This window comes from Elgaria multicarinata, chromosome 6 (genome assembly GCF_023053635.1).
Source record: "Elgaria multicarinata webbii isolate HBS135686 ecotype San Diego chromosome 6, rElgMul1.1.pri, whole genome shotgun sequence".
Lineage (NCBI taxonomy): Eukaryota > Metazoa > Chordata > Lepidosauria > Squamata > Anguidae > Elgaria > Elgaria multicarinata.
The window spans coordinates 15035832-15107920 of NC_086176.1; the positions used below are offsets into that span (position 1 = coordinate 15035832).

The following is a 72089-nucleotide window of genomic DNA, read 5'->3' on the forward strand; positions in this document are numbered from 1 at the left end:
TTCTAATCCCAGTTCTTATTTCATAGAAACAAGAAAGCGGTGTAGAATAGTGCCAAAAACCTTGCTGAAGTCAAGATACATTAAATCCCCTGAATTCCCATTATCCACCAAACCAATTATTCTATCAGACAAAGAAATTAGGATGGATTGATACGATTTGTTCCTAACAAACTCAGGTTGGTTGCAAGTAATCACTCTCTCTTTCTTCTAGACACATACAAATCTATTGTTTTGTGATCCCCCCCCTTAATAAAATCCCTAAGAAAAAAGTTAAGCCAATGTCCCTATAATTTCCCAAATCATTCCCCTTGAAGGCAGGGACTATCCCTGTCTTGTGATACTCAAATCCTCATATGTTACTATATGCAAGAATCTCCCTACTAAATCGATGGCTGCCATTGTCAAATATGACAGCACCAATTAGCTGTTTGGGGGAGGGGGAGCCTAGGATTCATTACCCCTTCCCCCAGAATTCTTTGCATGTAATTTAAAAGTACATAAATAGATGGGGGGGAGATTGTGTGCAACAAAAGATTTTCTGCAAAAATATTTAATGCTCTTTCCCCCCCATTAGCAATTTGTACAGACTCCAACTCTGCTAAGCAATTTGAATTAGGTATAGCAACTGTGTGTGATTGACTGCATGTCTATCCCGTGCTGTCCTAGTGCATTGGACACATCCCACATCACGCGGGATGTTCGGATGAAGAATTATAATGTGCAGCGAACAAGCCAGTGTACAAGGCTTTGGCCTTTGTTCATGGCAACCTTGCTAGCGGTGTAGAGCATCCAGCTAGCTGCAAACAAACAGCTTATAGCAAATATACATTCCTGCCTCTGCCAACTGGTGTCAAATTGTTTCCTAGACGGAACTGGAATTCTAAGAATAGGAGAAACTACTCCAGTTTAAGAGAATTAGCAGGTTTAGAAATATGAAATAATATGAACGTGAAAAAGGGCTGTAAAGTTTGAAACATGTCGAACAATTTTTAAAAATAAAGTAAAATAAAACCGGTCTTCTGGCATCTTTTGATATTTTCCTTCCATTTGTTGTTGTTGTGGATCGGCATAGGTGTCATAGAGCTTCTTTAAATGAGCAATTTATAGCACGCTCGTTACTGGCTACTCACGGATGTTTGCGGGTCCTTTTGACGACGCAGTGAGCCTCCTGTGCGTCTCCTGATCCTTTTCTCAGTTTTAGTGTCACAAAATAAACCTCAGGAAACCAATCTCTTCTGAGGTTGCGCTATAAAATGCTCACTAGAGGGCACTGTCCCATGGAAATGTACAGTCCATGTTGCTCTCTTCTTCATGTAATTGTGCTCCTTTCAATCATGGAAGAGAACCAGGAAGAGAGCAATGATAAGGAAACGAGATTCCCCACCACCACTACCTGAAGGGACCCATAGTGTTTACAGTATTCGAAGTGCTAAGTGCTTGGTAATGTAAAGTTGTATTCCACTGATTTTTTACTTAGGCAAATGACATCCAAAGTGGAAATTGGAAAGCTAATTGAAGGAAGGTCATTTTAATAGCTAGTACCCAAATAACCTGTAGAACCTTGAAAGAGAGGTTTCAGACCTTGCTTTTTGCCACCCTCACTGACTGCAGTCAGTATATTCAAAAACCACTGCCCAGCTCACCCACCCTTAAGGCCAGCCCTGGTTGTGATCTCAGGAAGAAGTCAGTCCCCAGAAGAGGTAATTAGCATTAGGAAAGAAGCCTCCCATTGTTAGGACAGGCTTTCTCTCAGGTGACAGTGGCCCCGTTCAGAAGACACCTTAAACCATGGCTTTAACCATGGTCATTAAGCCAGAAAACCGGGCTGTGTTCAGAAGACATCTTAAACCATGGCTTTAACCATGATGAATAAGGCTTTTTTGCTTTATTCACCGTGGTTAAAGCCATGGTTTAAAGTATCTTCTGAACACAGCTCGGCTTTCTGGCTTAACCACCATGGTTAAAGCCATGGTTTCAGGTGTCTTCTGAATGAGGTCACTGTTTATTTACTGTATTTCTTTCTCTCAAGTGACACTGTTCCTATAGAACAAAATGTTGCTGTAGAATGGCTTCCTAAGGCAGCCATTGAACCCATCCTATTGCTTCATTTTCAGGTGTGCCATTCAAACTTTTTTTTTATTTATCCAGTTGTTTTCTCCTGGAATGCAGCAACTATTTTATTTTTCCACTGCTGCTGCTGGTTATCTTATTTAGATTGGTTTTACACTCTAGAACGGTCTTTTGCTGTTGTTTTGCGTAGTATTGAGTACTCTCAGAGAGAATGATTCTAAATATGTTTTATAGATAGATAAAACAAACTCAGTATTACTCCCAGGAATAGTGACATCGGTAGGAGGCCCTTTGATATGTGGTGAGTCTTTTGATATGTGGTGTTTTGTTGAAAGGGAATTCATTTATTTATCCAATTAAAAAAAATTCACATTAGTTTTCTATACAGATATTCAAGGCAGGGTACAAAACAAATTAAAAATATTAAACATATAGTCAAATTCGTCAAATATGAATTGAAGGTGGAGATTTTGGTGATGATATCCTTTGGCAAAAAACATTTCTGGGAAAAGATACCAATGGGATAGCAGGCAGGTGGTTGCAATTGCAAATTTTATTATTTGGAAGCTAAGGCTACTGAAATAACAGAACTGCCTTCTGAGCCAATGTGTTCAGGATCAAGGTGTAATCTCTCACCTACTCTATGAGCGGAGCTAAATGATCAGCAGGCCACATGACGGACCTGTTGCAGGGCTGAACCAATTCCAATTGCAGAGAGGAGGAATCAAGTGTTTGTACGCTCAGTGTTTTGAAAATAAACCCTTGAATGTATGAAACTAGAATGCCATGGAAAAGCTTAGAAGACTTTTTACCTGGGCATCAGCAAAAAACTTCCTGACTGTTAGAGCAGTACGACAATGGAACCAGTTACCTAGGGAGGTTGTGGGCTCTCCCACACTAGAGTCATTCAAGAGGCAGCTGGACAACCATCTGTCAGGGATGCTTTAGGGTGGATTCCTGCATTGAGCAGGGGGTTGGACTCGATGGCCTTAGAGGCCCCTTCCAACTCTCCTATTCTATGATTCTATGAATTCTAGCCTCCATCCTAGTGAATTTGCTAATCATGTGGCTTGGTTCTAAGTTTAAAGCAGCAGTGCTAGTAAGATAGACTGCCCTGTCACCTGGGCGCTTGAGGGAGCAAAGGGGTTAAAGAACGTTGCTGGAGTTTTAGCTAGAATTTTATTGTCCAGAGGAAGATGGGATCTGGCCAGAAGATTTACCACCCAGGACACCTGGAGGGAGGATGAGGGGAGATATCACAGGTCCTTGGGACCAGAAACGTTCTTACCTGGCCTCAAAGCTATAAACCAGCCTAGCCAGCCAGGAAGGAGGAGCTGCAGCTGGAGAGGTGTGACAACCCCATCTCCTCCTCCTTGGGAGGGGGAGAATTGGGCTGGATGGTGGGTCCAGACGTTCAAGTTGGGGAAGAACACCCCCCCCCCCCGTGCATTTGTCTTGCCCTTCAATGCATTTCGATGGAGGTGTTCGTTCTTGGCAGAGATCTCAAGGTTCTACTTTAGAGTAAGTAGACAGACCAGCTAGGTGTTATTGTTCTTAGGTCACTGGGTTTTTGTGCTGTACTGGCTTTGTAAGGTTTCTGTTTATTCTTCCCTAAACCCTGCCCTTGAAAATAAAAGCCTTCTACCTCTAAACCAATTGTGCCACTAGCTTCTTGTTGTGGGGTCAGCGCTAAATCCAGGGCTTTGCTGGTGGTTTTCCCTGAGGCTTCTGGTGCCAGGAGACCTCTGGGAATGGTGGCAGCGTGAAGGGGTGGTAAGTTGGCATCACCTGCCCTCGGGCGACCCTTACACTAAGCGTAATGTAAAACCTTTCGAGCCAATTCACACAGTCCAACCAAGTAGGTTATCCACCCACCAAAGCGTAGGCGTGAGCCTCATTTTACTGGTGTTATCATTGTGGAGTTGCTCCTACCGCTGTGGTTAGCATTTACACAGCGCCATCAACTCACAGGGGTCCTCCACTGCATATAGAAAAGATTTCTCCTGCGCCTGTGAAAGAATGCAACATATGTACTACTATCAACTTAAATGCTTGGTGAAGCAGGCTGAAAAGGTCTATTACTATTCTAGTCTCCTTGCAATTTCGATACTGCAAAGTGCTTAGGGAACATTAATGCTGTCTCCTGAGAGGGTTTCCTTTTTTAAAAGCCATCCGTGCAAATTTTCCAGGGTAGAGCTCCCGGTAGGCGAAATGGTGTTCGGAACAGAACATACAACAAGCAACAGAATCTCTCTTTAGGTTCCCTCCCTCCCAATTGTTCTCCCGCCCCTTCCCCTCTCTCTCGGCCCGGCCTGCCTCTGATTATCTCATTTCCAAATTGGGAATCGCAGCTGCCACAGCTGCTTTCCCTCTCCATTTCCACCCACACAACTCCTGGCAACAAATGAAATCCGACCCACCATTTCTATTATATAATCCAGGGTGGTGGAAATACAAAAAAACAATGAACCCGTTTGCGATGGACCCAGTCCCCTGGTTTCACGCTCGCCCCCCGTCCCCCCGGGAGATTCAGCTGCCATACTGTGAGGCCTATTTGGTAGATCTTGTGCTAATTCTCCATGATGAAAAGCTGCCCGCCTCCTGGGAGCTACCTACAGCCTTCAACGCTGGCCAGGTCTGGCAGTTTTATCATGCACACCAACCGAAGACATAATCAATTCCCCAGTTGGCACTTTACACTGAATACCCACTTTTTCAGCTTGATAGCAGGACTAAATTAGTTATTTAGCAACTAGACCCCTAATTTAAAGTGAGCAAGTGCCTTGACAAGCCTCATTGTTCAAGCCCTTTCCTTTCCCCCACCCCTTTGCTTTCCGAGGAGAGGCCCCGCAAATCCTGGGGAAGTGATAAATAGACAATTAGAAAATAGATATATTTTGTTAGATCTACAAAGCTCCCCAGTGCTGTCAGACGTACAATAAAAGGGGCTCGGCAAAATTGGTAGGCAATGAACACCATCTGTACCGTCATCACTCCTACAGACACAAAGCCATATGCGGCCATTTACGGGACATCCCCGAGAATAGATTGGACCAATAAGACCAGAGGGAACGGAAAATACTTGACGAAGTTGGCTGCTCTTCATTTAACAAGAATAAAATATCTAATGGAGTGTAATGGAGAGCATCAATCACCGCTGGGTAGATCTCTGTTTTAATACTTTGCTTAGTTATTTGGGCAAAATATTTTGCCTGCAATAAGTCAGACATTAGGATCTTTAAACGTAATGGCTTGCAAGATTATGTTCGTTAGGTACTAATAAATGATGTGCAGCACTCAAAAGCAGAACTTTCAAACATGTTTTGACTCTTAAGAGCAGGAAAATAAAACAAGGAGGTATAGTCCAAAGCATTCAGCAACATTTGGCGTGATGTGTTAGTTTATAGGTGTGTTTTTGGTTATTACTTGGGAGGGCAAAGGGAACTGGCACGTCTTCAATACAAACATATTGATTTTATTATACCAGTTTAACTGACATGGTTTCCCCTCAAACAATGCTGGGAAGTGTAATTTAGGAAAGATTGGTTAGGTTGATGAGCATTCTCTATTAAGAGGCCCCCAAGCCCTCCCCTCTCAGAAATAAAGTTCCCAGAGTCCTCTGAGGAGAGGGAATATGAAATCAGTTTCACCTGTTGAATTGCCTTCATGCAAGAATCAGAGGTGCAGGAGCTCTGCCTGGGGAAAAAAGTGACAAGCCTAGTTCACAAATTGTATTAGAGGTTCCTTGAGAAATGATTTAATAACATCCACAGGGCTCCAATAACTGAACCAACCAATATACCTGTAGGATATTGGGGAAATTTGGGATATCTGGGATCCCTGTACCAAAATGTTTCTGATCCAGAAAGAAAAGAGGAAGCAGCATTAGAAAGGATAGGAGTGGAGAATGAGGGTTAAATTTGCATTAAAAGAATGAGAGTGGGGATATATACCGACAGAAGATCACATGTATGAACCTTATATGTCACCTCTGTAAGAAGTCTGGCTGCGGCTTTGTAAACTGATTGGGGCTTCTGAATAGTCTACAAATGATCTAGAAAAGCAGCATCAGGCATTGTTTAACCCAGCATTGTTTAACCCAGGAATTGCAGGGATGAGTGAAGCATGCAAGTTGTGCACTGGCTGTCTCCACTTTTAATTAACCTAAGAACACGCCATTCCAGGGTTGTTTTGTGATGTGCGAACCCAGAAACTCTGGGTTATTTGTGGGATAAACAATCCAGATTTAACCCAACAACAAATTACGGGCAATAGTTATGGGTCGTTTCACCCATAAAAATCTTAGGATTCTGGGTTGGCATGTCATGAAACAATCCAGGAATGGGTTTTTTTCTGGGTTAATGGAAAATGGGAACAACGGGTGTGCTGGAGCCAGTGCATTCATTGGTTCACTTGTCTCCGGCAATTCCTGAGTTAAACAGTTTCTGGGTTAAACAATCCAGAAAAGGCTGCTGCAATGTGTGAACCATGTCATAGAGTGCATTACAGTAATTATTCTGCCAAGTTAATCTGAAGGTATACTGGCATCATCACTATCCCCCCAATCTACATATTGTGCTTAATTTTGATTCCCCTTCTCTGTCTCTCTCTGCTTCTTGACGAGGCTTTTATGATACTATCACCCTACCTAGGGTGGCCATATGAAAAGGAGGACAGGGCTCCTGTATCTTTAACAGTTGTATTGAAAAGGAAATTTCAGCAAGTGTCATTTATATATACGAAGAACCTGGTGAAATTCCCTCTTCATCACAACAGTTAAAGCTGCAGGTGCCCTGCCCTCTTTTAAATCTGGTCACTCTAGTATAGCTCCTGCAGCTTTAACTGTTGTGATGAAGAGGGAATTTCGCCAGGTTCTCCATATATACAAATGACACCTGCTGAAATTCCCTTTTCTAGGCAACTGTTAAAGATACAGGAGCCCCCTCCTTTTCATAGGGTCACCCTAATTCTACCTCACCCACAAATTCTGCATGTAGTATGGGTGGCTTTCCAGAAGGCAGTGTCTTCCACTCATGGCCTTCCCATGTTTTCTCGCCGCTTCTTCTGTCTTTTTCTTAATGCACAAAAAAATCTGTTAAAGAGAAAACAACTGTTTTCTACACAGTGCCTTCTGACTGGTATAGCTAGGAGCCCTCTGCCCAGAAGGAAGCTTTCTCAAAGTAAAGTTAGTGCCTTAAAAGATTGTCAAAAGTTGGCTTTGACTTAAAACACATGTACTAAACGGCACTGAAAAGCAGGTGGGAGAACCCATCCTTTTAACAGGGATGATTAATTAACGTCAAGTAGCATAATACAATTAGTGGGCTCATTTACCTCTCAGTCCTGCAAGATGGGGAAGTGCTTTGGAGAGTGAGGGTTCTAGAAACATCCCAGCCTAGAAATGTGGTTCATGTGAATGACACTCTCCTTGGAATCTCAGTTCCTTCTAACAGTGAAGTCAGCAAGTGAGTGCTGACAGGATTGGCACAAAAGTATTTAGGAAAAAAACTAGTTATGCTGTCAAATTTTGTAACTAGTTGGCTCACTGGTCGAAACTCATCTGTTCCTAATACCTAGGGCTACCATATGGAAAGGCGGACAGGGCTCCTGTATCTTTAACAGTTGTATAGAGAAGGGAATTTCAGCAGGTGCCATTTCTATGTATGCAGCACCTAGTGAAATCCCCCTTCATCACAACAGTTAAAGGTGCAGGAGCCCTGCCCTCTGGTTACTCTAACTATACTATTTCCATATGGTCACCCTAATAATGCCCACCTTTGTAATGAGGCTGGATTGGAGTTTATGAACTCCCTATTAAGTTCGGAATTTATCATGAGCTTCCGCAGTTGGCATTTAAACTATTTGGCTTCTGTATATGTGCTGAGCTGGTTGGATCAACCCATTCTTCCTTAAGGTAAAATGTTATGATGTTACTTTAACCGCACTATTTGAAGAAATAGCCCCATAGATCTATACACACTCCTTGTCTCTATTTCGTTCTTACACGTGGTTCAGCCTGGGTCCTCCTCAGTCTGGAACGATCCAGGGCTGCTCCCCTCTTTGCTGCCACTGTCACAACAGGACTTTGCTGCAAGGAGGAGAACTTGGCAGTGCTATTGCTCACTCTTTTCCATGATCTGCAACAGATGACAAGTAAACATTACGTAGAATGGCCACAACGAAAACAACCAATCAAGAATGGGGTACATAACACAGTGACTCACAATGCGCTATGCGTTTCCAAACTACATATCCCAAGATGTACTTTGATATTGCACATGCACAACCTCCCACCCCTCTCAAAAAAACCAACAACTCCTACATGGAAGGAGAGTTTTATTAAAGGAGAATTCTCATCCAAATTAACATGGGTGAATTTGATATTTTCCAAGGAAATCTTGAATTTACTCAGGGTAAGTTCACCCACCACTAAAAAATATTGCTAGCATTTATATTTAACTTTAATGTTTAATTGTTAACTATTAGGATAATAACTTTTTGGAAATCTGTAGTCAAATTTTTAAAAATGTAAGTTTTTTTTTTTTTTTTAGAATGAGCTGTTGGAAAGAAAATGTATGCATCAAAACAATAGAGAATTACAATTAAGAGCTCTAGGGATTTCTGAATGTTTTCTCCGGCTATTACACATCCATTTCAAGTTAAATTAAAATTGTAACTATTTTCTAGTCTAGTAAAACAAAGAGGTATTGTGCACCAGGATGCAATGTATCTTTACTTAGAAGCAAGTCTTGCTGAGTTTAGAGGGATTTACTTTTCAGTAAATAAGCATAGGACTATAACACTTTCTTCAAGAGATACAGAAAAGCCAGTTCGAACCACATAAATATTTGCTGAAGTAGATACAATTTCTCCACCAACCAACAAGCAAAAACCAAATCCTCCAATGTGATTAAAAACAAAATGAAAGTGGATTATCTTACATCTTAATGAAGCAGAAGCATCACATTAAATCCAAGGAACAGTTTATGGGGTTGTTTGTGAAAGGTAAATGATATATAAACTTGATGGTGTAAATTGCACATATCAATGTGTCAAGTAAAATAATACCTTCCCCCACACACACCCACAAAAAAACCTAACCAAGAACCAAATCACAGCACACAAATTCCCCAAACACTTTGATCCATTTAATCTGATATCATGACTTATGAAAAATTGGACTTTAACCACTGCTGAGCTTGTATAGTGAAATAAAACGTGTCTTTTGGGAATGTTTTCTTTTAAATTTAAGTCAACCTTCAAAGTAACCAGCTGCATACCATATTTTACACTTTCCCCCACCCCCTAAGAAATATTACTAGTGAACAAACTACCAGTTTGGTTGTTGCTGACAGAGAGTGACTAAATTCACAATAAAAAAACGACGATGTCAGTCTGGTCCATGAGTAAAAAATCCAAAATCGGGGCAGCAGTGGGAGAATCAAAATCCAGTTAGGCAAAAATGTCAATAGGACCAATCAAAATCTCACAAAATATTTGCAAGCTTTCAAGTTCTCCTCAAGCTATAAGAGGCAGGGGTTGGAGGTACAAAGAAATTCAAAAATTAGATCAGTGCTTATTTATTACACGTATTTCACGTTCCATTGTAGAACTGAAGGTGGCTAAATGTGGTTCCCAGGTGATCTCCCTTTCAAGCAATGGCCAGACCCAGATCAGCTTAGCTTCAGCAAGATGGTTGTCTCATGTGCCCTCAGACTATACCCTGGGACCATGACATTTGTAATTATAAGCTCAGTTTATGACTATGAGCTCTGCAGTATAGGCTGTTTCAAAATGTTCATTTAACAACCCAGAATGTGGGTTGTCATTATGTGCGAACCCTGCACTTTGGTTTAACTATGGGTTGTTAATAATGAACAATCCAGGAACAGAACTCATGATTGTTGATGTCATTTGTGGTTAACAACCCAGAGTTAAACCATAGCGCAGGGTTCGCACGTAACGACAATTCATGATACAACTCATAATTCAATGACAATCCATACTCAACCTGTACTCTGGTTTGTCGTTACATGTGAACCAAGTCAATGAGTAACCAGTAGGTGTTGCAGCTATCATTAAACTCAGCATTTTAGGACAAAGAAGCTAAGGCTGATCCCCCATTACTGAAAGTATAAAGGCTGGCTGTAATTTTGATCTGGGATCAAACAAAACTGGAGAACATCCAAAATAACCAAAGGAATGACGAGACAAAAGTCTCAGGATGTTGAAAAAATATATATCATTTTATTCTTTGAAGTAACCCAATGCATTTTGGCCCTGAATCATATAATTGGATCTTCTTCAGCGGTCAATTATTCTAAAAAAAAAAAAATACCTGCAGAGATCTCTAAAAGATTTGTCTCCAAGATGAATCCTACGAATCCTGTGACCAGTCACAGGATTCATCTTGAGACAACCTTTTCAGATATCTCTACAAGCATTTATTTTAGAATAATTGACGCCTGAAAAGGCCCAATTATATGGCCCAGGGCCAAAATACATTGGGCTATTTCAAAGAATAAACAAGATATATATTTTCATCATCCTATAATTCTGATCTGTCTCTTGCCCTGACTGAAACACCCAGGTCTCTGGGAAGACAGAAAGCAGAAAAAAGGAGAAACGGAAAACCCTTTATAGCAGTAAAACTAGAGATTAATTTTAGGTTGCATACTACACAAACAAATCAATTGAAGCCAAATTGTGTAGTATTACCTAAATGTAGCTTGGAAAATGCTGTGTTTAGCCATTCAGGGCAGAGTCCACCACTGGTGGAGGGGCTTTAGGTTCTAAGGGTTCCATTGCTTTAACCACTAGGTAGTTCTATACCTATACAATCTGCCTCACAAATACTGCAGAGGAGAGAGGAAGACAGCTGCTGCTGCTTTCGGAGCAGTTTTTAGTACTTGTGTTTCATATACTATTTTGTTATGCATTAGTTTATATCTTACCAATTCACGAATAAAGGACTTAAAGAGGCAGGGAACAGCAATAAATAAAAAAACATGGCAGTCTTTATATTAGGTAAAAGTGGAGATTAGTTTGGGATTAACTTTAGAAAACACACAAGGTATGGAATTGCACAAACCAAAGCAGGTAATGTCATTCCCCTTTAGACAAGTCCGTTCTCACGATCTGATAGATGGATCAGATGGCATATCATGAGTTCACACACCACTGTTTTTATTTGGGCCAGATCCCAATTTTGAATTGGGCCTTGCATACATGAGACTCTGAACCCTAAACCATATCACCTTCTCTACAAACATGTTAGGTGTCAAAACAGACCTTCATCCAAATAACATCTTCTTGTTATTCCTGCTGATCAAGAGGGGATACTTTAACTTTTCCACAATTCTGGTGGGATCACAATGGGCTCATTGTCTTGAGAGGCTCGGTTTCCTAGGAAACCTACCGCAGTTCACACTTATCATAATGAAGGCTATGATGCCCAGACTAAATGGGTGGAGTTACCACATGGTTGAGCTATTTTTGTCTCAATTACTGTTGAGATAAGGCCCTCAGTTTTTGCCACACATTAGAATGTGTGGCAGCCCACCATACTTTTATTAATACAGGTGGCCAACCAAAGAAAGCCATGGTAGAAAAACCTTACCACTAGGTAAGTTGATTGTTTGTATTGGGCCTGTTAGGGGAAGATTTGTTGTTAGCAGGTAAGCTCTTTGGGGGAAGTTTGTCCACCATTAACAACCTTCTTGCTGAAGGTTATTCTCCCATGTGGGAGAAGTGGAAACATCATGTTCTCCCGCAAGCTGAATGAGTTTTTTTTATCACAGAAGAAGCTGTTATAAACATTTTGGTGTAGATGGCTTCAGTTCTATTGCCTTGTTCAAGAACCCACCAATTAAAGCTCCAGGCAGGAACAACTTCTGCCAAATGTATTAATGGGAAGGAAGCAAATGGCACCCTTGTTATCTCTGTCTGTCCTTGCAATCATGGCTGGTGGCTTTCAGACGTATGAGGAGCATTCCATATGGTACCCTGGCTTGTTTGTTTCCTGAAATACTGCACACTATTTTCATAAATTATACATGTCAGCCCAATAATTCCCTCAGGTTAATATATTGACTTAATTAAGTAAAACAAAGGGTGGATAATTAGACTAACAGCCTCAGTTCCTCATTGATTCAGAAGGAAAAAAATCGTATGCTTTTCACCGTAGTTTTATTCATACTCCAAACTTCAGCATGACTGGGTTTTTTTTGTTTTTGTTTAAAATCGCTTATGATAGTTAATCTCCCCACCTCTCAAAACATCATTTTGCTTTGTTTGCCAGAAACACTTAGAAGTCAACAGTCATCAAGACAGCAGCTTTCTTCAAATGACTTGACTTTTACCTTGTAATGGGTGTCGGTTTGCTTGATCTGGGCTGCTACCTATGGGCTGGACGGATGGCCTGCGGTAGTTCCATTGCTCCTTCCCATCGTTGAACCAGCCGGAGGAGGAATTTCCAAAAAGTTACATATATACCTGTTAAATGTAACCTATTTACTGGTAAGCAAGGCTTAGAAGAAAACCAAGGTGGCCACTAGCTGAGAATGCTTTAAAAGGGATTAGACAAATTCATGGAGGGTAAGGCTATCAATGGCTACAAGTCATGAGCTACACACACACACACACACACACACACACACACACACACACACACACACACACACAGAGATTGCCCTCATGTCCTGCTTGTGGACTTCCTAGAAGCCTCTGGCTGACTATTGTGTGAAACAGGATGCTGGTTTTTCTTTTACATATCACAGAATTCACATTGGCTGGATCCACAATTGCCCTTCCGTTCGGTTGGCACCAGAAAATCCACATCTTTGAAATCCTGAGGTTTAGAAGTACGCAAACTACTTGGATCTAAAGAACCGTGCAGTTCGTTCGATGGGCCCAGGATGGTGGTGGTGATGGACGTAAATGACCACTCTTCCCTTCATGGGAAGCTACAGTAGATAGAGGAGTCTTTCAAAACCTGTGTGTGATACGGATATAGGGTGCCTGCTTGGTAAAGACAAAACTGAAGTAAAAAATTCCCAGTTGGATTGTTCAAGTCCTTGGTCCACCTTGGAACCTAAGCTTTTTTTTTTCTCTGTAGTAACTTCAAGAAGTTTAGGCACCCTGGTGACAAAAGATGTATAGGAAAACTAAATCCAATTTAGAAATTATCTTCTTGTGTACTCCTTTTACTTGCTTTGACAAAACAATATGGTAATTCTAACATTATTACTTGAGCTAGAATATGTAGTTGCACTGGATCATACTTGATCCTTTCCAGCTTATCGAGATGGAGGAATATGTCATGGCTGGTAATTGGGCTTCTATTATTTCTTACCCAGTTTTCTCTTAAACGTAGACTCAAATCCAGTAGCAGCTCCATAACCACACTTAAATTAGTAATTAATAAAAGCTATTAAAGAACAGCACAATTTTAAGACTTTGTACCACTCCAAATATTTGAGAGAGGAAGGTCTTCCCCAACTTTCAGAAAAATACACAGAATACCAAGCCAGATGGGCCTCTTGAAGGAGGGGATTCCACAGCTGTGACACCACAATAGATTCCAAAAGTGGCAGCCCAGGGAGCAGACCTGCCCTAGAATATCGAAGAGTATATACGAGCAGGTTCATACGGGAACAAATACACAAAGGGTGCATGTTGATCACCTTCCCGATTACCCCGTCAGTGCAGTAATTTGTTTTCTACCAGGAATATTAGGCATAAGAAATCAGCACCATAACTGAAAAAGAGGAGCCTATTTCACACATCAGAGCATGCAAGATAACTTGAATCAATTATCCCCTGCTTGTTTTTAGTTTAAGAGAGGAAAAGAGGAAGGTAGAATCATGGAATATACTGCTTTCTAACAACGTCAAGGGTTCATAAAGGTTGCCTGTATTTGTTACAGTTAGATTGAACAGTTTCTGGGATGACCTAGATATAGTGGGCATTATGGAAACCTGGTAGAATGGCAAGAACCAGCGGGATATGGTCAACTCTGGAAATAAACACTACAGTGCCTTGGTTGACTGACCAAGAAAGAGATTTGGGGGTTGTGGTGGACAGCTCGATGAAAATGACAACTCAGTGTGTGACTGCTGTAAAAACGGCAAATTTCATGTTAGGCATAATTATTTATTACATCATGATGGTGATGATTTGTATAGCCCACCCTTTTTCCTCCAAGGAACCCAAGGTGGCATACATTATCCTCCTCCTCATCTCCATTTTATCCTTACAACAACCTTGTGAGGTAGGTTGGGCTGAGAGTCTGTGACCAGCCCAAAGCCACCCAGTGGGTTTCCATGGCTGAGTGGGGACTAGAACCCGGATCTCCCGACTCCCAGTCCAAGACTCTAGCCACTACACCACACTGGAAAGGAATTGAGAATAAAATTGCCAATTATAATATACAAATCTATGGTGTGACCACACTTAAGAATATTGTGTACAGTTCTGGTCACTGCACTTAAAAAAAAATACTGTAGAGTTGGAAAAAGTGCAGAGAAGGGTAACTAAAAGGGTCAAGGGGCTGGAGCAACTCCCCTATGAGGCATGAGCACTAAGAAGGCTTGAAGAAATCTCTCAGGAAGCGGCTGTAGCCTCTGTTAGCACTGGCAATTGCTGGCCAATTTAAAGCTTCTGGCTACGCAGAACCTCCTCTGTTTGGGGCTGCCTTGTTAACCTGAGTATGTTAACCAGAAGACACCTGGAACCATGGCTTTAACCACGGTGGTTAAGCCAGAAAGCTAAGCCGTGTTCAGAAGACACTTTAAACCATGGCTTTAACCACAGCGAATAAAGCTTTTTGCTTTATTCACCATGGTTAAAGCAATGGTTTAAGGTGTCTTCTGAACACAGCCTGGCTTTCTGGCTTAACCACTGTGGCTAAAGCCATGGTTTAAGGTGTCTTCTGAACGAGGTCATAGTCATTGGACATTTGCGGGATTCCCAAAAGGCAGGCAAGGAGCAATTCTATTGCAGTCTGTTTATGGTGTAGCAAGGAGATCTAAGAATGATCAATAATGCTAAATATTTATTAAGTGTATGTTGAATTTAAAAAAAGCAAACACACACACACACACACACACACACAGAGTCATGTTTAACTTTGTGGCTTAGTTTAACAATTCCAGTGAACGCTTCTTGAATTAAAAAAATTCTTCTGGTCTCTTTGAAATGATAAAATAGTTTAGCATTGGAAAATACGCTACCTGTTTCCAAACTGAAATAAAGGCAGCATCAAAAACAAAATGCTGTGTGAGAAGCTGCATTTAAGTACATCACAGTTCAATGTTCATGTCCGTACTGAGATACAAATCGCATTAATGCACAAAAGGCACGCGGTCTTTAGTTTTTTAAAAACAACAACAACGGAAGACGAGGGCAGATAATGACACGGTCATGTTTATTCACAAAGGAGTTTCTGTTTAAAAATTTAAAAAATACCAGTCCTTGGGATGAGCTTACCGACATCCAAAATGAACATTGTTCGGTTAGTTTAAAACTGTCCATATTCTTACAATGAACCAGGGGTTATAACTTGCAGCTACACAGGATGTCTTCCACAAGCCTTTTGTAGAGCCAAGCATCACCCTTCAGCCGTTGCCGTCGAACGCCCACGGCTTCGGGTTTGCTTAGATGGCAAACCTCCAGCTCAAACTGCATTGTCACTTTGCCAAAGTCTGACTTCGTTTGGCACTTCAGCTTATAGCTGTGTAAAACAAAGGGAGGGGGGAATTAATTCAGGCACTTACAAGTCAGATAGTGTGGCGGTGTGGGTGTGCGCGCGCGATTATAGCAACAAAATGGGTAAAGAGCCAACTTCTATGCAAGCCTTACGCCAAGGGTCAGCATACAGGAACCAAATCAAGGGGGAGGCTTTTTTCTGGAATATGCCACTTTATGCCATACAGGTGAAAGATATTGGGCCTGTTCTGAAGACACCTTAAATAGGGTGACCCTATGAAAAGGAGGACAGGGCTCCTGTATCTTTAACAGGTGTATTGAAAACGGAATTTCAGCAGGTGTCATTTGTATATATGCGAAGAACCTGGTGAAATTCCCTCTTCATCACAACAGTTAAAGCTGCAGGTGCCCTGTCCTCTTTTAAATCTGGTCACTCTAGCATAAACCGCCCAGAGAGCTTTGGCTATTGGGCGGTACAGAAATGCAATAAATAAATAAATAAATCTCCTGCAGCTTTCTTTGTTGTGATGAAGAGGGAATTTCACCAGGTTCTCCATATATACAAATGACACCTGCTGAAATTCCCTTTTCTATGCAACTGTTAAAGATACAGGAGCCCTGTCCTCCTTTTCATAGGGTCACTCTACCTTAAACCATGGCTTTAACCATGGTGGTTAAGCCAGAAAGCCAAGCTGTGTTCAGAAGACACCTTAAACCTAGGTGGCTACTAGGAGGAGGGCTTTCTCCGCTGTGGCACCCCGGTTGTGGAATGAGCTCCCCAGAGAGGTCCGCCTGGCGCCTACACTGTACTCCTTCTGTCGCCAGCTGAAGACCTTTTTATTCTCTCAGTATTTTAACACTTAATTTTAACTTAAATTTAAATTTTACTGTTCTAACTCTGTATTTTAATCTTTTATCAATTTTGCTGCGTGGTTTTATCCTGGTTGTGCTTTTTATACTGTATTTTGTATTTGTGCTTTTAACCTGTTGGTTGTTTTATTAAGGTTTTAATTTTTGTGAACCGCCCAGAGAGCTTCGGCTATTGGGCGGTCTAAAAATGTAACAAATAAATAAACAAACCATGGCTTTAACCACGATGAATAAGACTTTTTGCTCTTTATTCACCGTGGTTTAAGGTGTCTTCTGAACACAGCCCGGCTTTCTGGCTTAACCACCATGTTTAAAGCTGTGGTTTAAGGTGTTTCTGAATGGGACCTATGTTTGAATGCTCCCCCCTCCACACACAAAAGGCTCTCTTCCTACAGAATAGTGTCTTGCAGAAGCCTAGACTGAGCTTTTCTCCTTGGCATATTAGCTTTTTATGCAAGAAGACCTTCTTCTCCTCGCTCACGAAGTAGCCCTAATGTGAAACCAATCTCATCCAGCTGCAGCCACAAGTGGTACAATCCAGGAAAACATAAGCATTGCCTCTTAATCCTGCTCATCGTGTCATCTGGCCTGACATTTTTATTTTATTGAGTGGCTCATGAGGCAATCCAGAAAGGAAGATAACCATTTTACAGGTTATTAGGGTGCCTTGGACTGCAAGAAGATCAAACCAGTCCATACTCCAGGAAATAAAGCCAGACTGCTCACTTGAGGAAATAATATTAAAGGCAAAACTGAAGTACTTTGGCCACATAATGAGAAGACAGGATACCCTGGAGAAGAGGCTGATGCTAGGGAAAGTGGAAGGCAAAAGGAAGAGGGGCCGACCAAGGGCAAGATGGATGGATGATATTCTGGAGGTGACAGACTTGACCTTGGGGAAGCTGGGGGTGGCGACAGCCGACAGAAAGCTCTGGCGTGGGCTGGTCCATGAAGTCACGAAGTGTCGGAAACGACTGAACGAATAAACAACAAGAAGGGCTGTTTTTATGGGTTAAATCAGCAGCTCAGTTAGCTAATGCCTTTACTTGATCAGAAAGGGGCGGGCTGTGCTAATTTTGAAGAGATGGGGCTAAGAAATGAGTGCATGCATTTGTGTGTATTTTTTAAAAAACTACTTTGATTGCAGCATATTACTTGAAGGCATTATGAAGAAAATACTGCAAACATCCTTTCCTCCTAATAAACAACTGCTTACGTTAATTAAGTTCTAATTTCGTTCAAAACTCAAGACATGTGTGTTGATCTTTCGGTAACATGCAAATTTTAAAATGTAAATTGATCAATTAATAAAACTAATTAATATGAATCAGTGATGTCACCCAAGTTCATATTAATCAGGCATGGAGTACACAGTGCAGTAAAAAATCGTGACTGGCTGTGTGGCTGATCTGTCCGATTCTGTTGGGCAAGTTACCCACAATGCTTGCGAAATGGCGGTTTAGTGTGTCCGGGGGTCAATCGAAATTGATAAGGGCAGCGGAACTCACACAAGAAAGCTCTACCAACCAGACACCTTCCAGAAACAAGCATTTGTGCCCTGTGTGTGGACGTGCAGGATTAGATACTGCCTAAAGTCTCTTCAGATGGCTGTATTATGAATTGAGTGCTCCCCCTGCCCTGAACTTCTTCTCTAGTTCAGAATGTAAACAGAGCTTCTGAGCGTGTCCCAGGGCTCCCTGCTGAGCTGTGCAGGAAGGCTGAACTCTTGTAATGCATTCATAGAATAGTAGAGTAGGAAGGGGCCTATAAGGCCATTGAGTCCAACCCCCCCCGCTCAATGCAGGAATCCATCCTAAAGCATACCTGACAGTTGGTTGTCCAGCTGCCTCTAGTGTGGGAGAGCCCACAAGCACCCTAGGTAACTGGTTCTATTGTCGTACCGCTCTAACCATCAGGAAGTTTTTTCTGATGTCCAGCCGGAATCTGGCTTCCTGTAACTTGAGCCCATTATTCCGTGTCCTGTGCTCTGGGAGGATCAAAAAGAGATCCTGTCCCTCCTCTGTGTGACAACCTTTTAAGTATTTGAAGAGTGCTATCATGTCTCCCCTCAATCTTCTCTTCTCCAGGCTAAACATGCCCAGTGCTTTCAGTCTCTCTTCATAGGGCTTTGTTTCCAGACCCCTGATCATCCTGGTTGCCCTCCTCTGAACACGCTCCAGCTTGTCTGCGTCCTTCTTGAATTGTGGAGCCCAGAACTGGATGCAATACTCTAGATGAGGCCTGACCAGGGCCGAATTGAGAGGAACCAGTACCTCACGTGATTTGTAAGCTATACTTCTATTAATGCAGCCCAAAACAGCATTTGCCTTTCTTGCAGCCATATTGCATTCTATGTGAGCCGCCTTTAAAGATGGTGCAGACATCTTTGTAAATGCACAGGGCTTGGGTGGTTTAACGGGTTTCGTCTCGTTCCTGCAAACTTCCAAAGGTTTATTTGTCCTACCCTCTTTTTGGTACACCTGGGATTTTCTGTTCTCTGGGTGGGGAACTCCTAGTCCTAGCACCCAATGCACCATCAAAACTTTGTGCATTTACTCCCGGAGGAGGGGAAATCCTGGGTGCACCAAAAAGAGGGTGGCACAAATAAGCCCTTAGAGGGTTGAAGGATCAGAACCAAACTTCACAGGCTGCCTCCCCTAGTCAAGAGGCACCTGCTGTCCCATTCAAACCCTGCACACCTGGGCAGTAAAAAACCAGTTCTTTTTTTTTGTATCCACATAGCACTAATGCACCATGTCATGGAGCCGCTGATTCGCCCATTCGCTAATGCGCATGTGAACGGTTGGAGGAAGCAAAAGAACTATTTCTTTCTCTTTTTAAACTGTTTGGGCATAGCGCATCGTGGAGAGCCACTGTTTCCATTAGAGAAAGTCACTCGGCAGCAAACTGAACCAATCTTGGCACGCGACTCTCTAGGGCAAGATAATTAATCCACGGTGCCTATCAGATAACACGATAACCCCTTGTGTGTTAAATAACCCACTCTGCAGACTGTGGGTTATAATTGTGGGTTATAATTGTGTGCCAGATGACACAATAACCCACGATGGGCTTAATAACCTGTGAGTAGCTACTGTTGAGTAGCTTATAAACCATCATAGCTTAGAGTGATGTGCGAACCCACCCAGAGAGAACAGAGACTTCTGCCTGGGAGTACTGGGCTAGGTGGCCAATCAACGCCATAAGTGGTAGATAGCCCTAGACTACCATGTTAATTCTGAAGTATCATGCTACAACTCCTCAAATGACTTCTTGAAGGGCAGTATTAGTAGCTCGTTCAGCTTCCTTTTAAGAAAACCAATAAAAACTGCTAGGACATCAGAACACTATTAGAAGTTACTTCTGTCTGGTACAAAGGGCATGCAGCGCTAGACCTGAAACTACGTGTTTTGTGTCTCAGGCAGAATTATTAAAGATATGGCATTAAAGCAAGATAGCACCTCTTGTTGGAGGGTCAAGGGGAAACTAGCTGTCAAGACGCAGGAGAGAGCTAAGGAATATTTCCACTTACCCTTTCTGTACATAGTCAACTTGTTTTTTTGGAAGGACAGCAATTATTTCCTTCAGCAGCTCATCTGGATTTAGTAAGTTAGTTGTGGTCATGTTATAATGAGCCTAGAAAAAAAAACTTAGTGAACACAAATGGCCTTTCACAGATGCTTATGACTGAAGTAGAACGCAAGAATTTGGGAAATCGAACTTCTAACAGCCACAGCAATCAGTTTCAAAAAGTTAGTTCCTTGTCCTCTTTCAGGATTAGGGAGCATCGGGGGCTATGATCCCCTCAGAACTACCTGCCCTGGAGTTATTTCCTATATGAAGAGCTTAAGCAGCAGAGCAAAAGGAGGCCTTTGCCAAACTGAGAATTTAACCATTCTGATGAGTATCTCCCTTGAACATTAAGATCCAAATCGCATTTGGTACACATGTCTAAGACACAGTTCTGCATTTCAAGTTCGAACACCAGCTGCGCTCTTTCAGGAGGTGGGGGAGAATGAAAAATACATTGTAATAAGCTTGAGAGGCCTGCCAAACATGTAAGATCTAACACAATGATCAATCTGTAATTTTTGCATTTCATTTCCCTCCAGCCTCACTCCTTACAAGTGCCTTTCTCCACCCCCACCCCCAAAATGTACATATATACTTGCCAACACGGGATAATACTTCATGCATCTACTCCGCAAAAGCTTATGCCACAAGAAATGTGTCAGTCATTCAGACTTTACCTTCTTTGCAGTCAAATATTGCTATTCCCTAGTAAACTGCCTTGCAAAAATGTGCTGGGAGATGTAGTCTTCCCAGCAGGTTTAGTGGGCTTTAAGCAGGGAATCCCATCGAGTGGAGTTTAGCTCACCATTCCCTAGGGTTCTCTTTTTGTTTCAGATCACTATTTCAGGCCAGGCTTATGCACAAAAGCCTCATGTGGCGCGGAGTGGTAAAGCAGCAGTTTCTGCAGCTGAAACTCTCCCCATGGCCTGAGTTCAATCCCAGCGGAAGCTGGTTTCAGGCAGCCAGCTCAGGTCGACTCAGCCTTCCATCCTCCTGAGGTCAGTAAAATGAGTACCCAGTTAGCTGGGGGAAAGGTAATAACAGGCGGGGAAGGCAACGGCAAACCACCCTGCTATAAGGCCTGCCAAGAAAACGTCAGCGAAAGCTGGCGTCCCTCCAAGAGTCAGTAATGACTCAGTGCTTGCACAAGAGGTTCCTTTCCTTTCCTTCCTTATGCACAAAAGCTCAAAGGCATTTGTTTGACATTCCTACCACCTTTAAAGTAGTCATAACCAGCTCTCACTGGTTATTACTCTTTCTCACTATAACCTTTCTCACTTTCCTGAAAGCAAGCCTCTTGCTGCCCCAGCTGTAGCCACCATGTTCTCTGCCCATTTGGCCCTTGATCTGAGCCTGGACGTTTCCAATCTGAGCCATGAAATCCCCTGCAACAAACATCACAGAACTGGCACCTACTTGCCCGCAACTAGTTAAATATTGGGGCCTTTTGTCAGATTTATGTGCTGGCCAGATCAGACAAGCTACATTGCAAGGAGCCATTTGGTAATACAAAGGTATTCAGCTGTAGCCAAATCTCTGCAACTGAATTCCAGAAAGTTGATAGTTGCTAAAGCTGACCATCATTTGGACTTAAACTCTGGAAACAACCTTCCAAATGTTGTCTTTCGGCAATGAAAGTACTAAAAACTTACTGGACTGTGAATTTAAGTGTAGTGCAAACAGAAAGGTTTAGTTAGTGCTGGGGGTGCACTTGGAAAGCTTTGTTTTGGAAGACAAGGCAACTCAGTCTAGTATGTTATGTGCATACTATGTTGAAAACATTAGTGGCTGTTCCAAGCTTATACATTGCAAAGGCTGGCCCCACTAAGCCAAAATTATTCAGCTAGCTAGGCTAGGCATAAGAGAAACCACTTGATTATAGACTTAAAACAAGAACAGTATCTAAAAATGAGGTGGGGGCTTGCTGTTTGACAAAATAGGTCCTATGTCTTCCAAAGGACCAGGCTCATGGTGTTTGGAACCCTGGCCATGGCTTTATAGAAAAAACAGGCATCCACGTTCACTCCAACACTTAGCTTCAACGCATCTGATAGCCTCATCAGAAAGAGATGTCCTAAGTGCGATTGCCAACCTTACCTTTAACTTCCTTGGGCCTTCTTTTGCCGATCCTTTCCTTTTATTTGGGGTAAGCATTGTAATCACTTTATCCAAGCCTCTTTCGAAGCTCCCAAACATTTTGGTCCCTTTTCTCTTCTGGCCGCTATCCAGATGCGCCTGGTTCAAGTCCAATTCCACTGAGCGACACCTGTCATATTCAGAGATAGCAGGCACACGATTGCTTTCCGTGGCAGGAATTGGTAGCCTAAGATACATCGGGAAAAGGTCTTGCAACCTCCTTTTTGTGGGGGGGGGGGGGAAGGGTGGGGGGGGAGAAGGGGGAACTGACAAAGACCTGGCTAAAGGACCTGCTGCATAACAGTAATTTGGGATTTTGAGAGAGAATTGTATATGTGCTCCAGTTCTCTGGGGGCACAAGAGTGAATTTTAATTATGGAAAACAGGAATGCATCCAAGACTACTGAACTGTGTAATGTTAAAGATTTCCCCCCCGTAGCCTTTTAATATTTGTTGGTAAGTGTAGGAAAGGATTTAAATAGGTTTGAACAGAGCAAACATAGATGCCATTGCGAAAAGCTTTCCCCATCAATACAAGGATTAAGATTCAACAATAGACTACAGGAATATGCTCGAGTTAACTGGACATTTACCTTCTCTCAGGGCTAATGACTCCTGCTGCCAATTCATCTGGTTTTGCAGGAGTTGGTAGCTTAACTGGGGTCTCTCTGGCGGCTGGAATTCTCCCTGCAAGAAACACCACCCAGATTTGAGTGAGTAGATATAGAAAGATGCCGTATCCCTCTCGGTGCTTGAGCTTACTAGTTCGGTGGTGAAACGAGTCAATTACAGTGGTCTCAAAGTACTTGACAGATTCACCAGGGGGATGGGGAAAAGTGGTTTGTAAACTTAAAGAATCCCATCCTCCCTACAACCACACACAAAAAATGGAAGCTGGGGAAAGTTAAACCAGCAGCTTCAGATAAAATGGGGGTATTTTACAACAGGAGTAATAAAAAGGTTAGGAGATGGCAGGAGAGTGGGGTCAAAGCAAGAACTTGCAACAAGTCCCAATCGACTCTTTGGGTTGAAGCTCAAGATTGTGATATTTAGAATTGTTTGCAATAGTTGCAACAACCTGGTATTTACAGATACAATAAGCGCCTTCAAAACAGATTTTTGAAAGCAGCTACAAGTACACTAAAACCAAGCAAGAACTAGATTACAATCTTTCCACCCATCCCACTACAGTTGGCAAAGGAGGCCTCCTTGAAAGTACCATCAGTAATGATTACTCATAAAACAATAAAAAAATAAGTAAAAAAATATAAAATAAGGCCTTCTCCTCTTGCCCTCTGAAGCTTTAGAATGTCCTTCCTGGAGGAGAGATTCAGAAGTACTATTGGCTCATTCATGGCTTTCTCGAGAAAGCAATTGGATTTGCATGTAACACACAACCATATGTTAATTAACCTACAAATTGCCAAGCACAAGTAGCAGTAATCGAACTGCCTCCCGCACGCACCACACATCTATTTTCAAGTTGCTCCGTTCATAGATCGTTAGTGTGGTGTCTGAACTTGGACACTCTGGTTTGTTTAGGGGTTAAACAACGCAGCATTAACCCAACAAAAATGGGTTAATTCTGGGTTGTTTAACCCCCAAACAACCTAGAGTGTCCAGGTACGGATGTCACACTAACAACCTTCAAACAGGGCAATCAGATGTTATTAATTAGGGTGACCATATGAAAAGGAGGACAGGGCTCCTGTATCTTTAACAGTTGCATAGAAAAGGGAATTTCAGCAGATGTCATTTGTATATATGGAGAACCTGGTGAAATTCCCTCTTCATCACAGTTAAAGCTGCAGGAGTGACCAGATTTAAAAGAGGGCAGGGCACCTGCAGCTTTAACTGTGGTGATGAAGAGGGAATTTCCCCAGGTTCCCCATATATACAAATGACACCTGCTGAAATTTCCTTTTCAATAAAATTGTTAAAGATACAGGAGCCCTGTCCTCCTTTTCATAGGGTCACCCTAATTTAGCTTAACTCTGAAAAAGGAAGTCTGGAGACCCTGCTCTGGTCTAGGGTGCTGATAGGATACAGCATAGGGACATGGGGGGCATTATTCAGATGGACAGTAACTGTGGGAGAGGGGGGCATATAGGCCAGTCCCCCTTTCAGGTGGGAAGCAACAGCATGATGTCACAAAGGCATACAGTGTCAGCATGAGGTCATAATGGCCAGTCTTTCTTCCTCAGGCAGGCAGCATCAGCATGGTTGGGAGCACATCTCTCACTAAATCAGGCAGCAGCATGAGGGTGCACTTTCTCCCTATATGGCAGCAGCAAGGAAAGGAAGAGAGTCAGCAGGCAAGCATGACAGCTATTCCAGGGCTTCTACTTACAGTAAGTACTCCAAGCGGGACCTGGCAGCAAAAGCAGGAATAATGGAAGTAGGGCAGGAACCTATACTAGAATGACCAGATTTAAAAGAGGGCAGGGCACCTTCAGCTTTAACTGTTGTGATGAAGAGGGAATTTCACCAGGTTCTCCATATATACCAATGACACCTGCTGAAATTCCGTTTTCTATGCAACTGTTAAAGATACAGGAGCCCTGTCCTCCTTTTCATATGGTCACCCTATATTAATTGAAAGCAGGAGCACGCAGAGGCAGCACACTTACTCGCATTTGACAATTTGTGGGTTAATAACCCATAATTGCATCTTACATGGGAAACAAGACATTTAAGCCACAACCATCAGGACACAGGGATAGTGCTCTGATACATTATGAAGCAGGAAGACTCAACACGAGGATACCATTTTCAGACAGCCCCCTGTCAAATGTCAAAACTGTAGTTCTGTCTCAAGACCCAGCCCCAACCCAATATTATTTATTTATTTATTTATTGCATTTATTGATAACAGTTTAAAATGTTTCCTGCCTTGACCTCATTCTGTTCCCAACATTTAGGAGCTGTACCTTCAGATGGAAGTGCATGGTTTGGTGTGGTCAGTGCTCTCTTCTCATTCATGACCCAAGTTGGCGTCTTGGGAGGAGGAAGCACAAAGGGATCTGGTTTTGTGGGAACATAGTCGCCTGTGTTCTCCTTGTTGGCATGTTTCTTGGATGCTCCTCTCCTTGTTACAGGAAGTGGAGGTGGTGTGAACTCTCCACCACCAACCAAGACCACCTGAGCCTTTCAAAAGAAGATATTTTGATGTTGGGGATGATTTTCTTTAGCTTTGTCAAGTCACGTGTGAAGATCAGCATACTATTCATCAGGTCAACAACTCATGCCACCCCAGATGTTATCCTTCGTTAGGCAAAGCCCAACTCACAGAGTCAGGATTCTCAATACCTCAACAGTAAATAATCCAGTTTCTCCCACCCCCTCACATCAGGCTGTTAGTGTGTGCTGATGGCTCTCACACACTTATTGCAATAAGAGACAGAAATGTTAGAAGATCCTTGACCTTCCAAGATCATGTTGCTCTCCTTCAGAGCTAGGTCAAACATTAAGTTATTTAACTATTTTATCTGAATCGTCCCTTGATTAATAGCATTCCTGTCATGAATAGCCCCATATTCATTCTCTCTCTCCCCCAATTCTACAACTTCCAATTGAATCATATTGCTAACATTATCCCAACAATGCCTAAACTCACTTCCTCTGTACTGGAACGTACATACTTTTATCCCCGCTCTTCCTTTGGAAGGTTCAGAGCTGGTCTCCCATCCAGGCACTGATTGGGCGCACACCTGCTTAACTTCAACAATGCTAAAACATCAGATAAACCCTGACAAATCACAGGAAGCCTCCTTATACAATCTAGCCCATGTAGCTTAGAATTGTCTCCACGGTTACAGACAGGAGTCTGCCTTTCTGCCAAATATTCACCTGGGACCTTTTGCATGCAAAGATGTGCTCTAGAGATGTGAAGGCCTGGGAAAAAACCCAGAAAAATTCGGGAAAAAACCATTTTCCCCTGAAGCCTTTTTTTTGTCGTCCCCCCACCCTGAAAAATTGAAAAAAATGAAGAAAAAATGGATTATGGGATGTTTTATTTTAGCATGATGAATAAAATGTTTAAGACAAGGCATTTAGATATTTACTTCTTCAAATGATTTCTAAAAACTGTACACTATCAGATTATTACAATGTCTGTGCACCAAGGACAAGCAAGTCCTAGGTTGCAAACTGAGACTACAACTCTCAAATGCAAGAGGAAGACGCATTTCTGCCTCTAGGGGGCAGCACTGCCATGGAAGCAGACACTGAAACTAATACTGATAGCTATAGGTCAGAAAATGAGTCTGATTAAATTTCATGCATATTTATTAAATCTTGGTTCCCCCCCCCCCATTTTTCTCAGTTCTTTTTATGGGAATGTGGGCTTTATGTCTTGACACTGGAGGACTAGCGGAGACATAAATAATTTTCTTTGTTACTAATGTTGGTGGTTTCTTCAGTTGTTTTTTAAAATTGTTTTTTGTCTGCTCCTCATAAACTGGCAGAACCAAAGAGGTTCCTTACAGTTCAGGTGTTCCTAACAGTTCAGGAGCTTGTAGCTCCATTTGTTACCCACCCACCCCCAAAAAAGTAAAAAAAGTAAATTAAATTTGTAATAATTGTTTGAATACACTAGTTTTAACATACCAAATGTAATAATTTTATGCCAAACCAACTTGGACATAATAACATTTTATGTTCTTAAAGTAACAAAGTGACTTTCAATCTGTAAAAAGTGCTAATATTGCATTATTTCAATTTTTCCGAAAATTTACGTTTCCTCCCAGAAAAAAAGGGAGGAAATTCTGGAAATTTTACATCTCTAGCTCTACCCACTGAGCTACAGTGCTTCTTCACTTGGGCCAGGTAATGCTGAGCTATCCTACCCATCTTAAATATGCTCTTTTTACTGAAATTTATGGACTTGAGACCTATCCAAGCAACAGCATTGTCCACCTCCAAAGATTCCCACTATGTCTTCATACACAAGCTGCTTTAAGGTAAAGCACAACCTTTAAGCCGCTACGTTTTAACAGGATACAGTCCCAGAGCCAAGGATAGCTTAAGTGAAAATACAGATAGAATAAATAGGCTTAAGAAGAGTGAATGGCTACAGATACCTGTTTGGCTTTGGGTGTGTTCCACAATACAGGTTGACTGTCTTCGTAAGAGGCTAAAAATTCCATGGATCCAAATGCACACGGCACGGCACTACTGTCTGGATCATCTTCATAGCTCAGGGTCTTTTTGATCTGTTCAAAGGGATTTAGGTGAAGGGGGGGAGTCATTATTCAACTGCATTTTCAGAACCCTTCACGGTTAATGCTGAAAATCTCTAGAGGCTTACTAAAAGGCTTACTTGGGTACTGATAGCTAGCATTTCAACGGGGTTGAAGGAAAGGCTTCAGGAACCGCCTACATGGGCTCGGTACATTTCTCTGGCTTACTAGTTGCCCATATATCACTCCTCATCAAGTGCCATATAATTTCTTGGCTCAGTGTGCCTAGAAATTATACCTTTCAAGCCTGCTCGGACCTCACAGTGACCAATCCTGACACAGCCTATTTCAAAGAGACGTTTACCTGGCACATTTGGAGGGCTCAATGGCTAAAACCCCTTCCATTTTTAAAACGTGTTGGACTGTAATTCCCATGATGGCAACGCTGGCTGGAAATGATGGGAGTTGTAGTCCAATACATCTGCAGGGCACCAGCTTGGGGAATGCTGCACAACACTATCATGCTTTTTCTTTAGAAAAGTCAGGGCCTTTCATATGCCACTTCTAGGCAATCACCCATCCAGGCACTAACCAGGAGGGAGTTCTGCTTAGCTTTAACACAGCCGCATCCTGTGCATTCAGGCAATTCTCTGGATACCGCTGCACCAGAATTAACAGCAAATGTATGACAGCCATAGCATTTCACAGTTCAAAGCAGCGTTTCGCCCCAGCTTATTACAAACTAAAATACACTGCTGTGCTTTAGACTCCGTGGTATGGCACATCACCATTCAGATGGCACCCCAAAAGCAAAGACGGATAACGCACCTTCCGTTCTCTGGATGGAGTGATGCTTGCACATTCTGCTGTTGGAGTAGGAATCCTGAGACGAACAGGTTTACCATGAGCCTTCTTGGCTTGAAGCAAAAGGTACGTTGCAGTCACATGATCATATTTCCACTAATAATACAAAATGGATTCAGATTACTTTCAGTCCATCTTTGGAGGGGGGCAGGAGGGGAAAGACCAACCTAAAAATTACTAGCATAGGCCAGAGAAACTAAATAGTCTAGATTTACGAATTTAACCCACCTTTCCTTACATCATAGAAAGAGCCATGCTGGATCAGACCAAGGCTCCATCTAGTTCAGCACTCTATTCACACAGTGGCCAACCAGTTGTGCACCAGGAGCCTACAAGCAGGACACGGGTGCAATAGCACCCTCCCGCCCATGCTCCCCAGCAACTAGTGTATATAGGCTTACTGCCTCTGATATTGGAGGTAGCACATAGCCATCAGGACTAATAGCCATCAATGGCCTTCTCCTCCAGGAGAGCCAGGATATGTCACTTACTTTAAAATTTATTTGATGTTATGTGTTGAACTCAGATTTTTTAATGTTTGGAAATTGTTTTCCTTCTAAAGACAAAGGGTTTTATTACATTAAGCACAGACGGCATGTTGCCACTGGTACTATCACAACAGCCGACTCTCAAAGCAGAACGTCTCTCTCTGGGAACAGAATTCCAGGGCAAGAGATTCTTACGACGTGTCATGCATTTAACAGAGGAAGACTGCAAAAAGGGAAGGCAATCAAAGGCGAAGGGAAGGTTCTAGTAAATTTCCAGAGAGGCTACTGCCAGATCCCAAACAACTAGGTAAATTCCATTACCCTCAAGACAAAAAACATTGCAGAAAATGCAGCTCAGCTAGCACTCTCTTCTTCTCCATTTGAAGGGGGGGGGAGGTGGTGGTGGGGGTTTGAGTTCTGAACGTGTAGCCCAGCTCAGAAACAAAATTTGTCCTTATTACTCTGCAGACCACCTTTCTGTTAACTTACACAAGTACAAATTTATACAACTCTTGTATTTGTTTGCCTTTTAAAAACTTTGGCCCCTCGAAGTCAGACACATATCTGAATAAGTTTGGCAATTTAAAGTCAAAATGCCATTAATTCTGTTCTCCCTCCCTCCCCCACTCCATTCTTATAATCACAAGATTTCTGTGAAATTCACCTCCTGCCTCAGGCCTTTACTGCATTAATTTTATAATTGTAAGAGAGCCTGTACCTTCCGAGTCAATGTGCCATGAAATATGCAAATTCTTACCATGAAATAAGCAATTGATTGCCATGAAGATGAAGCCTGAGCAGTAAGAATTTAGGTTTGCATGAACTTCTGAAGAGATGTGAAATGCAGTGAATTCTATTCTGGTGAAGTATATTGACCAGGAATTTTGCAAGAGACCAACCACTTCAGTGATTTTCAAACTGTGTTCTGGAGAAACCTCAGCTTCCTCAGAAACTTGGGATTCCTCAATCAGATCAGATTACCCAGCTCTATCATTCATTTCCAGCGATGGAGAAGTAGGAGATTACTAAAATGTGTTCTATAAGAGGCCTAATAGAGCAACCATTGCTCTTTGTAACTGGCCTGGCCAATATCCCAGGAAACTTCGAGTGCCCCTACAACGTTCCCAGAATCCTCTGCATTGATTTCATCATGGCAAGGTGTGGAAGATATTTTAAAAAGGTAGTCAGTTTGAAAAGAAAAACAAGAGCAACAGCTTAAGTCAACGTTTCCAAAGAAATACCAGGAGGCTTCCATTGGTCTACAATCAGATATAACCTGAACTTATAGGTCAAACAATATGATTTGATATACAGTATAGAGCATGTAACTATCTACACAATCAATCTTTTTTTAAAAAATAACCCACCACATATACAGAGCAAACCTTTATGTACATACTCCATTGCAAAGGCATATAAAACCGCCTCTTGACACATTTCTTTTGTTAATTGGACCCTAAAAGAGTCAGTAAAAAACTCATTCCAGATACCTGTACCTTACTGGCTCATAAATAGAACAATTCAACAATATGTTTTCCCAAAGTCCCAATGCATTTCAACCTCAAGTGAATCCTCCAGAGGGAAGTTTATCTGACATAAGGGAGGCTTTTTCAACGTTACTTGCATTCAAGAGCTGGGCTAGCTCTTTCCTCGCAATGTCGAAAACCTAAGTAGTTTTATTTCCCCATCCAGATATTCAATTGTTTAAAGCAGCTTTTAGCCTTCATGAAAAGCTACTCCACAAACAGGTTTGTGTGGAAAATCTGCGGCTGGCTGAGGTTCTGGGCATGTGTCTTTGGAAACATACCCTGTCTGAATCTGGAACACACCCTAAACCTCTATGCCAGCTGTACATTCCACTGGATGACTGGTAATGGCCGGCATGGATTTGGAGAAGTACCCCAGCTAAGCACCCCCCTCCAAAAAACATCCAGAGTTTTGTAGAACAGTTTGAACACCACTGCTTTCAAGCAAGCGGGACAGTGCTCTTAAATGGACATGGTTTTAGTTTTTGTGAACCGCCCAGGGATCTTCAGCTGTTGGATGGTATAAAAATGCAATAAATAATAATAAGAATAAGAATAAGAATAAGAAGAAGACTGCTTCAAAACTATTCAAGAATAGTTCAAAATTAGAGTAAGTGGCTCATTGAGGGTTTAAACTAATGCTAAAACTTTTGTAAACCGCCCAGAGAGCTTCGGCTGTGGGGCGGTATGTAAATGCAATAAATAAATAAATAGGTGTTCACTTTGAGAAATACTGTATAGGATTTAGTAACACGTGTGCGACCGAATATATTTTTGGCCAACTTGACTTGTTCAAAGATTATTGAAATCATACAGTACCTCTGAAATTATATCAGCCATACGTTCTCTGCTACATTTATTAAACACAGAAAGTTCCGTTATGCAGTCTTCATCAAGATGCCCAAGCTGAAAAATAATCCATTGAAATATTGATGTTAAACTTGATATTTGCAGTCTTGTGTTTAAAAAAAAAAGACAACAAAACACAAGGTTGCAAAACACACAGTGGAGAAGAGGCATTTTCCTAGATCTGAGTATCATAGAATCATAGAATAGCAGAGTTGGAAGGGGCCTACAAGGCCATCGAGTCCAACCCCCTGCTCAATGCAGGAATCCACCCTAAAGCATCCCTGACAGATGCTTGTCCAGCTGCCTCTTGAATGACTCTAGTGTGGGAGAGACCACAACTTCCCTAGGTAACTGGTTCCATTGTCGTACTGCTCACAGTCAGGACATTGTCGTACTTTCTCACAGTCAGGAAGTCTTTCCTGATGTCCAGCTGGAATCTGGCTTCCTGCAACTTGAGCCTATTATTCCGTGTCCTGCACTCTGGGAGGATCGGGAAGAGATCCTGGCCCTCCTCTGTGTGACAACCTTTTAAGTATTTGAAGAGTGCTATCATGTCTCCCCTCAATCTTGATATACTTTAACTGTCAGATCTTCAGAAAACTTTTGAAACATATATTTAGTTACACAATTTGTGTGTTTGAACCCCCTCCTCCAATAGATATATAGTTTTATCCACTGAATCCTGGATTATAAAATACACCTGGATAATCATAATCACATGCGCTGGAGTGCATAAGGATTTTGAACACATGCTGGCATCTGTTAATTTACATCACCTGCACAACTGGGGTAAGATCACTGTAGGAAGCCTAACGCAGAATTGGGGGAAAGAAGGGGGACACTCCACTTACCATGAGGTGCACAATACCTAGTACCAGGCAAACAGTGCAATCCTTTACATATGTACTCAAAAGTAAAACCCATTGAGTTCAATGGAGCTCTTCCAGGCAGGTGAGTGGATCACAGCCTAAGTAGCACGAAGGAAAACCTCCGTGGAAGAAATGTTTGCTTGTATATTCCCAAACATGCTTATCCTGCCAGTTTAAGTCTTGCTTTGCCAGATTCTCTCTCAAGTTATGGATTTTGTAGGCTGATTTTTACCCATTTATCGTAGATCACCCAGCATAATCTGTTATCGTCTCAATATGTTTAGTTGTTTCAAACCAGTCGTGTTGCTCTTGTCTGTTACTATCCCTGGTTTCTGGACTGAAGCTATATAATTCTGGGTGATCTGTTGTGGCTCCTAGTGCTACAGCACACTCTTCCTTTGGGGCAGGGGTGGGTGAGTGGGAAGATGGAAACAGAACCTCTTTAGATGTAGGTAAGCAAGCGCAAATAAAGAAAACATTTCCTAGAGTAGAGAAACAGTGACACTCAATGGACAGTGGGAAGCCTGGAAAATTTCACCTGGTCTATCTCCTATACACAGGCATGTTATAAACTAGATTTCAAATGGACCTACTCCTTATCTAGCTGTGGACACCGGGTGTGTTTTTGCCAAGGGTCATGTCCTGGAAACATCTGCCCAGACGTTTTGGGATTGGACTCTCAATATTACATTCGGAATCGTTTCTAAGCAAGTTTAAAGGGTCTATAGCCCTGTGGCAAAGCACATGCAAAGATTCAGTTCCTGCCATTCCCATTTAAAAAGGATCATCTGGTAGGAGACCTTTGCCACGCAGAATAGATGATGCTGGGTTAAGTGGACAAGACGCATGGCCCAGTTGAAGGCAACCCCTTCTATGTGCTTGAATCCACGGAAGAGCTACACTTTGTTCAGGAAAGGGTTTGTTATTGACTTGAGAGAAAAAAAACACCTGACAGCTGATTTATTTTACAAAGCGCTTGATTTGGTTGGTATCTGACAGCAGGGATGTGGTATGTGTGTGTGGCCCTCTGGATGTTGGACTACAACTCCCATCATCCCTCACAATTGGTTACGCTGGCTAGGGCGGATGGGAGTTGCAATCCACCAACATATGGAGGGCCACGTATTTCCCACCTATTCAACAGAAATGGGGTGTGTGTGTGTGTGTGTGTATGTGTGTGAGAGAGAGATTGTGTGTGTGTATAAGGCTAAAAAACCAATAGTGCAATCCAACTCCTTGCATTCATTTGGCTCATTTCGAGTGTCCAAGAGCACCACAAACCCTCTTACTAATTCTTATGGTCTTACAATGGAAAGGCTGTATAGAACAACAGTGTAGCCTGTCCTTCGGCTCCATCCCAGAAACCCACAGGAGACTCAGACTGGCTAGCGGACAGGCAGAACACACAAGGCTTGGCAGCTGGCCCCATGCTGCAAGAACACCATCATGCCTTTCATTTCTCCTTAAGAGTCCTGAGCTCTTTATTTAAACGACTTTGCGAAGGACCCCAAAAACACATTTAGAGTTCTGCTCCCTTTGGGAGAGACGGTTAGTCTTGTTACCAACCCAGGTTGGCCCGGTTTCAGCTTAGTTAGATGCTCTCATTCATCCAGATTAGTTTACTCACAGGGTATTTACTTTGCCACTGGACAGCAAAGGAGTAGCCATGCGTGAGCCATGGGTGATTTAAGAGATGCTTAACCATAATCCGTTTCTTTGGGTCCACCTAGTGGGCAAGAAGAGAGATGCACTTCAAAAGATAGTTATTGTAATCACTATAAATATATGCCGTATATTTTAGCAAAAAGGAGGTCTGTGCAGTTAAAAGCCTAAAAATAAGTTTCCAAGACATTTCTCAAGGTTTGTGCTCAGGACTGCTGCATTCTTTAGCTGCTCAGGATAGCAGGAACAAACCATTCCATCAGCTCAAGTTATTTACTTTTATCACTTATACCCTGCTCTTCAGTTGGGAAAGGCTCCCAGGAAGGATTATAGATCCATAAACACAAGGCAGCCCTGCCACTGGGATTATGATCATTGGGGAAAAAATGACACGGAAGGAAGAAGTGATGAGGAGGGGAGAAGAAAACTCGGGCACCAATTCTTAATGTTAGATGGCTCTTGTAAAGGACTAGCTGTGGTGGAAACAGGCAGTTCACAGTTCAAGAACAGGCCTCCAAGAAACAGCCTGGTAATCTGACCTTCCCCAAAACAGTTGTAATGCAGTCAAACATTGTTGTTCTGGCAGAGCAGGGCCTTGGCCTTCTGGGGCGTAGGGGCAATCTGCCTGCTATTGCAGGCAAGGCTGGGGAAAAAGCAGCACCAGGGAACTCAGATCTCAGTTCCTCACTACGTCTTCTGCTTCTTCCCTTTCTCACAGGGAAGTTGAACTGATGACCTGTCAAGTGAGAGGAGTGGCTGAGCACAGCTGGGAAAAGCAGCAATGTCTCCAATGCTCAGGTAGCTTCCTGTAGGGGCGTAGCCCTACTGGAAGACAGAGCAAGGGCTATTACCCCAGCAGCTGGTAATCCCAATCAAACTTTGCTCCCACAGGCCATCTTTATGCTCTTGAAATTCCAAAATACCACAGAGCTTTTACTCTGGCTCATTTTTGATGCTTTACCATCAGCTCTTTTGGAAGGGAAATATTTACGAATCCCTTCCTCTAAACATGCAGGTCCCTACCAAATGGGAACAGTTGAAACAGTTGAGCCTGTCTTGCTATTTTTACTGCCTAAATTATAAGGACATTTGTTCCCATTATATTGCTCCAATTTTAACAACATTTCCGGGTAGATCTGATAACTTTTATTCTTCCCTTCTTCTCTCAGACACTACTCGTGAACTCACTCTTAAGGTGGCAAAGTTTTGTGCCTAGGCATGTTCTATTAGGAATCAAATGATTAAAACCATTATAATTCACTCTAACATTAGAGATAGTTTTGATCCCCAATCCTCTATTTTTTAAAACAACAACAACACTCTGTTTGTATATCTGTATTCATCAGTTTTGATTTCATATTTTGTATTTCTATTGGTTAGTCTGTGACCATAACTAAATAAATGAGTGGACTTTCACTTTAATGTTCAGGGAGAATTCAGAAACCTCAGAATAGTTTTAGATTACTGTTAATACCTTGAGGTCACCATGATCAGTAACCTACATCCCTGCAGCTATCAAGAGAGTGAGCGTGATACCATATCCATTTTTTTATTTCCTACTTACATTGGGCAGTCTGGGCTTTAAAAAAATAAAATAAAGAGAAAAGTGGGATAAAAAGAAGAGAAGCAGCAGCTTATGTTATTTACGATTTCTACAGAAACCACCCAAGTAAATTGAAGTCTTCAAGAGTCTTTCATCTATAAAAGAGGTATAAGACTCTAAAAAGAGGATTAAATACATTCATGGCGGACAGGTCTATGGACAGCTTTGGGCCATGAATGGAACCTCCATATTCAGAAGCAGCAGACCTTTACACCAGCTGCTGGGGGACAACACCTGTGTGTGTGTGTGTGTTATTGCCTTCATGGCCTGCTTGTGGGCTTCCTGGAAGCATCCCACTGACCACTGTGGGAAACAAGATATTGGACTAGCCAAAACACAGGTGCCAAGATGCCCTCACCCATTCCTTAATCCATTACTGCTCAGGTGGAGGGGGAGACCATTATAGGTCAAGGAAGAGATTTAACAGAAATGGGGCAGGAAGAGGTGAACCAAACATGCTACTAACTTCAAGAATTTCTGCAATATAAGAAGGAATTCCCCTGCTTAAGAAGATTACCTGCAGCATCTGGTGCAGGAGCAGTACACTGCCAGGTGAGAGCCATTCTGGAATCTCGTATTTCCCCCTCTGTAGAAAAAAAGAGGTTAGTTCTGGTTGAATTTGTGAAACTAAGGCCAGCCATTCCTCAATCCAGTCATCATTTTCCTCCACCACCTCAGAGACAGTGTGTTGCTTTCCAGGGGGGTCAATCTTGACGCCTAACAGCAGCAGACCAGAGTGACAGCCAAACTGGGAGGGAAACATTACGTGGACTGGAGTGGGCATCAACGCATTCCAAAGCAGACAAGAATTAAACCCCGAAATCTCTCCTCTTTAGGAGAGTGGAACAAAAGAGCTTAAATGAAATTCAATGTTAATAGCCAGTGTAATACCCAACACACCATACGATCAAAGGTTTCCATAGTCTGCATCACAGCACTCAATCATTGGAGATATCACTTCAGTGGCCAAGGACGTTTTATCCTGCATGTCCAGGGCTGACATTTTATGCAGGAAGCAGCCATATGCTTTTATTACCTACTTTATTCCTGAAACTTCTAATAAGGCCAAATTTAAGAGGGCTACAAGGGAAGAGGCAGAACTGATTTTTATCACTGAACATCCATCAAAGAACTGATTGGAAAACCACTCCATGTGGCTGCTGGGACGTTAAGGCCATAAAAGAAATAGGCTTGATCCAGTAAGTGTCCTTAGGGAAATCCAGAAGTCCAAAGCCCATGAGATATCTTGTGGTTTCAAGTCACAGGGCTCTCATTTTACAAGGAATAGAGTCTCATTCTCTTCTCTTATCCATCTGCAATGGCCCCATGTAGGCGGCCTCCTCTTTTTCCTCCCCCCCCCCCAGCTATTGGTTAAAAGTCATCAATATAGCTTAGCATTATTTTAATTCTGATGTTTAAAGAAATCATAACAATAGAGTTCTGGCAACTTCAGCTCACTAAAACTCAAGACCTGTGAGGATTTTGAGACCCCTCGTTACCAGTTCTTTCAAAGCAACAAAGAAAGTTGTGTCTAGGGCAATGGATCAGAGCCTGCACTGCCTTTGGCTGGGGCTCTCCCTCCACCTCAGCCAGCTTCCCCTGCCATTTATATTCAGTGCCAGAGCAGCAGGACCCACCAAGAAGCCCCAAGACATGGCCAGGATCTCTTCTCGATCCTCCCAGAGTGCAGGACACAGAATAATGGGCTCAAGTTACAGGAAGCCAGATTCTGGCTGCACATCAGGAAAAACTTCCTGACTGTTAGAGCAGTACAACAATGGAACCAGTTACCTAGGGAGGTGGTGGGCTCTCCCACACTAGAGGCATTCAAGAGGCAGCTGGACAGCCATCTGTCAGGGATGCTTTCAGGTGGATTCCTGCATTGAGCAGGGGGTTGGACTCGATGGCCTTATAGGCTCCTTCCAACTCTACTATTCTATGAAGTTAGAACTTGAAAGCGGCTGCACTAACCCGAGTTTTGATCAAGTTCAGCACAGGCTTATTGGCTGCACCTTAGGAACCAATTTGCATCTGCATCACAGGATTTATAGCGAAACGTAAACAGATTTGTGCTGGAACTTATAGTGGCTTGTTTTAGGTGCTGACATTAAACCTCTTTTCACTCCAAAAATATTTTGGTCACAACTGAAATTAACTATGCTAGAATCAGATACGTCCATGTCTTGTGTAGTTACCAAGAAGCTCGTGCTCCTAGACTTTTGCTCTAGCGAGCAACTTGGGGGTGGAAGGGAAAGAGACAAACAGGCAAAAAATTCTGCCTCTAGACAATAACCAAGTGTTCCACTCTACAGGAGGCCTGAACCCTTCATTTCACTCTATGATGTCGCCAGAAAATAAAAACATCATCCCAAGAAGGATACATCTAGCAGAAAAAAAGGGAATTACACACCTGGCCAGGGTGTGCTAGAGACGAACTTGTCTTGGGCAGATTAAATGATGTGGGTGCTTACAACTGCACCAGTGCTTGTGCATGCCCAGAGCTGCCATGCTGGCCTCTTGTCATGCATGGGCACACTGAACAGATTTTCTACAAGGCTCCCGACACAAAGAGAGAAATCTTTGATGCCCTCCTGCTAAGACAGCGCCAGTACTTGGCTCCTGCCTAACAGAGACTACAGGGAGTGGGAGGAGGGAAGACACACACAAGGAGTTGAATTCCGAGATGATTCCAAGGCAGTTCTTAATACTAGAAAATGTCTAAGTTTCATGCTTGGGCTTTTTGTGAGACCTGCACGTTAAAGGCTATAAAAAGGATGCTCGGGGATTCAGCTCCTGGGTACCAGTATTTCCCCCACTGTAGCTCTGCAAACACCCCCACTTAAACAGGACAGCTTGAATACTGGAGATCAACTTTGGCACTTATGCCAGGATACATACCACTATTTTCTTGTAGAGTGCCATGACATTATCGTCGTCGAATGGCAGAAATCCACAGAGGAGGGCGTACAAGAGGACTCCCATGCTCCAAATATCTGCCTGGGGCGATAAGAAAATGGTGTGATAAAATCCTTAGGATGGCAGCTTCATGAACCCCGTATTGCTCAGCCCCAATACATGCTAACGCACCACATCATCCTTGAGGGGGGAAGACACGGCATGGGCAAAGAACGTCCTCCCAAATGGGGGAGAGGAATCCCTGTTATTTCCTATCACAAGGGGATTCACATGCCGCTGCCCAAGCCCCAGTAGACTCCTGGGGGAGAAGCCTGCGTAGAGGGCCAAAATCTCAGTGGACTGGTTGGGGAACTTCCATCAGCAGAGTTAAGCCGCCCACAGGCCAGTGGTTTTCCTCCCCTGTTGTACTACAATCTATTAATTTGTTTGTCACATTTATATCTTGCCTTTCCTCCAAGGAGTCTAAGGCAGTGCTTCAGGGCTGAGTGAGTCCCGGTCCAACACTTTAACCACTACACAGCATTGGCCCGTAGTCCTCATCGCTACACCTTGTTCCTGCCACCCCGCTTATACTACTCAAATGGCATTAGCCTCTCAACCAGGTGTTCTGCCTTTGGAGAGGTTGAGCACACAGCCTGCAGAGAGTTAAACTACACACTCACAAAATGGCAGAAGGAGAAGGCAGCTTTCCCGTTCTTCGTTTGGGGTTTCAGATATTTGTCTGAGGAGTGCTCTAGTGGTTGCAGGAAACATACTCTCCAGGGCAGGCAGCATTAACCCAGTAACGTCCCAATGATAAGTCCAACACACCACCAACAGTGCTGCTCAGCCGCTTTCTAATATCCCTGGACCTCACCTGCCCACTCTCAAGGTACAAATACAGAATAATGAGAGGGCTGTGCCAGATGCTCCTTGCACACTGGGGTCAAAGGAGTGTCCTGGCTTTTGTGTGAGTAAGCAGAACTGTCATGTCTAGCTTTGCTCCCCCTGGGTTGGAAGAAGGGGTTTCAGGTGATCAATCAGAATCAGACTCTGAAGTAGAGGAGTCGGCGCCAGAAACAGGCCAGTCTCTAACAGTGGGGGAGAAAGCTCTCAAGGGCCCTTCACCAGCTGGTGGTGAACTCTCTCCAGAGCTTATCTCGTCAAGGGCAAATAATACACAGTCAGTGGGAAGCCAACATTCTTCCGAGGGGGAGAGCATGGACAGGATAGCCGATTCCTAGAGTATGCTGCAGACTAAAATGGGCAGAGCAAGAGGAAGGTGAGAGAAAGTCAGCCTGGCTCGTGTCCCATCAGAAGCTGCCTCAGAACTAGTCTCTCTGAAGTTAACACGTCTTGGGAAAGGGCTTTCCATTCTTCTTGAAAGGACAATTGTCACACTTAGTTTGCATAGTTTTGCCTAGGGGAAAGTTCCAAGGGATTAGACTCTCTTCAGGTGGGAAGAGATGTTTATTCTTGAATAAAGCTTTTTGGGTTACTTAGCAGGCGTCGTTATTGCCTCCCATGAAGGCAGGAGGTTTTGAGAAACACGACAAGAACTAACATTGCTTGCCCTTCAATCTAAAATAGGATTTCTGTTCTGCAATCATGCTGTCAAGGCAACAGGGTGTCTGATTGAAGCAGAGGAACAAAACCCAGGTCTAGACAGGCAAGAGTCATTTGAGAGGTATACAGGAATAAAACGTTCACGTGTTAAAAAAAGGTGCTACAATACCTCAGAGCCAATGTAAGCTTTGCCTTGAATCAACTCTGGTGCTGCATATGCTGGACTCCCACAACATGTGTTTAGATGGTAATCCAGACCACCCTACGGCAAGAACATGAACAATAAGAAACAGCGGCAACTTCACCTAGATATAATCACTGAATGCATGGTGGGCATACTCAGCTCAAATAACTGAGCTGTTAAGAGCCAAGTGTGAAGGCTTCCCCAGCCCACAATTAATTAGCATTAACACATTTTGTCTATAACTGTTCAGCTAACCTAGTCATCATACCTTAAGTTGGGTTCATTTGCCAGATGTACTCGAAAACTGACAACCCAGACACTGACCTGGTTCACATGCAACAAAACCCCATGGTTTAAACAACCCATGGATTGCCATGCATGAGTGGGAGAAGCAGCCACACTGCCTCTCACAAATTAGCTTTTAATCAACAGCCTACGATTGGCTCATTTGTAGGTTAGCGTGACATCCAAATCCAGACACTTTGGGTTGTTTGTGGGCTAAACAAAATTAATCCATGGTTTGTTCTTAGGTTAACTTTGGGCTGTTTAACCCATGAATAAACCAAAGAGGCCAAGTTCAGATGTCACATTAACAAACTATGAACAGGACATTTGTAGGTTTTCAGAAAATGGAAGCAGCTTCTACACAGTGAGGAAAGGAAAGAAAGGAACCTCTCATGCAAGCACTGAGTCATTACTGACTCTTGGAGGGACGCCAGCTTTCGCTGACGTTTTCTTGGCAGGCCTTATAGCGGGGTGGTTTGCCGTTGCCTTCCCCAGCCGTACCTTTCCCCCAGCTAACTGGGGGAAGGAAGGATGAGTCGACCTGAGCCAGCTGCCTGAAACCAGCTTCCACTGGGATCGAACTCAGGCCGTGGGGAGAGTTTCAGCTGCAGAAACTGCTGCTTTACCACTCTGTGCCACACGAGGCTGAACAGCCCCACAAATCATGGATTAATTAACACACAATTTGCCACCAACACACAGCCATTACGTGTGAACAGGCCCACTTTTTAATAGCATCTAATTTACTTTTATCCTGACAAAGCACTAAACTATTTAAAAAGTAGCAATTTATTATTTAAAGCATCTATACCCCATTCTTCAGCGAGAAATGCTTACATATCAATGGACATAAAACAGTCCCTGCTTTCAGATTTACAATCTAAAAAGACACGAGAGGAGAGGAAAAAGGAGAGGATAGGAAGAGGAAAACAAGAGACCTCAGGCACTAAATCTTAATGTTATAAAGCTCTTAAGGAGCAGCTGTGGTGGAAATAGGTGCCCACAGTTCAAAAAGAGGTTTTGGTGGACTAGCTAAGGAATACCCTGGTGGTACTAGAGAGCGCCTTGATGGAGGAAAGATGACAGAAGCCATACGGCACCACACCCTTCAATTTGAACTAAGTGAATGGCTGAGCTTCAACGGACCAATGGCTGAACAGGGCTATCTAAATTCAGCATCCATTGAGCAAGGCAGAAAGACAGGTAACTAGAGACCTGCTGTTTCATCTCCAAAGCAAACAATGGATCTCTCCTTGGTCAGCGCAACAGCATTCTATTGGCATTGGCAAAGTGATTGAAAAGCAATGACCTCTAGTGAAACGGAGCACGTACTCACCTTTGGTTTTGCACAGAGACCAAAATCTATCAGCTTCAGGTTATGCTCAGCATCAATCAACAGGTTTTCCTGACAAGAGAAGTAGAGTTTTAGAGCAAGTGAACTTACTAAGATCCAGCACAGTAGTAGCTGTGTGCTATAAATGCAGCCACTTCTGAACTGGTGGAAGCAAACATCAGTCAAATACTCAATCTTGAATACATATGTTTAGAACAGAATGAGGAGAAACAGATAGCCCCTTAGTAGATGAAATTGAAGGAAGCATCAGAGATAATATAATCAACAGGTATCCGTAGTTTGAAGCAAAGCCTCTAACACCAATTAACTGAAGGAGTAGAGGCACGGAATATTCAGCTGCTCTGGGAACTACACTGTTTGCATTGGAGGTTCTATAACGCAAAGGGAAACTGTCAGTTTGGCTGGAATTAAACATTTCACACAAAGACTGACTAAGAACTAGGAAGGAGTCCTGGGTGTTCGAGAAGCGAAATTAACAGACAGAACAGAGATGAGGAGGCGAAAGGGAGGATGCAAAGTAGAGAATTGACTAAAAAAAAAAAAGGAATTTGAAAGAAAAGGTTAGAGAAAAAGGGTCAGACGAAATAGGGAACTGAGAAAGGGAAAATCAAAGTTGAAGGAGGGTAGTATGTTTTGGGAAGAATGGAGTGCAAAGGAGACTGGGTCCCCAAGTATAGTTGAAAGAGGGTGGCTAAAGGAAGTGAGACAAAGCAGGCAGCTTTCTGAGAAGCAGGAGCCTGAATGAGAAAGAGGTGGGGGAGATTGAGTTGAAGAAAAGGAGCCGAAGAGAACTAGAGCTCTGTAGCATCAGGTGGGCAGGCAAGGTTTGAAGGACTGTGGGCACGGGAGCATTGCTTTGCTGAGTGTAGAACGTAGAGCCTGACAAGAGAATTCAGCTCCTGTCCCTGCAGCGTTGGGACCTGTCTGCCTTAAGTGTGAAATGAGAGCCAAGGAGCAATGGATGGGATGGAAGCGAGACAGAATTTCACATATGGATTTGAACCAGCCAGCTTTATTAAGTGAAGCTGGAAGCCAGCAGCCTAGTCCATTTCAGGCCTGGTTTAGAGTGGGTTTATTCCAATGGAGATTGCGCAACCATTTCCCACACTTACCGGTTTGAGATCCCTGTGAGCATACCCATGACTGTGCACATAAGCGATGGCAGCTACAATCTGGCGAAAGAAGACACGTGCTTCCTCTTCGGCTAAGCGATCCTTAGCAATGATATAATCAAACAGCTCTCCTCCAGGGCAGTACTGCAGTGAAGAAGAAGGCCATTGCATTTGAGAGACAGTGGCTAAATTGGAAGCAAATGGAACAGACTGAAGCTTTTTCTGGTGCCTGAGAAGGAATTTTATTGTTTAAGGGAAAGACTGATGGGCTGAATGTTTTACACAAGGGAAGGACAGCTCCAGTATTCTCAGATGGCCCTTCTGTCCTCCAGGCCCCAGTGCAGGGGTGGGGGACCTGTTCTCTCTCAAGGAACTGCATGCCACTGGTGAGGGAGGCCAAAATCAACATTGGGCAGGGCTGGAGCCAAAAGCTGGGCAGACCTTGTTCTCTCCCTTGCTCTCCCCCACCCACAGCTCTTGGACGATTACTTTCAGAGGGCTTTTGAAGTTAGGCTTGGAGCCACACAGAGCCCAAGGCCACCCTCCCCTGCCCCAGTACAATGCAAGCCCCTACATATGTTCTATTGGTCATCAGCAAGTAGTAAGGTAGGGAGCACATGACCTCCAAGAATATGCCATCCATGGGCACATGTCAGCGCACAATACATTTCCTGAAGGTGCCTCAAGCTAGAGATTGTAGAAAGGCAGGAGACCAATGTCAATGTGCAGAACGGCAAAGCAGTTACATGAAATAGACATTCATGAAGGATGAGGCCTTGGGAACAGTTGAGATGCAAGGAGAAACTTACCTTCTGCATTCCGTTTTGGTACATCCCAAGAGCCTTCACAACTCCCAAACCCCTTCCCCATGTACCTTTAATTCCTTCCTAATGGTCTCTGCCAGCCCTTCTCTCATAGTCACTAAGAATCTTCATCCATTTTCTTAAAGTGGCCCCATTCAGAAGACACCTTAAACCGCAGCTTTAACCACAGTGGTTAACCCTACTCCGGGTGCCTACTCCGAGAGAGGCTCAGAGTGTGGCAACGAGGGACAGGGCCTTTTCTGTGGTGGCTCCCAGACTATGGAACGATCTCCCTGACGAGGCTCGCCTGGCGCCAATGCTGCTATCTTTCCGGCGCCAGGTTAAGACTTTCCTCTTTGCCCAGGCATATGGCGGCACATCTTAATTACCCACGTTTTAGTTTTTTTAACGTTTTTTAATGCTTTATGTGTGTATGTTCTGTGTTTTAGAATTTAAAATTTTGTATACTTGTTTTAATCTTAATTTTAGAATTTCTGTAAACCGTCCAGAGAGCCCTGGCTACGGGAGCGGTATATAAGTGCAATAAATAAATAATAAAAAAAACCCAGAAAGCTTTATTCACCGTGGTTAAAGCCATGGTTTGAGGTGTCTTCTGAACACAGCCTGGTTTTCTGGCTTAACTACCGTGGTTTTTTTGTTTGTTTTTTTTATAATTTTTATTTGTTTTCTACACTATATAAACATACAACATTACAATAGTAATAATAATAAAAAAAAGAAACATCAAACAACTGCTACATACATATTGAATAAATGTTGAGTACATATATGTTGAATAAGTATTACCTATACATTATCATACTACAACATAATCATTCTTAACATAAAAGTGCAGCCCCCACCTCGGGATCTATTCCTGAGTCCAAAATCTGATCGTTTCTTCTGCTGGCGGTTTCCCACTTCCCTTAGTAAACACGAATATTAGGAACTGTTTCCAGATTCCTTCAAACTCATTTATTTTAGTTACGCCTTTTCTCCACTTAATATTACATGTCAGTTTATCGTTAATGTCTATATCCCATACTTCTTTGTACCATTCTTCAATAGAATATTCCCCTTGAATCTTCCAGTTCCTAGCTACCATCAATCGTGCTGCAACCAGCAAACTCGATATCAGCTCTTTAGTTTCTTTTCCACACTTTATATCTTCAAATAGTGACAGCAATGCAATCTTTGGTGTTTGTTCTATTTTCATTCCCACTATTTCTTCAATTTCTGAAAACACCATCTTCCATAATCTTTGTACATATTTGCATTGCCACCACATATGTAAATACGTTCCTTTTTCCCCACAACCTCTCCAACAATTTGCTGAATGCTGATCATTTATCTTATTCAATCTAATCGGGGTTAGGTACCACCTCCACAAAATTTTAAAATAGTTAAAGGTGTCTTCTGAACCGGGCCCACCGTGTGTTGTGCACTCAAGCAAGCTACATGCTAGGAGCCCAGCAGAACTGGGCTTCCCTCAGCTAGCAAAACAGCTATTTGTCAGGCTGTAGGGAACCCCTTCCTTCAGAGAAACCGTGATTCTGCTGAAACACAAGTTGTGAGGGGAGCACATGCTTTGCCAACAGAAGTGTTTTTTGGGAGTGTTTTTCGGTGGCAGCAACCAGTGGGGTGATACAAAGGGCCATGGTGGGCTACACGTTTATTTATTTATTTTAGTACTTTTTATCCCGCCCTTTAGCCAAAAAGGCTCTCAAGGCGGCCCACCTTTGTCTAATGCAGCCTTCCTCAACCTGGGGCGCTCCAGATGTGTTGGACTACAACTCCCAGAATGCCCCAGCCAGCTGGCTGGGGCATTCTGGGAGATGCAGTCCAACACATCTGGAGCGCCCCAGGTTGAGGAAGGCTGGCTCTAATGTATCCCTCACCCCACTTCAAAAGAACATAACAAACAACTGCTATAAGTTTGCAGCATTACAGGGTTAATTCCTGTTCCGACTTGGAACAGAATTAACCCCCTAGGGTAAAATTTACTCTTGGAGTACAACGGACCTCTGCAGTACTTTGGAATGGATTTTTCTGTGTGCGCACACAGGTATGCACAGGATTATTACTGTTATTACTATTCTACAAAAACAGAACAAATATATTCCAGCGCTCTTGAGGTGGTACAACCACCAACAAAAATGGAATCAGTGACCCAAGTTGCTTTCCCTGTCCAGTTCGGACAAAATGCTGGGGACAGAACAGACCCCAGTTAGCTTAGGTGTTTGGTAGGTTCACTTTCCCGTTCACTTCAAAAAGCTGGTGGCAGCAGGGTGATGAATCACTACAAGACAACCGAGCTCATAATCACTGAGGAATACATGGTGCGTGAAAAGGTTTGGGTTTCCTAAAAAGGTGTTACAGATGTTTCAAACAGCTGCTGGGGTCCACAGCAACTCTACTGGTACAGAAGGGTTAAGAAGCAAGTCTTAAAGCCTGGTTTGGGCCCAGGCTATCTGTGGGATCGCCTTCTCCCGTACAATCTGCCCTGCACACTCAGGTCCTCCAGGAAGAATTTCCTTCAGCCAGCCAAAACTAGGCTGACAAGTATTACCCAGAGGACCTTCTCTTCTGCTGCTCCCAGACTGTGGAATGGCCTGCCGGAGGAGATTCGTCAACTTAACAGTCTTTTAGCATTTAAGAAAGCTATAAAGACTGGTCTCTTCTGGCAGGCCTATCCAGTGGAATTTTAGGATACTTTATAGGAAGTTTTAACAATGCATGCTATGTTTTTAATCAGTATTTTATACTTACTGTTGTTCCCTGCCTCGATCAGGATGGAGAGGTGGGTAAGAAATTTTATTGTTGTTATTGTTATTATTATATCTGAACAAGATCTTCAATCTTACCTCTAGAATCATAAATATCTTTTTTGGAGTCTCAATCACTTGGTATAACCGGCAGATGTTCTGGTGGCTTAAGCTCTTCATGGCTTCAATTTCCGTTTTTACACGAGGCAAATCATCCTAAGAGACGAAAGATCCGTGCCGTTTCCATGTAACGTGGTTTCTGTTTCTTGTGACATAATAGAGAACCTTCCACTTTGCTTGCTTTCCTCTTCCCTCCCTGTTCCTTTTGTATTGAGCCTATTAAGAGTGCAAACCTACAGGCAGGGACTTTCTTAGAATAACCTACATCCTTTTACCTGAGAGAGCCAGCCCCTATACACCCCCCCCCCCAATGTTCCTCCTACATACATGCAGTATGAGTGGTGGTGATGGTGGATAACACTTGTTCCCCTTTCTTTAGGGAAAACCCCAATGGCAGCTGACATGGTCAAGGCATTCTCCCAGTCCTCACTCTTGACTCAGGATAAATATGCATGCCTAGCAGCCAACACCTGGCTAAAAGGTCTGAGGTAATAATGAAGAATGGTTTAACAGCTAATGATGTCAGAGTGTGCTATTTATGTCACAGCTGCTTTCCTGGGGAGCCACTATGGTGGGCATTTTGTCAACACAGCCACACTGTTGAGCTACAGTTAACTGGGAACTGAAGGAAACCTGAGGGAAGGGTACCAATGAGAGGGAAGGAAAGAGGTTCAACAGCATCAGCTGGGATTACCTATGGCTATATTTTCACATACATTCACAGCCTTTAGTAAGCATTCAATTAGCGTTAATATTTAAAAGCCAACAACTGAACATCAATTTAAGGTCTAAATTATGGAAGAAGAAAGTTGTCCACATAGTGTTAGCGGAGTCCAATGTCGTTCCAGAAGCCTGAAGTTCTGGTTCTTTTAAGAACAGAACGCACCCAACAGTTTCACGTTAAGAAGCTGAACAATTAGAAAATTTCTACAAATAAAGCTTAACTTTCCCCCATTGGAGACTCACCCCAAGAGCCAGCTTGTCCATGATTTTTATTGCCACCTGTTCACCAGTGAGCAAATGACAACCCAGTTTAACCTTTGCAAAGCCACCTACAGTAAGAAAAACCACAGAAACTCCAGATTAACATTTTGCTCAGCTTCACCTTGGAGATCAATATAAGGGCAATGACTGGTTGGAAAGATCTCGTTCTACCTCCCTGTCACAGCACTGCTTGACCAGGCTCATGGGTCAATCAAGTTACTTACCCTGAAGGCGCCATTACTCATTTGAGCAGCTGACCAACGGTATGTCTGATCTATCATCTGCTTCACGAGGAAATCTTACTTACAGGCTATAGTATTCTAACCACTTTTGGGGGTAAAGTTGATCTCCCTTGAATATACATGGAATTACATTTCTGTACAGCTAGTGGCACCACCTCACTTTTCCTTGAAATTCTCTTCAAAATCCAACTCTTCTGTGAAAACTTTGGCTTCACCCCCAGTCCTCATCTGAACGAAGCTCTAGTATATGTTACTGGGTTAGCATACATTTATCCTTTGCTGGCCAGGCCTGGACTTTCCCTCCATTTGCTTTGCACTGTCAATATTTAGGTTGCAAGTTCCTCAAAGAAAGGACCCATCTTTTTTCCCTATGCTTACTCTGTAATGCAACTTATGCATGGACACAGCTATAGACTAAGTACTTATATAGTACAATCTTAACATGTTTACTAGGATGCTTGCTCCATAGATAAAAGTGGGACTGACTTGTGAGTAAATACGCTTAAACTCTGCAATAACTTTTCTATTATTATTATTATTAACCCGCTTTTTGCCCAATACTGGGCCTCAAGGCAGCCTTACGAAATCTAAAACATATACATTTTAAACCTAGAAAAAGAAGTGTACAAAAATTAAAATAAAAAAATTAAAAAGCAATGTTACAGACTATAATCTTTAAATAATAATATAAATAATATAAAAATATAAATAATATAAAAATATAAATAATATAAAAGATTGTAAGCCTATGCGGCAGAGTCTTGCTATTTACTGTTTTACTCTGTACAGCACCATGTACATTGATGGTGCTATATAAATAAATAATAATAATAATAATAATAAATTGTTTTTATTTTATAAGTATTGCAACCTACTTTGGGGGAATCTCATCAAAAAGCAAGATGCATATCTAGGTTTTTCACAGTTCTTTACTTTTATATGTTATACACTGCTGCTAAGTTTAGATGTTTAGCCACTTTTATTTGGAAGTGTCAAAAAGCATACCTGCACCGACAGTTTCTTGTATTTCATAATACTTGAGAAGCTCTTCATAGTCATCCACAGCCATCCTGAAATTGAAGGATTTCTCCTACATGCACCTGACAGAACATAATTTGATCATTTATGCCAATATACTCATATTGAGAGAAGGCAATCATTATAAGGGCGGTACAAACTATAGCCAATTCCACGGCCACTTACTATATACTAAAAACATCCCACCATATCAGGATTTTAAACGTGCAAGACATAAACATATTATTTAATCCATGTGAAACCCCCACTGCTCAGAGAACAAAGGTGAAATCAGACAGGCATGAGTAGGAATGGGAAGAAAAGGCTCTGGGAGGTCAAGGCTTACATCATAAAATATCCATGTCTCAATGACATCACAGTACAGCCTTTCCTACTGTCACAAAGCTAGACTCACAAAGCCTTGCTCTTCAAAACAAAGGTTTTACTGTCATCTTATTCAAAGCATCTCATAACACAGCCAGATATATTCATCTTTGAATGCGCCATACCCAGAAAAGCTCACGTAGCAGCAACAGTATAGCAGGCAGCCAAGAGTACATCAGCTTCTCCATGTTCTGTGTTTTTTTTTAGGACAAGAGTGTTTTAGGGTGCAACCCTATGCATATTTAGACAGAAAAAAGTCCTAAAACTCCCAGCATCCCTCCAGCCATCAATGCTCTCTGGGAGATGCTGGGATTTATAGGACTTTGTTTCTGTCCAAACACTAGGGTGACCCTATGAAAAGGAGGACAGGGCTCCTGTATCTTTAACAGTTGCATAGAAAAGGGAATTTCAGCAGGTGTTATTGGTATATATGGGGAACTTGGTGAAATTCCCTCTTCATCACAACAGTTAAAGCTGCAGGAGTGATACTAGAGTGACCAGATTTAAAAGAGCCCTTTAACTGTTGTGATGAAGAGGAAATTTCACCAGGTCCTCCATATATACAAATGACACCTGCTGAAATTCCCTTTTCAACACAACTTTTAAAGATACAGGAGCCCTGTCCTCCTTTTCATAGGGTCACCCTACTTAAATATCTGCACCTGGAGATAATAACTGCTTAAGAACCAGACCTGCTCATAATAATCTGCAGGCACCACGCCATATTAGACATTGTACACATGCAAAATATATGTGTACATATATTCCAAATAGATACCCGAGTTTTTGAGGCTGAAACCCCATGCACCCGCACGCAGGCTTTCCTAGGAGTAAATCCCATGGAGCAGAATGGCCCCAACTCCCAAAGAAACATTCAACAGGATCCTGGCACAAGCTCGACTAGCGCGGACGAAGGCGGCACGCTCCATCACTCACCACAGGGAAACTGCAACGTCCAGCTCCTACCTAAAGCAACCTCCTACCGTCTTCCAAGGTTTAAAATTCCCGGACCACGGGGCCACATCCGGTGTCCATCCAAACAAAAGGCCGTATTCTCGCCGGAAGAGGCGGGATTAGCGAAAGGGCGCATGGGAGGAAGGTCAGGGCACACACACAAAAAATGTCGAAGACGGGCAGTTTGGCCGCCATGTTGGGCGTTCCGGGAGTGCGGCAGAGAACGAGACATCGCTATTGGGATTTTTCGCTGCCTCGAAAGCGCCGCCGCGCCAGGCTGGGGAGGGGGGCGTCTAGTGGTAGTGCAGCACTCGGCAATGAAGGCGTGTTGAGTCCTAAAAACGCAGAAGCATTTGTTAGTTATTTCAATTAGATTTCAAAACGCACAACAGGGAAAAGACCCGTCCGTGATCAGCCGCTTTAAAGTCTCTTTGATTTCAACGGGAGGAGTTAATGAGCATGTTAAAAGCGCGCTGAACTTTGGCTGGATTTTGAATTTGTGATCTTAACTAATTGCTAGTTAATAGCTGCTGGTAAAGAAGCCTGGATGAACTCAGCGTAAACATATAAGCACAAGCGTTATCCAGCATGTAACTCCTCTGCTGAAGGAACTGCACTGGCCAGGTTTAAGGTTCTTGTACTTGTGTACAAAGCCCTAAACAACTTGGGACCAGGATACCTGAGAGAGCGCATCTCCCCTACCAACCTGCTGGGTCACTGAGGTCATCCCAGGGTCTGCTCCTGGTGGTTCCACATAGATCCATACTCCAATTGGAGTCTACCAGGGGCAGAGCCTTCACCGTGGTGGCCCCCCTCTGGAATTCCCTGCCTCTGGAGGTCAGGCAGGCGCCAACTTTGTACTCCTTTCGGCGCCTCATGAAAACATCATTATTCCAGGAAGCCTTTCCTTAATGTCCAACCATGGTTCACTGTACATTTTGCTTCTTTTAACATCTGTTTTGAGTGTGTGTGTGTTTTCTGTTTTTATTTTAATTTTATCTTGTACACCGCTCCAAAATTTTGCAGTGGGGAGCGGTATATAAATATTGTAAATAAATAAATAATAAGTGTGCGTCACAGCTAGGGGGATTCCACACGTCGTACTCAGGGTGCTTCCATCCGCCCCCAGTGCACCCCGAAAACGATCATGTAGCTTGCCTGTAAAAGAGACGAGGAAGAGGCGTCCTTGCCGCCGGCGCCGTCACCCACCTCCCTCCTCGCCGGCCGGGACGGAGAGCTCGGCAGAAGAAGGCGGTCTCGCCTTCTTCTACCGAGCTCTCCGTCCCGGCCGACGAGGAGGGAGGTGGGTGATGGCACCGGCGGCAAGGACGCCTCTTCCTCGTCTCTTTTACAGGCAAGTTACACAATCACTTTGGGGTCGCACTGGGGCCGCATGGAAGCGGCCTCAGTACGACATGTGGAATCCCCCCTAGTGAAGTAGTTTAATATTAATTAGGAATAGCTCAGAGGATGGAGATATATATATATATATATATCTCCCCTTGGAATAACAGCAGTGCTGTGATTATTTTAATTTGGGTATATTTTTGTGGAGCCTTGATGAGGCTCTTATGGCGTATACGTTTGTTTAGTTTTATGTAGAGAAGAAAACTTCTTTTGTTTTCTCTCTCTCTCTCACGCAACTCATGTAGTTTTGCTTGCCCAGCGCTGTAGACCATGTATGCTTGCTTAGAAATATTTCCCACTTGGTTCGGTAGGAAGTAATGAAGTAAGAGTGTGTAGCCTTACTGTGAAATTTTAAATATGTTCACTCAAAAGTAAGGCAATCTGATTTCAGTGAGGCTTAGTTCTATGTAAATCTGCAGGATTATAGTTTTAGGCTGCGCTCCTAAATACACATTCCTGGGAGTAAGTCCCATTACACTGAGGAGCTTACATCTGAGTAAACTGATATAGGATTGCTCAGTTATACAGATTCCACTCCTGCTATTAGTGTGCATGTGTGAAAGACAGAAATTTCATTTAAAATGCACTTCCATCAGGTTTTTAAATAAACCTTCCTACATTTTGTGTGTGAGTTACAAACAGATTGAAAGCTTCATCCCACATACCTGCTTCCCTCGGATTATCCCCATAGCGCTAAGCTTTTGCCGTCATTGTTGTTTTTGCTACCGGGCGACAGCGATCCTTTGCATACCAGGAAGTGAGTTTAAGGGGGGAAATGTAAAAAATCATAAAAAATCAACGGATGACCCAAATCAATTCAAATTTGGGATGCTTAAAGCTCTCCCCAATATCTATTACTGTGCCAATTTTGGTGTCTTTATCTTTAAAGCTTACGCAGATGTAAGCATTTGTTTAAAATCCTGCTCCTGCGCCCCAGCGGTGGCTCGGAAGATACGCTCAAAAAGTAGGGGATAAATAGGGTGCATCCCACCAGCACAACACATTCGCTATGTTGGGACAAGGTAGAGGGCATTCTCTGTTGTGGCACCCCGATTTTATTCCGGCACCAAGTGAAATCCTGGCTTTTTAACAAAGCTTTTAATGGTTGAATTCACTAGGCACATTGTTTTAACTGTTTTAATGGTTTTACTGCTTTTAAATTATATATCGTTTTAACTTGGTTTATGTTTTAATTTGTTTTTAGCTTTATATATTTACTGTTTTATACTGTATGCTTTTATCTGTACGCCGTCCTGAGACCTTACTGATATAGGGCGGGACATAAATGTTTTGAATAAATAATAAATAAATACGTTTATTGCACAATTAAGGCAGGATGCATGGGAGTACTTCACAATCAAAGCAGATTATAAGGTGGAAAACTTCTGAGTCCTTTGCATGCAATACGCAGTGATTGCACAGTATCACGCTGGTGTGATAAAGCTCATAATGTGCACTTTTAGTTCTTCAAAAAGTTATCCACGGAGTTGCACACATTTAGGAATGGCTGTTTTCATATTTTATTTTCTCCTCCCTGTAAAGCGAGGGGGGGAAGTATTATCAGTTTCCCAATTGCCCTGCCTTGTCCATTGTTCTTTTCTACCCGCCTGCTGGCCCATGAAACTTACAGTGCTGTCCCTGGGTCTGGTTTGTTTCACTGGTTCCTTCAAAGGGAGCACTTTCTTCTACTGTACTGTTTTTAAGCGTGCGGGATAAATACAGGCCAGCAGATGGAAGCAGTCTGCTTGTTATTCATTTGCTCAGCCAAAATCTTATTTAGCTGCACAAGCCCACAAGCCTTTGATATGCTTTTCACTCCTAAGATACAGTCATACTGTATAGCGCAGTGGTTCTCAACCTTCCTAATGCCGCGACCCTTTAATACAGTTCCTCATGTTGTGGTGACCCCCAACCATAAAATTATTTTCATTCTTCTCTACACAATCCATTGTTATGGGATGGTTTGCTAATGATACATAACAATAGCTTTAATAATACAAAAGATGATACATGACATAGTTCAGTCAATACAGTTTCCTAAGACCATCGGAAATGTGTGTTTTCCAATGGTCTTAGGCGACCCCTGTGAAAGGGTCGTTCGACCCCCAAAGGGGTCCCGACCCACAGGTTGAGAACCGCTGGATAGCGTAAGCTGCAAAGGTGCATTGTTATACCTTTAACTACATTTCTAAGCGATCATTTCTCTGCACCCACTCGAAAAGCCGCGGCCGTTAGTCTTTTGCAGCAAAACAAACTAGCCTTACGCGTATTGATGGCGAACCATCTTTTAGTGTGCTGTGAGCTTTCACGGGCAAGAGGTCACTTCTTCAGTTGTGAGGCAAAACAAAGTCCTCCGTAGTTGCTGCATGGGATCTAGTCATGGTTTCCCACAAGAGCATTTCTGTGGCAGGGAAATGTCATCTTTTTCAGTATTGCAATATGTCAAGCCATGGGTAAAGGGCAGTTTCCCCTCCGCTTACTCTGTCTTTTATTATTTGGTGTCCTGTGGGAAATATGGCTGTGCATCAATGAGAGCAGTAGTCACAGGAGAGCGTCACTGTCTCCTACCATTTGTAAATTACGTTATTTATGCTGGCCTTCTCCTGAGATTGAACCCTTCATGCTGTACCACTCCAAAACAGAAGTGATCAGAGACTTTAAAAAAACAAACAAAGTCACTTTCAAAAAATGATAAGAATCTGATGTGGCAAACTCAACTGGTAATGTATTCTTTGCCAAGGCACTGAACAACTCAGCTTGCAGATGGCTTTGATTCCCCTCCCCCACTTCACAGTAACCTAAATATTCATATCGTGATAAAATAGGAAGACAGCAATGCATAGCCCAGGCTAGGCTTAGGAAAAGCCTAATGTATTGTCAGAAATATGTGGGAGATTGTAACAAATCCCCAGTTTCCACTGTAATTCCTTTTTCTTTAAAAATAAATAAAATAAACATGTAATCCCGCCAGTTGTATTGTGCAGGTTTTGGCGAGCGATTTTGTCATTCCACTCATTAGTCACGTCAGTAGCTAATTGCTTCAAGTGGCACTTAATTGCAGTTGGTTTTGTTCAGTCTGCGTATCTGCTAGAAACATAATGACCTCGTTTTGCCCTTGTGAAAGCGTCTTTCCAACCATCGGATTTCATAACTCTTCAGATTGTGATTACTGCAAGGCTGGTTTTATGGTTGCGATATTAATTGTGCGATCCACTCTGGAACCAATTTGACGGGTGGTATATCAATATTTAAAATAACTAAGAGCGGATGCTTACCTAAAGTTCTCCAGCCTGCCATCTCCTACTTAATTAATTGATACATATAAGAGCTAAGAGCCCAAGATGTCTAAGTAAACTAAGGTTTTATATTGATTATTCTTGAGAGCTGCATTAAATCATATTTAGGCTGCAATCCTAAATTGCAGGCATACCAGGGTCTATACCCCTTATGCCTTTCTCTGCTGCCGATACTTGGATGCAGGTCGGGGGATGGAATCAACCCCCAGACGGTTCAAAGTTGCCCACCCCTGGGCTATCGGATGTTTCAGCTCTCCCCCTCTGAAGGTTCAACCTCAGAGAGGGAGATTCAACCTTACAAATCTGTTCCCAGCCTCCATAAAAACTTTCACATCCCTACAGATGTCAGTAGAGGCAAAAAGGAGGGTATTCCATGGTCATGTCAGGCTGATCAGGAGAAGCTTAATGTCCATAGCCTTTCCATTCATAATTCCCCCACCATTATAACCTATAAGATGGAAATCAATGAAACCCAAAAAGCGGGGGAGGGGAGAGAAAAAGCAGTACTTTCCCCTCCCTCCTACCACGCTGGCAAGAGTCTCGCATCTTTGGATAAGACAGTCCCTCTACCTTTGGATATCCCGGCCACCCGCCAGTTACTTTGTAGTAAAATACATTAAAAGATAAAGAACTTATCTCTATTCTAAATCAGGTTCATATCTTTAATGGTATATATAGTTAAAAGGGTATGTTAATGAGTGTCTGTTCCTCTGATCCCATTTCTTTTACAGCAGGTGAAAATAACACACTCTAGACCAGCGTCGTGTTCATGGATGGCTGTTCCAAGGAAGGAGGCCTCTTTACTATACTATTAAAGAATTCTCATTCTTTAATTTGAAGTTTTAATTATAGCCTGGGGTGCTGCTCCCTTACTTCTATTTAGTGGGAGGGAACTGTCTTCTCAATTCAATCACTTGCTCTCTGCCGAGAATACGAATTTAAAAAGCTATCCTTATTTTAACGGTGATTGCCACTCCCTGGTTCTCTTTAGTTCTCACTGTACCAGCACATCTCAAATGATTCAGTTGACATCAATAGTCACCTAGTAAGCCATCTCAAGTACGTGCTGGGAAATGATTTTATGGTGTAGGTGTTGTCTATGTTCAGTCCAAAACACTGGGGTCAAAACTTTAAAATATACTTACACTCCTCTGATCACCTAGATCTCCCTAAGTCTTGTCCTGCTTGCCAAAATAAATCAGTGTTTAACATCACACATGCATACATGACCTGACGTTAAAAAAACAATTATCTTTCTATGTATCAAAGCTTCCTAGCTTGGTCACTTGGAGGCAATTGTTGTTTGCCACAGGCGAGAGATGAGTGGCTGTTTACAGGTTTGCCTGAGAGTTCCATCACACCAGCATTTTATCGCACTTTCGTCCTGCCTTATTTACCGTTTTGCCCTGTGACCCTCACATGATGTTGTCCCTGTCCTGCAGTCATCTCACCTCTTCCCCTCCATTTTCCATGTTTTTCTAGGGTGGGGAAAGTGCAGTATTTTTTCTTCACATGTGATAAAACCACCCTTCCGCCCCCGAGTGTATTGCCATTCTTGCACTATGTCAGAACATCCCACTTTCGTGGGGGCGTGTTAGTTGAAGGATGGTCTTGCCGGTGAAAGAGGGCGGGGGCACTTATCCAGTGCACCCTTTGCATTCCTTCTCTCATTCTGCTTGGGGATGCATGCTGAGTCGGTCAAACGAGCTGACTTGTGCTGAGTCAGTTGAACGGACTTTTGCTGCTCCAACGCCACTCTTATTGCTCTCTCATCCACCCATTTCAACGAGGTGCTCCAGCAGACTTGCGCTACAACACCCTCACGCCTATCTGTCCTCACTTTCATTTACACTCCACTCTCATTCATCCATTTCAGCCTGCTATTCCACCCACCCACCCCCACACGACCACAACAACCAATGAACGGCAGGAGGAAAGAGAAGGGGTTGGGTGGGAGACATTTCTCTGGGGCAGTGGCGATACAAGGGAGTGCAAGCCAGTGCAGGTGAAAAGATAAACAATGGCGAAATAGTGCTACAAGGAAAGCACTTGAAAAGGTCAAGCAGTTGTCACACTAATGAACCAGAGGTGGAAATCACGGGTTGTACCCAGAAAAAAAGGTGTGATGGAGCTCTTAGTCTGTTCACAATGGTGAATACAAGTGGTATGTAGCAACCTTTTTCAGTATGTTACATGGTAAAAAGTACCCTCCCAAATGTGCATCTAGGTGCAAGCAAGCTCCATTAATTTTAGTTAGACCTGGACTCGCACAGAACTATCTGCAAGGTTGTAGCCAAATCTTTACTATGATTTTGTATAAGTGCTTAGGTTGGAGTACATCCACAGAAGTGTCATTGAGTGATGTTAAGATGGCACTGAAAACACCTTGAATCCGAGATGCCTGCATATTACAGTGGTGACACTGTGGGGGCTGTTACCTCATTTCAACAAGATGACAAGCCATTCATTTTTTAAAAATGGATCTAAACATGATGCAGATGTACAGCTGGTGGAAATTATTATTATTATTATTATTATTATTATTATTACTATTATTATTATTATTATCCCGCCTTTTGCCCAATGCTGGGCCTCAAGGCGGCCTTACAAAGTTTAAAACATACATTGGGGGGGGGGAAACAAAACCATAAACGTTTAAAATACACAACAAAATTATAAGACATTAACATAGATGGAGGGCCAGATTATTCTCCAAAGGCCTGCTGGAACAAGAAAGTTTTCGCCTGCTTCCGAAAGCCCATCAAGGAGGGAGCCAGCCTAGCTTCCCTGGGAAGAGAGTTCCAGAGTACTGGAGCAGCCACTGAGAAGGCCCTCTCCCATGTTCCCACCAAGCGCACCTGTGAAGATGGTGGGACTGAAAGAAGGGCTTCTCCAGAAAATATCAAAGCACAGACAGGCTCATAAGGGAGAATAAATTCTTTCAAATAACCTGGACCCAAGCCATATAGGGTTGTTTACCTGGGGGTTTTGTGCCTCCTGGTTCTTTGGCACGATTTTTATGGGCTGCATTACATGGAAGGAGAGGGGTGATGAATTGAATACTTCCCCTCCATTCAGTTCCATTGAGTTCTCTTGAAACAGTGCCATCTAGTGGCAGACAATCCTGCTGTTTCCCAGCTATTACCACTTTTAAAGTGGTTCTTTTTATCCTGGGATTTCTGGAGGATTCCACGAGAGACATCCTGGTTGTTGACAAGCACCCGAAAACTTCAGTGAGTGGCTAATCACAGCCACGCAATAAGTAGTGCATTTAGAGGATCTCTATCTCTTTCCCCTAAAGTAGTCATCCCACAGACGCTGTGAGAATAAAATGGACTAGACTACCCTGAGCTCCTTAGAGGAAGAGTGGCACACAAGCAGGATAACAAAGTCAGAAACATTTGTGAAAGTCAGGATGTGATCACACAAGTGCTTTCAGAATTGCTTTCAGCAAATAATTATCCAGTCGGTCGGCCTTCCCTGACTGTGACTTTATGCACACAGAATCCTAGTGAAGTGGCCATCTTAGGCAGCAGAAGCTGGGGGTTGCCCCCTACCAGCTCTTCCAATCCTCCAGGGCCCTGGTAGTAGTGATGCTTGCTTATTGCTGGCCAAGTGTCACAGGGAACACTGTTGGGAAAGGCCCTGGAGCAACTGACCAGGCAGCAAGGGAGCCACGCCCTCCAGAAGCCATTGTGTGTCTGCGTGTGTGTGTGTTGCCGGGACACACCCTGATGTCACTGCTGCCTCATTGTGCTCTTTATTTCAGGGATGGACAACATGAGGGTTTCCATATGTTTTGGCCTACAACTTTCATCAGCCCTAGCCAGTGGTGAAGGATGATGGGAGTTGTAGGTAAAAACATAGGGAGGGCCCCAGGTTGCTCCCCCCCCCCGATTTGTTTGAGCGGGTCGTGAGCAGGCAGCAGGCCAAGGGTTGGAAAGGTGTTTGGGGGCAGAGTTGTGTGTATCTGCCCTCTGCCCCTAAGCTAGCCTACCACCCTCAGGTGTGGTTGTACATGGTGTCCTGTCGCCAGCATTGAAGTAAGATTCAGCCATTAGTCCAGCCGGCTTATGTATAAGGTACTGAGGTGGTGGGGCACTATCTTGTCCTTCACTTCAGGTAACAAAATGTCCTAGGCTTTTCCTAATCCTCTTAGAGGAAAGTGGGGGGCGGGGCGGGCTGCTATTCAAAAACTCCATCCTTGTTTTGAGTTCTCATTCCTCATCATATGTTGTGTATCACTCAGTGTTGTGATATCACTGCTGGATTGGGCATTTCCCCTGCCAGTGGCAATCAATGATGGGGAAATGGAGGATGACATAACAGCACAACGCTGGGTTAGTGAAAGCATGCATTTCGGGGGTGGGGAGTATTCCAGGAGGGGGAATGCTAGTTTCCACACCAGCCCAGACTCCTGTTGCAGTTCTGCCCTAAACCCAGGGGGATACATTTACAATGTTGGCTTGGCTGCTCATTCCTTCAAAACCGCATAGCATCGCAGCTGCGGGGTGAGAACGGTAAATCCCGACGGCAGGAGTAAGTGAGGGCCATCCACAGCGCCTTCTGCCCTGCCTTCCTGCAGCCAGATCTACACCTAGCAGGATATCACACTTTGAAAACAGTTTGAAAACTGTACATTCAATGTGTCCTGGGCCCGAACAGTTATAAACTGGTTATAATGGTTATAAACCATTATAAAGCAGTAGTGTAGATCCTGCCCTGCCCTGGGCCTCAACCCGCCCCCAGAACACTCTCAGCCTCAATCACCACTGACAGACGGAGAAAAGAAGGTGGTGACCCCAGAGCAAAAGGAATTGCTGCAGTATGTCAGCACTTTTAAAATGTGCAATTTCAGAGGGAAAGCCCGTGGTGGCTATGAGTCGGTGGCTGAATCAGATAATCAATGCAGCGCCACTGCGCAGCCAGAACGGATTAAACAGTGTGTATAGACAAGCGCCTAGTGGAACCCATTGGGATAGACTCCCAAGAGCCAAAGAAACCCCACTAGCCCCTTGTAATAATCCATTGTTCTCCTGGAAGAATCATATTCCTACCTATTGTTTTCATCGCTGCGATTGTCTCACACTGGCATTTATTGTCACGCGTGTGAGTTTGCAGACAATGGTCTGCTCCCACACCATGTGTTCGTTTTGCCAAATTTTTTATCATTTCTCTGGATTTCCAAATGTTTGCTCTCACTGCAGTCATCGTCCTGGATCTGATGGCCCCTTTGTTGAAACAGGTGTGGAAATCAGCCTGTGTGCAGGGTAAGAACTTTTATTCATAGAAGCAACAGGCAGTAATAGAATCATGAAACATACAGCTAGATTTATATAGTAAATACATTTTCTCTTCATTTCATCCAACTATGTGACCTTTATCTATTTATGAATGTAGAGGAAATAGAGCCCTTTGGGTTTCTTATCAGGAGAATGTCATAGTTGTTTATCCTGGAGTGCAGTTTTTAAAGTTCGTCATCCAGGTCTTCTCTGAGTCCAAAAAACACAGTGGTCAGCCTTAGATTATTTCCACCTGAAAAGACACAATTACATCCTGTGCTCTTGATTGGTGCTCTCTCTCTCTCTCTTTAAATGAGATAAACAGAGATAGAGATTGGAGCCAGGAAAATGGTGCCCCTTCCAGAATCTGCCACCTGAAGCAACTGCTCTTTGTTGTTTCATGGTAGGGCTGCCCCTACCCTGCAAAAACATAATTGCAGAGCTTCCCCAAATGTAAGACAGAGATGGGGAAAGCAGATCAAAATTGCATAAGGGGAACCAGGCTACAAAGACTCCTGGTCTGTTTTAAAGGTGTAGGGAAGGAAAGATTTTGGAAGGAGGGATGATTGCTCTAATAATCCCTACAAATGCCTCTGAAACGTGAAGTGCTTTTCTACACAAGGCATTGATTGTGGGCTCATCATTTCCTACTGATTGTTGTTTATGGGTTGTTTAGACAACATCGTGACCCTCCAGCTTCACTTCTGTTTGTAAATAGGACTTTTGGTAAGTTTTTTTTTTTTTCAGCAGGGAAAAAGGGGTATTATTTCTGAAAGTGAAAGAAAGCAATGTTTCCATTTGTGCTATTCCACTATACCACATCACCACCTAGAAGTTATCTAGTGGAAAAAGAGGAAAGGAAATGCTCCAAGTAGTGCTCAGATCCCAATCCTGCAAAGAAACTGAAAATAGATGCAGGGGATTAACAGCCTCATGCAGAAATTCAGAAATCAGAAGATTCGTTGGTAGAATCTATTATGTTTGTAATTCCTGTAAGTGTACTAACCTTAGATGGCTGTCTAATTAACTTTAGTATTTTTGTTATTCAAACCAAGATTGATTATGAGCACCTGTGCAATGTGCATGACTAGGGGCTTCTCTTCACAAGGCTTTTGTCATGTTTGGGAACTCATGGAAGTTTGCAAATTCTTTACATCAAGTCGTCAACCTTCAGGGTCTCTCCTGTCCTTTGTGACCAATATTGCGTCTTTTCCCTTAACGGGAAAAATGTGGGATTAAATCTGGCCAGCACAATATTGTTGTGTGTAAGTATGCAATTGTGCTATACCACAGTGCCATCTAGTGGCCATTTAATGAAACATATAGAATTTGCAGGTAAAGGAAATTTCTGAAAAGAGCAAGGGGAAGCATGAGAAAAGAAGGTGAGCTTGATCCTGCAAAGAATCCAGAAGCAAAAGCCCTGGTAAAGTTGAAGGATAGAAACATGGTACAGATAAGCTCTAGAGCTACTAAACTCCGCCATTTCTGCACATGTCCTGAAGTTGGTTGGTTTAACTCTTTACTTTCTGAAGGTAATGTAAATGTCCCATTAGCAATGCTCACAAAAGGATGCCCCTTTCTAAGCTTGGGTTGAGTTTAAATATGCGGCTGTGGTTCTTTTCAACCACTCAGGAATCTCTGTAAGAGCAAGGCTACAGTTCTTGCTGGATTCCTCTCCCCAACCTTCTGGGATTTAGCTCCCTTTGCTATGTCCTTGTTTTGGCTTCAGCTGATAATTTATGATTTTTAAATAATTACCTGAGATAGTTTAACAGATAAGTAAATAACGACACTTAACCTTCTCTTCACCTGTGTGCTGAACTCACCTGTGTGCTGATGCTTTTTCGTCACTGGGGCTCTTCATGAGAGCTTTAATAAAGAAAGAACTAGGCCATGGCTAGACCAGGCCTATATCCCAGGATTGTCCCGGAATCACCCCTGTGCATCCAAATGACACACAGGGGATCCCGGGAGCAGGCAGGGACGACCCCTCCATTTGCCTGGGATAATCCTTAGGTCTAGCTAAGGCCCTAGTCTCTCTTTAGACTCCCAATACAAATTGCTGTATAAAAATCAGTGTGGTCTTGAGGTCAGAGTGTTGGACTAGGTCTCGGGAGAGCCTGTTTCAGATGCTCAGTGACTTTGGGCCATTCACTAACTCTCAGCCTAACCTACTTCACAGAGTTGTTGTGAGGATAAAATGGGGAGGGGTGGACTGAGTGAGCTGCCTTGCGAGAGGGGAAAAAAAGCTAGGATATAAACAAACAAACATGGAGATGAGGAAGAGGCGTCCTTGCCGCCACCGCCACCCACCTACTTCCTCGCCGGCCGGGACGGAGAGCTTGGCGGAAGAAGGCGGGGTGGAGAGCTTCCGCTCTCCACCCCGCCTTCTTCCGCCGAGCCCTCCGACCCGGTCGGGTCGGAGGTAGGTGGGTGGCAGCAGCGGCAGCGGCAAGGACGCCTCTTCCTCGTCTCTTCTCCAGGCAAGTTACACGATCGCTTTGGGGCCGCACTGGGGGCGCATGGAAGCGCCCTCAGTACTACGTGTGGAATCCCCCTATGTTTGCTGCCCTGAAGCCTGGCATCTTTAGGGTGATCACCTGGGTTGCCTGCCCCCAAGTCTGGACCTAAGTGCAATATTGTAGGACTATTACGATGTTAAAGTAGTGAATAAGCATTCAAATTCCCCAACTCTAAGAGCTTCATCAGACAAGGGAAAATCACGGTTCCCTACCATTGCTTCTTCACCCCACTTCTTTCGCACAATACTTCCTCTTTCTCAACTGAGAAGAGGAAGTAAACAATGACCACGTGGCCCAATCAGTATTTTTTTAAAACAATCATGCACTTCTCCTGCACAAAGCAGGAGATCGCAGCAAATTCCATTTTTGAAAATAAATCGGACTTACTGGGGACTTTTTTTTAATCATGGGAAGAAGGCCAGAAAGCGCAGGAGGTGCATGGGAGGCGCATGAATAGGACCTGCGAAAATTCTTGAGTGCCCAGTAACGAGCGTGATATAAAATGCTCATCTGATGATCCCCTAATCCTTTGGCTTCAGGTGTTCGGTCAGGGAAGGGGTAAGGAAAGAAAAAGAGATATTTCGGGGCAGGGGCATAATGGAACAGCTCCCAAAACTGCAGGCTAAATACTGAAGTTGGAGTTCAGGACATGTGTTATGCAGAGTTCAGTTTGATTAGATAATGCTGGACTCACAACAGATTTCAAGCTGCACGAAAGGTGACTGAGAGAGCGGTGGCATGGCAATTCTCCCTTTGAAAATATAAATGCCAGTACTAATTCAGATCCGCCTCGGGTGCTAATCAGAACACACTAATTGGAGTATCGCCCTGGCAGAAGCCATCAAAGGCAAGCCCCCTTCCCCTGCATCTCCATCTCTCCACACAGATATTTCAGGCCCTTGTTCTGAATGTTTTGTCATTTCCCTTCTGGAGATACAAGGAAAAATGTGCACGGGGGCAGTATTTTGCCCAATTACTCAGCACAAAGTGAAACCACTGCCGCCTTCCAGCATTTCATTTAATGAGTGAAAATGCACCGTGATGCCTGACAAATGCTTGGGCTCTTGGCATATATTTTTGGATGTGGTTCGCATTTAAGGTAATGTTATGACAATTGTTTAAGAAGTTATGGTTGCAGTCCTATGCACGCTTACCAGGGACAAAAGCCCATTGCACTTCATGGCCTACTTCTGAGTAGACATGTATAGGATTACAGAGTAAAATGTCTTAAACATTAGACTTCTGCTTAGGTTTTTATTGTAAGGAACTGACTTGCTGGCTTCTCCCATGGCTGTATACCACACCCCTCCAATAATGTATAAGATCAGAAAATCAGGTGGGAAGGGTAGATCTTATAGGAAGTTCCCACTCTAGCATCACCTCAAAATCACCAGTGTGGTTTAGTGGCTAAAGTGTCGGACTGGGAGTCGGGAGATTTGGGTTCTAGTCCCCACTCAGCCATGGAAGCTCACTGGGTGACTTTGGGCCAGTCACAGACTCTCAGCCCAACCTACCTCACAGGGTGGTTGTTGTGAGGATAAAATGGAGAGGAGGAGGATTATGTACGCCGCCTTGGGTTCCTTGGAGGAAAGAAGTTGGGATATAAATGGAAGAAGAAGAAGAAGAAGAAGCAGCAGCAGCTGCAGCATGGATTAAAGCCAATAAAGAAGTGGCTTTAATTTTGATTTACATTGTTATAGCTTGAGAAATGGAGTAACTTGAGTAGAAATTTTTTGAGTAGAAATTGGAGTAACTTGAGTAGAAGTGTGAGTGAGCGTCCTACCAAAATAGAGGCATCACTAAAAAAAAGATAGAAAAGGAAGCTAGTTTGCATTAAATTTGCATGTGCTAATTTATCCTCCTTTCCTTTCATGCAAAATTTTAAAATAATTATTATAATTTAAATAGAAATGCAATTCATCCCACCATGGTGTAGAAGACTGTGATCAAGTAACCTGTGTGCCTGCTTGTTCATTTCTGCTGTCCAGGTGCTGTTGATGAGCATCTTCAAGGCCCAGCTGTTTCTTCGGATGGTTCTTTATCTTTAATCCAGACTAGGATTTGAGAGTACTTCAAGTAGAGGATACCATCAAAATAGAAGACAGTCCTCTAGCAGCCTTTCAAATAAAGGACTGTAAAAGAGGACATGTGGCCATCTTATATCTGGGGTGGGCAGAAGGTAGATGATTTGGAGATGATTTGGAGTAGATCAGCAAGGATTTCTGACTCCCAATGTCTTTACAATACCAAAATTGAAACCCCTTTTTTTTACTCCTAAATTAAGCTGCTAAAATCAATAAAGCTTGGGTCTAAACAGGTGATTTGTGTGCAAGGTTCTGTGCTGGTAGTGAAAAGAAATCCCTGGGCCATGTCCACCTTCCTGAGCCACACCTTTGCTCCTGTTAGTGGACTTTGGGGTTCTAGTGAAAAACGAAGTAGAACCCGCAAGCCTAAAGCCTGCCCACCCCTGAAGTAGCGTTGCCTCCTTGGAAACTGGCCAATTATGGCAGCTGTTCAATATAGCAGTTGGGCAGAACCAGTAAGATATTAAGAAGCTCACGGCGGCCACAGGTAATCTAATATCTATACAGTGACAATATATTTCTGCTCCTATTTTACACTACTTCTTGAAATACACATAAAAATATATGACAGCAACATTTATTATGCCAAACTGGGGAGAGCAAAATGAGGTTATGGGGGCCACCTGGGGAGTTTGCTTCCAAGGCTTAAAGAGCTTGCATGTTTATTTTAATTTTATTGACAATTTGTACGTGTATCTCTGAATTGTACGTAGTAATCTCTGGAGTCAGATTACTAGTTGCATTGATGCCACCACGCCGCACAAGCCAAAGCTACATTTATTTGCCTCTCTGGACACATGTCCTGTATGCAAGGACATTATCAGGCCTACTGTATGCTCCAGCATAAGAAAGGATGTTACTGCAGATGTTAACAGCTGAGTGTTTTATAGCTGAAGCGGTAAAAACTGCTGCCTTTAGCTCTGCTAGTTTCATCAGCTGAATGTTAACTGGCATGTTCATTTAGTTCGCTAGAAGGGCATATGCAAGCATCAGTCTGTTGGGGATCAGGCCAAAAGTAATTCTTAACTGTTCCTGTTTTCTTATGTTCAATAACATGGCATCTATTTTCCATTGAAAAATTGGTCCCTAGGGGTAGTGTGAGGGCTTCTATCTTGTGATTTCAAAAATATTGGGACCCTAGGTGGGCTCAAAGACTGGAGGCTAGGGCTGTACATGGGATTTCCCTTTCCGCTTCGAAGGCCAATTCGGGCCAGATCCACCCCACTCCGAATCTGGAACCGAAGCAGGATTCAGATGTCTGAATTATTTGGACGTCTGACAGGTCGGTCAGCTGGCCAGCTGCTGCTGCTGCTTCTTGCATTACTTCCCAACTGCAAAAAGCCATAATACAGCAAAACAAAACTCTCCACCAAAATCAATATAAACCATAATCAGCACAATAAAATAAATGCCATAAAAACATGATCTAAAAAACAGTACAATATGAAATGTGTTCGCAGTACACAAACTCTCTCCCTCACCTCACCTCCTTGTCACGGCCTAGAATGAACACCCCCAAAGCAGCCCACAACAATTGGGCCATAATGGATATCCAAATGCCTGGGAAAATAAGCAGGCCTTTGCCTGGCATGTTAAAAAAGAGTGTCGGCACCAGGCAAGGGAAAGTGTTCCATAAATGGGGAACATTATCAAAGAGAAAGTATGCACATATGGGCTCTCTACAGAACATCTACTAGCCATAGGTTTAGAAAAAGCCAAAGACCTTGTTAAGCAGCGTATATGGGATATTGAACTGCAGAATGATCCAAGTCAAATCCTATATATTTACCGTTCTCCTCAAGATATACAGGGCGGTGGCCCCGCGGCCTATCTGAGCTCCCTTACATATTATAAATACGGGTGGGCGTTTACTAGGGCTCGCTATAATGCTCTCCCTTCCAAGTTCACAGAAGGCAGATATCAAGGAATTCCAGTCCCCCAAAGGCTATGCCCATGTGATTCAGGTGAGATAGAGACATCCTCTCATGTGCTTTTGCACTGCTCGTTCTACTCAGAGGCCCGGTCAGGCTTAATCCAACCTCTACTACAGGACTTTCCAGGTAACACTGAAGAATTTTATACCAAGCTCCTCCTTGCTGATAGAAACCCCTCAGTGACTTATAAGGTTGCTAAATTCTGCCACTTGGCTATGAGGGCACATCATAACCTATTAACCTCGGAGGACTGTTAAATCTCTGGGAGATGGGAACTAAGGATTTGTACTACTTTGTATGGTTGCTGTTGCTGGATTAATGTTGTGCTGGTGTCAGACCGTAATAAAGTGATTTGATTTGTTCCATAAATGGGAGGCTTTCACAGAAAAGGCCCGTTCTGGAAGTGCCACCCAGCCCAAACTTGGGGGCACACAGAGTAGGGCCTCTGAACCTGATGTCAGGGACTCTGTGGGTTGATAAAGGGAGAGGCGGCACTTGAGGTATTGATGTCCTGAGCTATGTAGACAAGGTAGGTTCACACAGAACTGGATCTGGCCCTAATCTATAAAACAAATAAAATGCAGCAGAATCCAATACAATTTAAAATGTATTGTTGCGTTCCTGCATTCCAGTCCAGAACTTGCAGGGCCTTCAACGCTTACTCAGACTTCAGTTTCCTAGAAGAAGGGCACTGGGGACTTCTGGTGTTCCTTTTATAAAAGGTTTATTTTTACAACATCACAACTGGAAGCAATCTCTGCTTCCTTCTCTGCTGCGTCCAACTCATTTCTGCAAGACAAAAGCCAATCTCGCCTTTTGTCTTAGATTCACCTTTCTTCCAGATTCAGGAGGACAAAGGTTGCCAGTTCAAGAGTCAGAGTTGCTGGGGGAAATCCTCAGTCTCTTTTTACTCAGAGGGATTGAATTGCACCCCTGGAAGCAATTTAGACTGCCCCTAACCACATAACGCTATACAATGTTCTCTATCACATTTATGTCACGATAGTCATAATATAGCAGTAAACTATCCTGTGATGGATTCAAGATAGTTGTGCTCAGACATCCTTGTAGTCTGATATGCATATTGCACTTGTTTACTGCAGAGGAAGTTTTGATCTGTGTGTTCAGCAATGGAAAAGATTTTAAAAAACCAATAGCAATTCTTGATTTTTTTAGAATTTGATGTTGCCTGTGGGCAAGAGGAGATTCTTACAACTGCCTGTCCCCAGAACCATGGAAGTCAGCTTGCCTCTTTCACTGGTTACATTCCAGATGGTTTCTACTCAAGCCCCCACTCAAGCAGAGGTGTGTGTGTGTCCTAATATAAAGGGCCAGCGCCAGACTGTTTTGCGCCCTAGGCAGGTGAGCTGCTTTCACCCACCCCCACCCCCGCGTACCTGGGCATGGGGCGCCGCCTCGCCCACCCAGCCGAAGTGAAGCCAGGACGCTGGGGTGGGGGGACCGGCGGGCAGGTGGCTTCGGAACACTCTGGGAGAGCGACTTCTGGGCGTGCTGTTCCGAAGCCGCCTGCCCGCCCCAGCGCCCTGGCTTTGCTTCAGCTGGGCGCCCACCCAGCTGAAACGAAGCCAGGATGCTGGAGTGGGGGTGTGCGTGTGTGGCTTTGCTTTGGCTGGGTGGGCGCCCAGTCGAAGTGAAGCCAGGACACTGGGGCATGTGGGTGGCTTCGGAACAGCGCGCCCGGAAGCTGCCCTCTCAGAGCCGCTGTGGGAGAGCGGTTTCCGGATGTGGCGTTGGCGCACCCTTACCTTGGTGCTCAAGGCGGCTGCCTGAGTGTCCTCGGTGGTAGTGCTGGCTCTGCTAATATCCACCAGCCCTCAAAAGCCATTGACCAAATACCTTTCAGCTATTAGTGTCCATTAAAGAGGCATGTTTAGCTATTAATTTCTGGACTGGAGGAAAAGTTACTCTCCTTCTTTGAAGGCCATAAAAATATTCCACCTATTTGTTCACTTGTGGTTCATGGCCCCAAACTGCATCCTAGTGGGTGTTCTGTCAGCTCTTGCATTTTCTAGGCACTGTTAATTAAGGCTGATCTGTAACCTTCAAGCAATACAGCTGGAGCATCACTGAAAGGCAGCCAAAATGGTCTTTTTATTCTATAATCCTATAAGACCCATTGAGTTCAATGTGCAATTCCACATATACATATGTGGAATTGCATTGTTAGAGACGAGATCACCTCATGTCCAACTCATGTCTGCACTTGAAGTCATTGAGTTCTACTGTTGCCCTTCTAATAATGCTATCTGATGCATTTTTTTTAAAAGCAAACGCTCCATAAAAATAAATAAAAAAAAGACCGGTAGAAGAAAAGGAAATAGGCATTTATCACATGCCAGATGTTCCTTTGAGAACCTGCCATATAAACATTACTAAATTTAGCTCTCAGGTTTCATAGCAATTCTGTAAGTGATAGGACTTATATGGGTCAGCTGAGGGTACTAATTTTATTTATAGGAGAACTTCAGCAAATAATTTCCGCATTGTGAATCATAACAAGGGAAGGACAACCTTGCCTGCTCACAAGAGAGAGAAACGTTTGGGGTGGGTTGTTTTTTTGCTAGGCCTGCAACCTTCAATCGGTAGATTCATTAAGAAAAATGTTACAGCTCAGCATTCCTATGTGGAAGTAAGTCCTATTGAGTTCATTAAGGGGTTCTTCCAAGAAAGTCTGCACAGGAGTGCAAACCTAGTTGATTAATTAGAAGAGGGACAAATTTTAAATGTGGGGGGCTGAGGGTGAAGGGCACCACTTGCTTATGTCTACGGTCATTGTAGTTCTGGTGTGTTTTTTCAATGTAATGGGGAATGAAAATGAAAATGCTAGAAATTATGATCTTTCTCTTTTCTTTTAAACAATGGTTGCTAATTTTTATACATTCTTACGTTCTTTTACTTCTTTCAGCATCTTAAATAGTACCCATACTGAGACTTTGGTTATTGGCTTCAGACTTACAGTACAATCCTATGTTTACTCAGAAGTAAGACCCATGAGTTCAGTGGGCCTTACTCCTTGGTAAATGCACATAGAATTGCAAGTAGTAATCATTCCATTGATTGATCAGAAACCAGATACTTGGTTAATTAAAATTCTTTGATCTGTTGACACCTCTTATTTTGTATGTAAAGCCTCGTTTTGATCATCACTGGGAGTCTGATAAAATCTCTTGATGCCAGTCTGGGGCAGGATCTACACTACTGCTTTAAAATGGTTTGTAACAGGAGTGACAACTTTTGGGGCCCAGGACACACTCCATATACAGTTTTCAAACTGTTTTCAAAGTGTTATATCCTGCTCGGTGTAGATTTGGCCTGGATAGTATCCATTATTATTATTATTATTATTATTATTATTATTATTATTTATATAGCACCATCTATGTACATGGTGCTGTACAGAGTGAAACAGTAAATAGCAAGACCCTGCCGCATAGGCTTACATTCTATTAAAATCATAGTAAAGCGATAAGGATGGGAAGAGAATGCAAACAGGCACTGGGTAGGGTAAACAGGCACAGGGTAGGGTAAAACTAACAGTATAAAGTCCAAACAGCATCAAGTTTTAAAAGCTTTAGGAAAAAGAAAAGTTTTTAGCTGAGCTTTAAAAGCTGCGATTGAACTTGTGGATCTCAGATGTTCTGGAAGAGCGTTCCAGGCGTAAGGGGCAGCAGAAGAAAATGGACGAAGCCGAGCAAGGGAAGTAGAGGCCCTTGGGCAGGCGAGAAACATGGCATCAGAGGAGCGAAGAGCACGAGCGGGGCAATAGTGTGAGATGAGAGAGGAGAGATAGGAAGGAGCTGGACCGTGAAAAGCTTTGAAGGTCAACAGGAGAAGTTTATATTGGATTCTGAAGTGAATTGGAAGCCAATGAAGAGATTTCACAAGTGGAGTAACATGGTCAGAGCGGCGAGCCAAGAAGATGATCTTAGCGACAGAGTGGTGGACAGAAACCAACGGACTGATGTGAGAAGAAGGAAGGCCAGAGAGAAGAAGGTTGCAGTAGTCCAGCCGAGAAATAACCAGTGCATGAACAAGCGTTTTGGCAGAAGAGACAGACAAAAATGATCGAATCCTGGCAATATTATACAGGAAAAAACGACAGGATTTAGCTACTGCCTCAATATGAGGAATAAAGGAGAGTGAGGAATCAAATATAAAGCCAAGACTACGAGCTTCCTTGACCGGAGTAAGCGTAACATCATTGACAGTAAGAGAGAATGAGAGATGAGGAGAAGGTTTAGGAGGAAAAACAAGCAGTTCAGTCTTTGCCATATTAAGTTTCAAACGACGATGAAGCAGCCAAGCTGAGATATCTGAAAGACATGCCGAGATACGATCGTGAACATCAGGAGAAAGTTCCGGAGATGACAGATATAATTGTGTATCATCGGCATACAGATGATATTGGAGGCCATGAGATTGAATAAGCTTACCCAAGGGCAACATGTATAAAGAAAACAACAACGGGCCAAGCACAGAGCCTTGCGGAACCCCTACTGAAAGGGGAAAGGAGGAAGATCTTTCACTAATCTTTCACTAAATCTTTCACTAAATCTTTCACTGATCTTTCACTAAAGCCAGGGCCTTGTGTGTTTGCCATCTTGCACGCCAATCTCAAAAATGACAGTTGTCCTGGGTACCACCCTCTTGGATGTTCTCCTCTATGGTAGGGTGACCATATGAAAAGGAGGACAGGGCTCCTGTGTCTTTAACAGATGAAAAGGGCATTTCAGCAGGTGTCACTTGTATATATGGAGAACCTGGTGAAATTCCCTCTTCATCACCACAGTTAAAGCTGCAGGAGCTATACGAGAGTGACCAGATTTAAAAGAGGGCAGGGCACCTGCAGCTTTAACTGTGGTGATGAAGAGGAAATTTCACCAGGTTCTACATATATACAAATGACACCTGCTGAACTTCCCTTTTCAATACAACTGTTAAAGATACAGGAGCCCTGTCCTCCTTTTCATATGGTCACCCTACTCTATGGACACTTATAATCTTTTATTGGCATATGTGTAAATTATGCCAAAGTGTACATAGAGCAAGTGTTGAATGGTCATAGGATTAACAATGTGTTTGGGGACAACAGTTTCCAGGGAGAGAAGTGTTTTTTTTTAAATTTGCAAATAATACTTAATTATATATTTGGCAGGGATGCAGTAATGAAATCTAGAAGTGGTTCTACGTGACCCTAGTATTACCATTTTAGTTGTGGTGAGCCATGGAGTAGGACAGAAGCATTTGTGTTCAAAATTGCCTTTCACTGTTCTTATTACATTGCCTTCTGCAGTGTTCTGTATTTTTAGTAGTACTTCTGGAAACAAGGAGGTGGGGGGTATGCCTGGATGATTCATCCACAAGATTTTCCGTGCATTTCGTAGGATTTTGTGAGTGAGTGGTTTGAAGACAAGGGCACTGTGAGGGGGGAAAATGAGCTTGAAATACCCTGTAGTGCACTGCTGTTCAGATGATAACAGC

General features: G+C 43.2%; 1 protein-coding gene across 1 annotated transcript; it reads right to left on the minus strand.

Moving 5' to 3' along the window:
• Positions 1-15500: 15500 nt before the first annotated feature.
• On the minus strand, positions 15501-48795 carry MELK (maternal embryonic leucine zipper kinase). The gene is made up of 17 exons (XM_063129101.1): positions 48713-48795; positions 47448-47533; positions 46461-46577; positions 42794-42937; positions 41664-41732; positions 40028-40120; positions 38296-38394; positions 35915-35983; positions 33760-33858; positions 31234-31320; positions 28365-28496; positions 27438-27569; positions 25287-25503; positions 22950-23043; positions 22318-22486; positions 20180-20283; positions 15501-15802 (listed from the first exon to the last, which is right to left on the minus strand). Exons 1-17 carry the CDS (start codon positions 48774-48776, stop codon positions 15625-15627), a joined length of 1953 nt encoding a protein of 650 aa, XP_062985171.1. The 5' UTR covers positions 48777-48795; the 3' UTR covers positions 15501-15624.
• Positions 48796-72089: the final 23294 nt, after the last annotated feature.

Excerpts from the sequence above, each read along its gene's own strand:
- MELK (XM_063129101.1), bottom strand. The coding sequence starts at position 48,776 with ATGGCTGTGGATGACTATGAAGAGCTTCTCAAGTATTATGAAATACAA. Across the intron at positions 42,938-46,460 it reads AGATATTTATGATTCTAGAG|TACTGCCCTGGAGGAGAGCT; the intron begins GTAAGATTGAAG and ends TCTTCACTGCAG. Across the intron at positions 15,803-20,179 it reads GTTGACTATGTACAGAAAGG|CTATAAGCTGAAGTGCCAAA; the intron begins GTAAGTGGAAAT and ends TGTTTTACACAG.